Source organism: Leiobunum rupestre, chromosome 9, assembly GCF_980474605.1.
Source record: "Leiobunum rupestre chromosome 9, qqLeiRupe1.1.hap1, whole genome shotgun sequence".
Lineage (NCBI taxonomy): Eukaryota > Metazoa > Arthropoda > Arachnida > Opiliones > Sclerosomatidae > Leiobunum > Leiobunum rupestre.
Window position 1 is genome coordinate 34,643,896 of NC_143392.1, and position 72,089 is coordinate 34,715,984.

General features: G+C 36.8%; 1 protein-coding gene, 2 long non-coding RNA genes and 1 pseudogene across 10 annotated transcripts; 3 read left to right on the top strand and 1 right to left on the bottom strand.

Moving 5' to 3' along the window:
* The first annotated feature begins 787 nt into the window (after positions 1-787).
* LOC149927237 (very long chain fatty acid elongase 6 pseudogene) lies at positions 788-29,926 on the top strand (annotated as a pseudogene). Of its 3 annotated transcripts, none has more exons than XR_016473925.1 (2): positions 788-852; positions 28,673-29,926. The product of XR_016473925.1 is annotated as a very long chain fatty acid elongase 6 pseudogene, transcript variant X3 (transcript). The 3 variants fall into 3 exon arrangements; XR_016473923.1 differs by lacking the exon at positions 788-852 and adding an exon at positions 26,336-26,658; XR_016473924.1 differs by lacking the exon at positions 788-852 and adding an exon at positions 27,797-27,965.
* Positions 29,927-48,648: 18,722 nt separating this feature from the next.
* On the bottom strand, positions 48,649-51,057 carry LOC149927238 (uncharacterized). 2 transcript variants are annotated; one of them, XR_016473905.1, is made up of 7 exons: positions 50,725-51,057; positions 50,584-50,653; positions 50,390-50,509; positions 49,908-49,951; positions 49,613-49,843; positions 49,327-49,532; positions 48,649-49,233 (listed from the first exon to the last, which is right to left on the bottom strand). It is a non-coding gene; the product is annotated as an uncharacterized LOC149927238 (long non-coding RNA). The 2 variants fall into 2 exon arrangements; XR_016473906.1 differs by having other exon boundaries at positions 49,613-49,767; positions 49,903-49,951.
* Positions 51,058-51,992: 935 nt separating this feature from the next.
* LOC149927239 (uncharacterized) lies at positions 51,993-53,561 on the top strand. Of its 4 annotated transcripts, none has more exons than XR_016473933.1 (4): positions 51,993-52,397; positions 52,488-52,620; positions 52,696-53,390; positions 53,457-53,561. It is a non-coding gene; the product is annotated as an uncharacterized LOC149927239 (long non-coding RNA). The 4 variants fall into 4 exon arrangements; XR_016473934.1 differs by having other exon boundaries at positions 52,696-53,209; positions 53,274-53,561; XR_016473935.1 differs by having other exon boundaries at positions 52,696-52,784; positions 52,847-53,561.
* A 12,023-nt stretch (positions 53,562-65,584) lies between these two features.
* LOC149927240 (uncharacterized) lies at positions 65,585-67,118 on the top strand. Its single transcript, XM_090157835.1, has 2 exons — positions 65,585-66,407; positions 66,469-67,118. The coding sequence occupies exons 1-2, from the start codon at positions 65,585-65,587 to the stop codon at positions 67,116-67,118; spliced, it is 1,473 nt and encodes a 490-aa protein (XP_090013961.1).
* Positions 67,119-72,089: the final 4,971 nt, after the last annotated feature.

Genomic DNA, 72,089 nt, shown 5'->3' on the forward strand with positions numbered 1-72,089 from the left:
TTTGGGTTTTAAATGCATAAAGTTAGTATATGAAATAGCATATATAGTCCTATATTTTTAGAAATATAATCTTATTTTTCCTATAAAAAAATTTAAGATTTGAGTGTGGGCCCTGGTTTAGTTGTTACTCTCTTTAACCTCATGCTATATTTCCACCGCAATAAGACTAAATTCCCCGCCGAAGGTCAGAAGTAATGGCCGGCGGGAGGGGAGGGGGGGGGAGGTCGGGGCGAAAGGGGGTATGGAAAGGCACGAAAAAGTATATCCGCTATACCCCCTATTTTGTTCGCGTTAGCGGTTAGGCAGTCAGTAGCGTAACGATTTCCGCGAGTGAAATAGAAGTTATAAAAGAAGGATATTTTAATTTTACTAGAATATTTCCCTTTCGCGTTTCCACCCTGATAACACGAAGCGATCTAGACATGTATCTCTGACAATAGCAGGTGCTAGATCATAGGCGCTATTCTAAAGGGGCTGATAGCAGTTACCACCCCCCCCCCTTAGCTCCTCTCAAAAGACGAATAATTTATCTATTCGCGGACGCCATCTGAGATCGTATATATTTCATTAACAATCGTTTCGAGTTTGGGTCATGGACTTTCATTTTCGACGCCAAACTAACGATGAAGGAAGCAACATCCAGCAGTAATCATTTTAATACGCAAATGTTGTCTCTTATAACGAATAATTCTTTTCAAACGACGTTTATATCGTATACCCGATACGACTATAATGGTCCATTGTTTTTCTGGCTCTACGCCTAACGTCTTAAGATCTTGGAAAGTAAAGTTAATGCTATAGTCGAGCTTCGTCAGATTCGGTCCGGATAAAAGTGAAGTTTCAACATTCTAGGTAAGGATGCTTCGATCTTTTATACTACTATCCAGTATCCATCTCTATTCGAAAATAAGATTTTTGTAAGAATTACGGCGAATTAATTAAATTTGGTTTTATTATTAAGTAAGTTGATCGACTTTTAATTTTATTTTAATGACCCTAAATTCCTAGGCAATTAGATTGAAAAGTCTCAAATGTTTTTGAATTAATGTGGGTTTTCTAGACAATATTAGCTAGGAGCAACAAACACAAGAGAGAACGCAGCTAGCCTTTAAACACGCTAACGCCGTGTTGTGTACACATTTCATTGGACGAGCCTTTACGCTGAACGTTTTACGGAAAGGGGGAAGACAATTTCGGAATTTTCCCCTTCCGACGGCAGCAGGCGCTAAAGCGTCTAGCCAATGAAAAACGTACGCAAGAAAATCCACGACTTTTGACGGGTAGCGTTCTCCTTGTGTGGGGTGCTGTGTTTGTTGCTCCTAGATATTAGCATCATCTTAAAATTCACAGTTGTATTCATAGCTGCACGGGTTCGTCTCAATTTTGAGCCAATTTGTGAGTTTGAGACCGAGTCCTTAAATATTCGAGTTAATTTTTGAGCCCGAGACGAGTCCCTTCTAAATTTCATAAAATCCCGAGCTTCGGCTGAGACCATTCGAAAAAACGTAGACCATTTTAAGAACGAGCCGAGACCAAGAAATATTTTGTCTAATTTACGAGGTGAGACGAGACCCTTAATGGTTTTGAGACGAGATTGAGTCAGAGTCCCAAAAATAGTTGAAAAATGAGCCCGAGTTAGAGTTCCTCATGATACGATCCCGAGACGAGCCCAAGTGAATAAGCACGAGCTTGAAACCGGTCTTGGATTTTTTCGCGTCTCAAAATATATTTATTCAGAGGACGAAATCATCAATAATAGTCTACCCCTAAAAATAATTGACTGAACCAAATTGGCTGTTAAATTGAATGATGCAGGTCATGCGACCTTTGCACCCACGACGTATCCCACGTTTATTTTGGAAAAGGTCGTTTTTAGCCCCACGTTTCTCGATTTTTTGAAGTTGAAAACGCTGTTGCCGTTTTGATCACCTAAGCGGCAGCTTTGGCCGAGGGGTAAGACACTCTGCGAACTCGGTGTACACTGCCGTACCTATGACAGTGCTAAATGGAACTCGCGAACTCTTGAAAATATGTACCTTTAACAGTGCTAAATGCACGAACTCGGTGTACAGATTATCTGAGACTGTCTTACCCCTCGGCTTTGGCCGGTATTTGGTTAGTTCATTTATTTTTCTAAACTACAACAGCGGTTATAAAGGAAAAAGTTAATTTAGTTAGTCTCTTAATTTTGAGGAAGATGGTTATGCATTGGTATTTACGGGATAAACCAGGATACACGAAGGGGAAACCAAAAGCGAATATACGAAACTACAGCAATGGTTCAAATGCCGTATGTCACAAGTTAATTGCTTAAAGCTTGCAATTTAATTGTTGCGTATCCCGCCTTTTCTAAAAATAGTGTGAACTTATTTAAATAAACCAACATTCATACCGTTTTCAATTTCTATTTTTGAATAAGGTATTTGGGGATAAACAAATAATACTTAAGTGTTTAAATTAAAAATAATATTTTGCAGCTTATAAAATTGGAAGAATATTATGGTAAGCTGTCCATTTTATAGGAGGATGCGTGTTTAAAAGCATTAATGTATAGATACATAAAATCCCCTTTACTCAAAAAAACAACTACAAAAATATGCAGCCATTTATTTTGTACTGACTCGTAATATTTTTTGTACGGTACCATAAAATTTGTGTCGAGGACTCAAAAACGAGTGAGCCCCGTAATATTTATTCCGAGAATCTGAGCCCCAGTCTGAGACAAGTCCTGAACGAATTGTTTATGTAAGAAGAGCCCGAGACGAGCCCAAATTTGTTAACTTTAAAAAATTTAGCTCGAGATGAGACGAGGAAAAAAATTAAAAACGAATGAGGTGAGTCGACATTAAAAATAAAACTTAACACGAGTCCGAGACGAGCCGTTTCAAACCCTTTCGTTTTAACTGAGTCTGGGCTGAGCTTGTACAATTGTTTTCCTTACATTGAGCCAGAGATGAGCACTTAAACGTGTGGGTAAAAATTTTGAGATGAGCCCGAGTCCAACTTGGGCCTTGCAGCTATGGCGTTATTTGAAAGTATCTGGCCGAATTAATGCTCCTTATTTTGATTGGCTACTCAAGCAAGCGTTTTTTCTTTATCCGAGCAGCGTCGCATAGTTAGTGGCTTTTTGGCATCGTTTCAGTGGATTAGGAAAGTCAGGGCACGTTGCCGTGGATTTAGGAAAGTCGAGGGCCCGAGGCAATTTAAAATGATGAATTGTTTAAATTTAAAATGTTAATTCTTTCAATTAATGCTGGTGTTAGTGGTTTTCGGTACGAAATTATTATTACATCTATATTATTTGGTGGTTTTCAGCGCAAAAATTTTAAAAATGATTAATATTATTGTTCAAAATTATACCAATTGTTCCATTTATGGAAGGTGGTAGTCAGTCACAATGCACAGATTTTGTTGAGTTAAAGTACAAAATAGGATCTTTGGGAACCGAAATTGAAGAGCTGGAGTGCAGGATTAATATCGGGTTGACGATACTTGATGCGTAAGGCTTGGTGCTGTCCTCTAGGTTGCGTTATAGATGGTCCATAGCTTTTTTTAGTACGGGGCTAGAGGGCGCCGCGCGCCCCCAAAACTTAGTTTACTACATGATGTGTTATTTCCTTGGATTCCGTTATGAGTGCGGATATACCTGCTTTTTCTTTTTCGTCATAAGTCCTACGTTATCCAAAAAGTATTACAATCTAGGAATTTAAAGAATCTTCCTAGGGAAAATGCACTGGAAAACCAACATTTTAAAAAATTCATATCTTCGTAAATATTCATTTCCGGCAAAATATTTTAACATTAAAATAATCCCCATCTGCCCTCTATCTTTTGATGCACAAATAATTAGAGTAGCACCAGTAGTTTAGCCGATACCATTAAGTAAAATCCTACCCGAAAATCGTTGTAATTTTACAAACGTTTGGTGGAGTAGCAACCAGGAATAATACATTTTAATGGTTTCAATCATACTGAGCGCCTATTTTACTTCATCACAAGGTACGGTTTCAGACGGCCCATCGTGTAGTAGAAGAATGGGTGAAAATACTTAGTTTGCGAGTCTATTGGTTCTCGTTCGTTTCACTTGGCACAACTCCGTATGAAGGCACGGTGGTCCTGTTTCCCGGCCTTTTGGGGCACACCGGGATCTCCGGTGCCAGCTGTGCCGGGTTACGTGGACCACTGTGTGCCCGTCGTTCCCTTTAGGAACTCTCTCCAAAGGGTATGACTCTTTACCTACGTAGGTAGGGTGTCGGCTGGAGTTGCTACCGCATCCACTCTTAATTCCACTGCTGTCTGCGAAGTGGGAAATGGTTCCCCCATTGTTGCACCTTCTGTTGGGTTGAGTGGCTTGCGTCTAAGGGGCGACCATCAGTAGTAGGGTACTACTACCCACGGTGGATTTGTCACCTGTCCGGGCTTGTGGACGCTGGCGTAGGGCACTATGATGATAGGCCTCCGGTGGTATGGCCCCTGTTGCTAGGTACACTGGGCTATAAATTCTGACACACTAGGCACAGGGCCGTCTTTATCTTTTAGGCGCCCATGGGCTAATTTTATTAGGCGCCCTTTTATATAATATTGAATACTTTAGAATTAAAATATAAAAAAATTAAGGGCCAGACGGCGCTCCTCCGGGGAGACGCCGCGCCCCTGCCGGGCGCTGCGCCCTAGGGCTTAGCCCTACCTAGCCCAATGGTAGAGAGGAGCCTGACTAGGCACAACTCATTTTAGGGCGATTTATTTTCCCCACCCAAAATATTGCTATTTAAATTTAATTCCTGCCACAAAAATGACACCTTTTCCAAAATATTTATCCCAGCCCAAATCCCCCATTTTACCCCTGGTCCTGTTAGATCGTGGAAAAGGAAACGCATTTTTGGTCTTAAATAACGACTTTTTGAAGAAAATTACGCAAAACTCTCGATTATTCGTAAGTTATCGCTATTGTATCGTCTAAAAACGTATCACCCACTGCACCAAGAATTTAAATATTTCCCTAAGATAAGCGCTTACGATATTCTATTATTTATGCTAGGAATATAATACTGCGTACCTGGAACAGAAATTTGTATTCCCCCATAACAACGCGAGAGCTATACAATTTCGGACATACGAGCGTAGCGCCATCGTAAAAATAGGCGGAATTTTTTGTCACTATAAATTGGCTTACCTTTCATCAAAGATAATCTAGACTATTCACAACGATTTTTTGTACAAGCTGAAACACGAATATTCTACCTGGATTCTACGAAACTAATTTCGGAGATGTTTATTTAATTTGAAGACTAAATAAATAAATCTTTAACACGATTTTAAGACTTGTACGCATTTCTAACCAAGTCCCAACGAACACGCGGACGAAATTTTGACTACGGTGTCCGCTAGGTGTCTCTAGTATCTTATGTCCGAATTCCCTCCTGTAGAGTCCTGTTGCCAGGCCTAGGAATCCCATATTTCCCCTCCAGTATTTCCACCCTCCTAGATTTATGCGATGCTTCGTTAGAATAAAAATGAGGAGCATTACTCCGGCTATCGGCAAGTTGGTATTTGGCCTCCGAACTTCAGTATCTAGGCGTTTGAAACGAACAATTTTTCAGACTAATGCTTATTTTGATAAAGGAGATCACGCGACAACGAAATTGCCGTTTGAAAAGTATTAAATTAAATAGTTCGTCTTGTACCCTGCTTTTATACCATAATGATACTAAAAGCAGGCTTCATAACCCTGTTAAAAGTACTGATCATATTTTCTTTAAACGTATGACGTACTATTTTTTGGTCCAAGGTGTCACTAAACAACGGTTCCCAATTTTCATTCACCGGTTAAGAAGGAATAGATATTTAAATAAAAAACTATGAACAGAAAGGTTGTGACTAGTTTTAGGCTCTTTCCTGAATATTAATGGCAAATTTTAGTTTGTCAGCTGTTAGATTAATGAAACTAAATAAAGCTACATTTACTTCAAATTTAGTTGAATCTGTTCCAACAGCTATTAGCTAAGTGGTTTGAAGAACCAATCTTGCAGAAACGTTCGCATTTGTTACTTTTACTGAAATGATTGATGATTTTGCTATTAATGATTTTGTTGCTTAACATCACTTAACTTGGCTATCTGAGGATCCGCCTGCCGAATTTTAATATTTCAAAGTTTTCCAGGTAATTCTTCTATTTATTATAATGAGCCAACGAAACCTCGCCATCTTGTTTAAACTTCTACCGAAGACCACCTTAGCCCCAAAACAATTGACTTTCTCCAAATTTAAATTTATATAAGAAATTTTTTTCGTGTGAAAGTTGGAAATGTTTTAAATTATAATCACGTACAAGGAAATAATTATCCCAATTTCACAATATTTTTTATCGGGGTCCAGGGTCAAATCCGGTGTGGGTATTCGAGTTAATTTGCTATATACGTTCTTATAAGACGTAATTTCTGCAAAAACTGTGATATTTCCAAAAGCACCAATATAGTAAGAAAAACATTTATTCAAGATTATAAACGATATATAAAAATTAACAAAAAAAGACAACACAAAACGCTTACGGCAAACCGAAAAGACACACCTCGAGGGAGGAACCAGGAGGAAAAGTGTTAAGCACGGAAGCCGCGTTGCCCCGTTGGACAGCGAGCGCGATTAATATAAATAAATAAATTGTCAATTTTAAGTAGGCCAAGGCTACAGGCGAATATTTTATTGGTATGACGTCAATTCAGTGTCATACGTAGCTTCCAGTAACTATTTCAACTAACTGACACGTATGGCTATATTGTGCAAAGAAAATTGGCGATGATGGTAAAATCGACGGGACGAAGCATCGTCGCGAACCAGATTTCTAACAAGTAACTTGGCCACCTGCTTTGATCCCAAGATAAACGGAATCGGTAAAAATTCAGTGAGTCCCTGAGTTTTAGCTGTCGTTTGGCTAGAAACACTCGTGTGCCATCAACATTTCCTAATCAGCGCCCAATCCTAGTCCTCGACAAAAGATTGTGCAAGAAGCGGAACTAGGTGCCGCGAGAAGAATCTTCGGACCAGTTATTCCTTACTAGATTTGCATTCACCAAGAGGCCAAGGCCATGGTTCCGCTTCTGTCCCATTCAAACATTTTTTGTGAAATCTATCCCAATTGTACTGGTTTGAAATCAAACCATATTCTAAATTCATATTTTTACGCGATAAGAGTAATTAAACCTATCCCAACCCAACCTATCCTAACGCAATCCAACCCAACCTATCCTAACCTGACCCCACCCAACATATCCTAACCTAAGCCATAGACAAAGAACCCGTTCTTCGTCTATGCCTAAGCCAAAACTAAATAATAAATGTACTGTTAATTTCGTAAAATTGAATACTTTATCAAAACTTAACCATATATATGTTATCCCAGGGGCAATTGACTTCCACGCTTATTAGGACATACTACGCGTGATTAAATCATGATTAGATCTGATTGAAATAAAATCTGTAGCTTTGACTGCGCAAAGATTAAAAATGATTAAATCTTGATTACATTTTTAATCATGATTATTAGAACACGCTTTAAAAGAGTGACCTGCCTCGGGGTTATTATCCGATTAGTAATAATATCAGCATTATTTCTGAACCAACATGGATGATTACATTTTGTTACACCATTTTCCGAAATTATTTCGAAACTTTGCCGCTGGGCATACAGAGTCATCTCGTTTGGTTCTTCAATGTTCTCCCACGACGCTAGTCAGTGGCGTAGCCAGGAAAATTGGGCCCCAATGCAAGATAAGAAAATGGGCCCCCAATTTTTGTGCGTTCCAATGTACGCGATTGGGTTTGTTGGCCTATTTACGCCACTGGCTTCCAATATCGTGATAATGACATCATGGTAATACCTCCTATAGAAATATACATGTATACGGCGTTCTTTCGTGAGACAGGCAATCGGACAGTCGGCTAAGTAAAAGTTTATGGGCCCCATTACTGGGGTGGGCCCCAATGCACCGCATTGGCTGCATTGGCGTATTTACGCCACTGACGCTAGTGTGAAACGAAATGTACCCTAAAATCTATATCATACGTACTTATAACTAATATTAATTTGATTATTAGATACAAGTCATCGAGCGACTATTAATGCCCTTAAATCAGGTGGCCCGGTTACGACGCGTAGGAGGGTGGTGCCCTGCTAACTGCACTTTTGCCTCGCAGCAAGAGGAGCCGGGTTCAATTCCAGCATGTGGCACTGGGTGAAAACTCGGAACCACAGTACTCCTTCCGCGTTGAGTTTGCAAGTTCTCTCCCCACTGGTTAAAGGGGTTTTCCCTTTTCCATAAAAACTTGTAGAGGTTAACGGTAATAGTTAGTGTAGGGATTCAGTGCCCCCGATCAGGGGCGGGTTAACACTGACGGCGCCCCTAGGCACATAAAATTTTATCGCCCCAAATCCAAACTAGCTGTTGATTTCAGGTTTTGTTTTGAAAATTAAAAACCATTTTAAAAAATATAACTTACTAACTTGTAAGTATCTACTAGTTAGAATTTTTTTTTTGAGATACACACACATCGGTGTCGACCCGAGGCCTTAGACACCAGCACACACACACAATAACTGATTAATCAGGGCGAGATATGTGTAACGGCCACGCCAACGGGGGGATACGTGGAGACAGGGGTGGGGACACCCTTGGCGGAAGTATTCCGACCACCCGTTAGGGGATTGGTGGTCATCCTCACACGGCCATCCACAAACTCTGCCTCCCGGACGCCTGGGATTACAGGAGTGAGCCACTACTCCCGGCTACTAGTTTGAATTCCCTTCAACGGAGAACCTTAACCTTGGACCGGACCATTATCGTATTTTTTAGCGTTTGGATAATTGTGCAACAAGATTACTGTCCGTCCAATGTGACTATATTTCAGTGATATTTTTAATAAATTCGCCGAAGAATGATAAAATGTGACCTGTTTTACAGTTTCTTCGTTTTACTACATTAGTCTGTCTAATTTTGAACAAAACGTTTGAGAAAATGGAAAAACGATATCAGAATATTGGCGCCCCTAGAAAAGTGGCGCCCTAGGCACGTGCCTACTGTACCTAATGATTAATACGCCCCTGCCCCCGATTCGTAGCGGTCCTCGTCACCAGCGGGCAGATCGTGGTCAACATGGCGGCGGTCGTGTACACAAATGCGACGTCACATTGCCTACTTTGTCCGTGTGTTCCTTATTCTTCGCGTATTACATCTACGCGTTCGGAAGTTTCTTCCGGAACAAATACCTTCGATACAATTCGAGAAGTACTCTCATCAACGGACACCAGAAAGTCACGTGAAAAATAATGCCGAATTATGACTAAACAATTTTTTTTAAGTTAATATCGTTTCTTTGGCTAATTTGAATTCCTCAAAAACTAAGGCTGGATCAGTCACGCCATTTAAGAAATTGATTATTTACGTAAATCTTTAAATTTTGAATGGTTTGAGATGTGTTAATGGTTTTAATGTGCATAAACAATTTTGATCAAGATTTCATCCAAATTGTTTCACTTGTGACATTTGAATGGGCGATAAAGAAATTAAAGGTTCATAAAAAATTATTCATTTTTTCATGTTTTACATTCATACATGTAGGCATAAGTATATAATATTTTTACACAAGTGTGACACTTCCTATTCTTCACAAGCAAATGTTTTACTGACATGGAGAGTACCCGAGGTGTTTATTGCCGATTTGGTTCAAAGTCGGGCGTAATGTAGACCTATATGAAATATGAAATTTCCCAAAAGGAGACCCATTAGATTTGCTATGGCAACCGAAAATGTTTTTGATCACTTAAAACAATAAAATCTCCATTTAAAAAAGCATGGGATTTTCTCGGTTTCACAAGGTCCTAGCTACGAAAATTTTGAAAAATTTTGAAAATCACGAAATGTGTAATTTGGACCACATTTAGGTAAATTTCATCAAGTTTGGGTAAATTGAAACATTTTTAGGGTAAATTTGTAACAAATTTTGGGTAAAATAAGGGAAAAATCTTATTTTGGTTGTAAGTGGTCAAAAACATTTTCGGTTGCCATAGCAAATCGAATGGGTAGTGCAACGTCTCCTTTTGGGAAATTTCATATCTCATATAGGTCTACATTACGCCCTACTTTGAACAAAATCGGCAATAAACACCTCGGGTACTCTCCTATTCACAAGACAGACTGTATTACGGGCTTCGTCGACGTTTTGCGTCCGCTTGCTAACGCGTCACACGTAGCCTTTCACAGCGCCTCGCTAGGGGGAGATTTTGTTCTAGTGATGGCGTCACTCCATAGTAAAATATTCCCCATATAGTGACAAACTTATGGAACCATATTATAGACTTATGATGTAGGTCATAGTTGGTAAGCATTGTGCTACAGTAACTTTTAGGTTTAATATTAATAATGTTAATTAATATTAATTAATATTTAATTTTGATGTGTAATTGGCGGCTAATAGAATCGTGATTATTATTGACTATGTTATACCTTTCAATGCATGTAAAATGTGTAATCCTAAAATTATTTTTTCAGCGAACTTTAATACGATATGTTTGACTTTGAGCTGGCCATCATCGCGATAGTTTCATTAGAAAATTAATGATGTTATATCATTTATATGCCAAAGTTCTCCTACTCATAATTGCCAGAAACAAAAACCTGGAGATGGAAGGAAAAGCCATTAGACCCAAGCTTTCTAAGCTTATTTTATTTCAAGGCCAGTAAATTTCAAACGTTTACAAAACTGTAATTTATGGTAATGTACATTCTTGTGAACGTAATGATTTTCATATTTGTTTAAATAACTTATATGATGTCGTTGAAATAATAAATCTACAAGGTCGAAAACTGATCGAAGAACAAAAACGAACCAGACGACGTTGCTTACGATGTTATACCACGTGATCATATTTAGTTTCAATTTTGTTTTATTAGATGGCGCGGATATGCGCGATTCCACTCTAATGGCGGCCTTCTATAGCGGGTACATCTCCCCCCAATCCGATCGTGGTTCTAGTCTCATTTCTATTTCAATGCTGGTGACCACGCTTAATATTATTTTCCAATTCAACCTTCCAGAATTAACCCATTCTTATAGTTGTATCCAGGGTTGGATATAAGGATATTTTTTTTAGTAGTCAGCCTCCTACCTTAATTTATTTTAGTAGTCACTGACCAGTGGGGGTAAAAAGGGGGGTATAAAAACAAGACGGACAGGCAACATTTTGCTTAACCCGTCAGAATTAAAATAGGAGTTCATTATCACTTGAGTTACTTGACTTTGGCCGATCACAATTTTTTCACAGAGAGTCTTTGACTAGTTTAAAATATTTTCATTGATAATATCATCAAATTTGAGATAGAGAATCTGAATCAGGACTTGTGTGAGGTGCAGTGGACTCTCTGGACTCTTGATTTTCTACAAAAATGTTGTGATTTTTTTAAATAAATGTGATTGATGAATGATGAATTTATGATACGAAATATTCGACATAATTTATTAATATTTAGATAAATTTTTCACTAGTAGTCAGAGAATTTATTTTAGTAGTCAAAGGCCGTGACTAGTGCCTTATGTCCAACCCTGGTTGTGTCGCAGATGCAAATTCTCGATTTAGTTGATTTTTAACCTTGAGGTTAAAGATGTTGTTTATGGAAGGTGTTTGTTCCTTGAAACCTTTTGAGTTCCCGAGGGCTTCAAGCAGTTTTGTAACAACTTAAAACCCTCTAATTATTTCCAACAACCAGCGCTTCAGGAACAATCAAAGACTATGAGGAAAGAATGTTTAAATTTTAACATTTCATATTTTCCTAACATCATCTATTAAACTAGAGCCGCGTTCAGTAACCCACAATGATAAGTTCGTGGAGTAAACGCTGATTCCGGTTTCATACTGTACGGTTTTTCGCGTTTCTGGTTTCGACGTCACGATGTTCAACGATTGCTCAACGAAGTCATTGTCTGGAAGATCCGGTTTTTTGGTTTTGCTTAACACTACAGTTGGTATGAAAATGCAAAGTATTTACGAAAAAATCCATAAAATTATCAAGAAAATTTTCCATATTTTATATAAATTATTTAAATGAACTATATTTAACATTTAATAGAAAAAATCTAATTTAAAAATAAATTTTCAATTTCAGAATAATTGAATTTAAAATTCAAATGAACTGGGCCTAGGTTCACCGCCTTACTTGAAAAAGGGTTCAAACATCTTTTTGGCTTCCCCCTCTATTGATAGCGATGGTCAGCTCGCAACCCCGACCTCTTCGTTTCGAAGGATTAAATCCGGCATTGTAAGCGCTGTCAAAATGGTCAGCAGTTACTATGCCTTTGAGAACCGCGAAGGCCGAATTACGAGGTGACCGTCGCTATCAATAGGGCGATAACGAAGATGTTTAAACCCCTTTTGCATACTAGGGGTGAAAATTTCTGAAACTAGGCCTTCAAAATGTAAATGAGACCAAAACCACTGTGTTTCCGAAAAACTGTTGCCAATTTCTAGTGAAAAATTTTCGGTGCATTCCACGTTCGTCTTTGTTATCGTTGGATTTAAAAAGACGAAGTTTAAGAACCATAACACAAAGTATATCTGTAGTTTTGTCCAAACGTCGTGGTGCGTCGTCGGGTACTCTTTTTTCATTCAAAAATGAAACAAGCCAACTAAATTGCTTTCGAGACACACTTGGTCGAGATGTTGGCTTGAAGGGCTTACCACCACTAAGGACAGTAGATTCAGGGACGAGAAAGTGTATTGGCGGCCTCTGTTGGAATATATCACCTAAAATGACCTAAACGCAAGGAGATTTAGTTGTAAACAAAAAAAAATGGCGATCACCTAATTTTAGCGGTTCCTGACGAGTCTTTAAGTGTTCAAAACAAATGGGCATTTTTTTATTTACGCTCGTAGTTTTATTTTTAGTTTAACATCAAAATGGTAAAAAATAACTACAATAATACTGTTCATGGTGAACCACGTCTTAACAATGGCCGCGGTTTGTTTACATCTAACTCCCCGTGAATATGAAGACGTTCTCGTCCCTGTATCTACTGTCCTTGCCACCACCCTCCTACGCAATTTAAGCCGACCACCTGATTAATGGCATTAAAAATCGCTAGATGACTTGGGCCTAGTTAGCTGATTATTATTATAATTAAGGAAAATTGAATCGGAGCATAAAATTGGTTATTATCAAAAATCTCTTCGTTACGTATTAAATTTAAAACACGGCTATCAAATTAGGGAGCAGTAAGTAACGAGTCTCCTGTTCCGGAACTTCCGATGACGCAATTGCTCGGCGACAGATTATCATTAACGGAAATCTTTCAAGGTCATACTCACGCGTATTTTGATATTCATGATATTAGACAAAACATCTAGGGTACACTCAAATGATGGGGACTTTTAGTATGATATTGATATTCACAGCTTAATTAAAGTGTTTGGATATCAAAAAAAAACATAAATCTTCAAACAGAAAAGTGCACGCCAAAACCCTAGCGCATAGTACTATTTTTCGAGATTGCTAAACCACACAGCATGGCAGCTCAATTAAGTGATCAAAATTGCGATCTGCGCATTTTGCAGGGTTGTTCAAAATACATTTAGAAAATACACAATTTTGCATTTTGTGGGTTTGATATGTGGAAAAACATTTAAAAAATTATTTCTAAAAATGTTTTTACTCTGGTACCATCATCACAGCTGTTTTAGAGAAAGTTCGTCTGCTATTTACTCCCAAGTAATCATAGATGGCGATACTCAGTTACTCACTTACTCAGAAGCAAACGAACATTCGTACAATGCTACCGCTTTATTTCCCACGCTGGCTGCGAGGATGGTTTGGAATTATTAATAATTACAAACTAACTGTGGTAACATATTAATAATTAATAATATTTAAGTAACACGACGGATTTTTCATGGTTTTAAAAGCATTATTTTAATGTTACAAAACGTTAAAATTTCGCAAGCTTTCGGGTACGTGACCCCTTGTCAAGCTCTAAATCATGGACATAAAATTCAATTTATACAATATTAATAATTAGTGACCACAGTTAGGGGTAAAAGTAAACAGGGTGCATTTGTAAAAACATTTGGCACTTTGAAAAACCATTTTCAAAATGCATTTTGTATTTTAATTTTGAGCTGCAGAAACCATTTTACATTCAGAAAAACCAATTTTTAAAATGCATCTTGTTTTTTGTATTTTGAGTTCTGGAGAAAGTATTTGGAATTTTACATTTTGCATTTTGAGTTCTGGAGAAAGTATTTGGCATTTTACATTTTGCATTTTGAGTTCTGGAGAAAGTATTTGGCATTTTACATTTTGCATTTTGAGTTCTGGAGGAAGTATTTGGCATTTTAAATTTTTCATTTTGAGTTCTGGAGAAAGTATTTGGCATTTTGCATTTTTCATTTTGAGTTCTGGAGAAAGTATTTGGCATTATACATTTTTCATTTTGAGTTCTGGAGAAAGTATTTGGCATTTTACATTTTTAATTTTGAGTTCTGGAGAAAGTATTTGGCATTTTACATTTTGCATTTTGAGTTCTGGAGAAAGTATTTGGCATTTTGCATTTTTCATTTTGAGTTCTGGAGAAAGTATTTGGCATTTTACATTTTTCATTTTGAGTTCTGGAGAAAGTATTTGGCATTTTACATTTTTAATTTTGAGGTCTGGAGAAAGTATTTGGCATTTTACATTTTGCATTTTGAGTTCTGGAGAAAGTATTTGGCATTTTACATTTTTCATTTTGAGTTCTGGAGAAAGTATTTGGCATTTTACATTTTTCATTTTGAGTTCTGGAGAAAGTATTTGGCATTTTACATTTTGCATTTTGAGTTCTGGAGAAAGTATTTGGCATTTTGCATTTTGCATTTTGAGTTCTGGAGAAAGTATTTGGCATTTTACATTTTGCATTTTGAGTTCTGGAGAAAGTATTTAGCATTTTACATTTTGCATTTTTAGTTCTGGAGAAAGTATTTGGCATTTTACATTTTGCATTTTGAGTTCTGGAGAAAGTATTTGGCATTTTACATTTTGCATTTTGAGTTCTGGAGAAAGTATTTGGCATTTTACATTTTGCATTTTGAGTTCTGGAGAAAGTATTTGGCATTTTGCATTTTGAAAAAAAAAGCATTTGGAACAACCCTGGCATTTTGGGCACCTATGCAAAGAAAATATCCTCTAGCAGTATATTTTTCGTACAGATATTTAAAATTAAGTAAGATTACTTACCAATACTGCTTAGCTATAAATTAGTTTTCTGAAGTTTATCGCTGATACGAATATACCACCAATTCAAATAATTTTTTTTCATGTTCACTAATAAATGTACTAAAAGTCTAATATTCTATAACGATTATAGCTATAGATACTTTATACGTTGTAGGTAACCTAGGGTACACGAAAACAACATTTGCGGGTGGACTATAGAGTGCTAGCAGTTGATGCGTTTTTAAAAGTTAGTGACGTCACAGCCGTAGCTTTCGTAGTGGTTGTCATGAAAACTCACGTTTTTTCTCAATAGACGTTTAACATTGGTGACGTCGCAGAGTTTGAAGCTGCTGGCACTCTATACTAAATGGTCATTGATGAATACGTGACTCAGGCGGATAACTTTTGAAATTGACGCGTTTTTTCACCCTGAAACAATAAATATTACTTCGATATTTTCCTCGGGAATATCACGTGTCTTATGGAAAATATTATTAAAAACTTTTATGTAGATAATTTACTATTCTTTGATTTAGTGAAAACTAATCGTTGCCCTAATTTATCTTTAAGCTACCAACTTTATACGCTTATTAGGAGCGACAGTTAATTAAGCAGTGTCGACAGAAAACAAGGTTGGAACCCTTTTGATGAACCAACATTAAACCAATGGAATTATAGCTATTCTATAACGTCATTGACTTTTAAACGTTTGATTCGTCGACAGTTTACTATAATATTATAATACTAGTCCGTCGGGATGTAATGTAAATTCATCACCATATCTCAATCTCGACATTTAAACTCTTTGTGACTACTGTGTACCTCAATTATTACTATTAAGTTTATAGTCATTTGAATGGCTCATTTTAAAAGTATGAAAGATTGAAATTATATTCGCCTTTATACATTTACAATAGATCCCCTGGGCTAACATTGATGTGGAGATATTTTGGGTACCCCGTCAATGTTTTAGAAGCTCTTTTCATTTCAGAAACTATAAATATTACTGAAAAATTGCGCCCTAGGGCTGTAGCCCTACCTAGCCCAATTGTAAAAAATAATTCTAAATTCCCTTAATCTTCGAACTGTTCTGACTAACTGCTGTTCTGAACTGACTCATTCGAGAGCCCTACGTAGCCCAATAGACCTTAAGTTAGGCTTGTTGAACTTGTTTTTATGTAGCTCATTCGTCACGAAATACGTAGAAGTTTAGTTCAGTTTACGCTTAAAAACTAGGTGCCTCGTTGAATTTACCATTATCGTCGCCGTTAAAACAAAACCACGTAACTTGAGATACGTGGTTTTGTCAAAATTGACATATTTAGATTCTACACCCCAATTTACGTATATAACATTAAAAACATTAATAAGTTGCAATTGGATTTATTTTTTAAAATCGAGAAAACATTTAAACGTATCTTTGATATTCACAACGCATTTCGCGCAAAAGCACGTATCTTGGTATTTTCAGCTCCTATCTCACTTCATGACGCAAAACCACGTATCTCTAAAAATTCCCCTTTAGCAAAATATTTTTAAATTAAAATCCTCATAAAGAGTCAATATTGAAACGAAATTATTTAACTATAAAATTAACTCGCGTGTAAAAACCTAACACGCGATTTCACAAGTCCCTGCAAAATTAATAAATCCATTTTTCTCAATAAGGCCACCGAAAAGATACGTGGTTTTGTTTTAACGGCGACGATATGTCCAGGGCTTTTCATAGTGAAACGTCATCGATACGTCACCAGTGACGCAGTAGCAACATAAAAACCAGAAGGTAAATGTTACTTTATAGAAAGGCCTATGGTAAAAAACTAAAAATGAACTATAAGTTCTATATTCTTCGTTTGCTGTTCGCTTCGCCATTTCGAACTGTTCTGATTCCAACTACGGTTCCAAACTGATTCATTCGAAACGAAGAAATAAGAATGAGGAAGTCGGAGAAATATGGTTGTATTTTACACGCAATACAAGGGATTTGTGTATATTGATTTCACGTACAGTGCCGCCGTGTCACGCGTAACTCTTTACCAGTTAGAGTTATAAATTTCAACGATATCTAGTTCGACGCTACATTTACCGACCTCGGTATCCCACCATTATTTTTTTTTATTCTGAGCCCAAGATTTGGGCGTTTGCCCAATTTACTGTTTTTCCTCTTTTCACTATGTGCATTAAATATTTTATTCAAAATTAAGTTTGATAACGTTAAAAAAAATATTTTTGGTTAGGTCAGGACCATTTTTACTTATATCTTCGGTTATATCGGTAAATATTAACTGGGGCTATATTTAACCTAAATTTGGAATAAAATGAAGTTGATACATATTATCTATGACAAAACGATTATTGTTGATTTTATTTGTTTACACTCGAAACCCCCTGTCTAAGAAAATGGTCTAAATGTTGAAAGATTTATTAGAGTCCATGGAAAATAATAATTAAAAAAATTTTAACGTAGGAAACACATGGATGTAAAAATTCTTGAGGACAATTGTATAGTATATAAATTTGATTGTATCGGTAAAAAACCATATGTCGGGGAAACTAAGCGCCCCCTTGGTACAAGAATCAGTGAACATAAATATTGTATAAAAACCGGCGATCTGAATTAATGGTATGGCACACCATATTTGGAATTCTAAAAATAATGAAAATCATGACATTTTGTTTAATGAACAATCGATTTTATACAAAGAGACGGATTATTTCAAAAGAAAATAAATAGAGGGTATCTATATTAACGACGTAGGGAAATTAAATTTGGACGATGGTTGTTTAACTGCGAAATCGTGGGGTGCGTTCGATAGGAATTTATTGTACCCTGTAAGAAAGACCAATCAATGATTGTGTCGCTTTGCTAACTATATCTACCCTATTTGGTATATATATGTATTGTTATCAAATGTGTTTCCTTAGTTTTGACAAAGACCCTCGGGTCGAAAGCTCAACCTATGAATGGGTTAGTTTTAATTAATTTTTAATGTGTTAAAAATTGAAATAAAACAATTTTTACATCCATGTGTTTCCCCCGTTAAAAAATTTAAAAAAATGGTCTAGCTTCTGAAGTCTGGCGTAAGTGGCGCTGACAATCACTCTTTGGGTCTTTTAAAAACGTTCTTTGTTCTTACGCGCGCTTAGTGGCGAAAAATTCGCAGCCTCTAATGCCCAAGACAAGCAATGTTTTCGAATGGTAGCGCGCCAATAAAGAATGATTCCCAATTCTTGGTAGCCTTGCTAGAATATATCTATCGGCACCTGCATCCAGTGTTGATAGTGAAAGGCGGTTTAGTACAACCAGAAAGCTACTTACAGAATTAAGAAATAGCTTTGTTGAAGAACTTGCTTTTTTAAAGGGAAATGTGAGGTTGTGGCAATAAAATATTCTCATCGGGTAGTTAATCGAGTATTTTATTATTTTTAAATGTTTTTCCGGCAAATAGTTTTCGAATACCGGTATCGGCCAATATCGGCTTCGTTTAAACCGATATTGGCCCATACCGATATTAAAAAATAGGCCGATATATCGGTGCATCCAAGTTAATTTTTATTAGAAGTAAGGTTTTTTGGACGGTGTATAATTGAGTGTTACCATGCCGCCAAAAGCCGAAACATTGCAAGGATATCGTTTAAAATGTCAGATTGAGTGTTTCCATAAGTAACGTAATGAAATAAATATGATCATTGGTGAAATAGGGCAGGGTTGGCATAGAACCAGCCATACCGGATATAGCCACCTGGTTAAATCCGGTTATAGCCACTTGAAAAAATCCAGATTTTTGTGGCTTTTTAAAAAAAAAATACAATATGAATAATTTAGTAAATTAATAGTTTTTATTTAGAAATTTTGTTTATTTTTTGTTTCATATTTAGAAACCGTTTTACTTTTACCAGTTTTTCGGTAGGTTTAAAGTTCCAAAGTTCACTGCCTCGCTTCTGTCATACATAAAAACTAGGGGGAATTTCCCGAGGAAATCAAAAGAATTCAGTTATTTCATATAGTTATTTCGCTTTATTTGTTTAGTTTCTTATTCACGACAATAACTGCAGACAATTTCTACTTACATAAGTAAAAGGTACTGTTTATATTTTAGCCGGTTATAACCGAAAAAAACCGGTTATAGCCAATTAAAACCACTGGTCTGGATTTTTTCCAACCCTGAAATAGGGTTTCGTTTAAAATGTCAGATTGAGTGTTACCATAAGTAACGTAATTAAATAAATATGATCATTGGTGAAATAGGGTTTCGTTAAAAATAGTCAAATTAAGTGTTACCATAAGTAACGTAATATAATATCATAGCTAGAAGTATGTTCATTTGTGAGACAGGGTAAATTATATTTTTAGTTAGTACTGATTATTTGTGAACTACGTTTGCGTTTCGCTACCTTATTTCCAAAACTAGGTAACTCTAAAAATTCGGTTTGTTTGGAAATTAATAGTTGATTTTATAAAATAAAAAGTGGTCTTGCCCAACTTGTTAAAATGTTGCTTCTTACGTCACAAGACACAGCTTTATGAGTATATTTTTCGCACGCGCGCTAGAAAAACCTACATTCCTCTGGCGAATGTAGCGCGCGGTCGTAGACTTGTCAAAGTAAGAGCCACGTTAAAACAAGAAGGCCACGTTACTTTATAAAAATATCTATTTAAATTGACGTGTTCACGTTTCCTTACCTTATTTCCAAAACCAGGTAACTCGAAAAATTATTTTTCGATCAAATTCCTCTTGGGTTTATTAAGAGAACGTACAAGATGATTGGAAATTTTTTAAAATTTAAATTTAATATTTAAAATACAGGGTGTCGTCATTTGATCGGCCCAGGCATTTTTCTCAAACACTATACTTTCTAGAAATGTGAAATTTTCAGTATGTACTCTCTCGGGAGAGATCGTTGTTATTTGTAAATTTCAGAAAAATCGTGAAATTTTTCATGGTTTTAGAAGTGTTAGTTTTTGAACGCTGCGTGGTAGACGAAAAGTTTCAATAGGCAAGTTGTAGATCATACTCGAAAACCTATAATTTAATTGGTATGCTGGAAACCGGACATTTCGTCACTGAAATAATTGGTCATGAAAAACAAACAAAATTGAAACTTTTCGTCTACAACGTAACGTTCAAAACTAACACTTCTAAAACTGTGAAAAATAACAACGATTTTTCAGAAATTTACAAATAACAACGATCTCCCCCGAGAGAGTACATACTGAAAATTTCACATTTCTAGAAAGTATAGTTTTTGAGAAAAATTCCTGGGCCGATCAAACAAAGACACCCTGTATAGTTAATACATCGGGAGGATTGCGTGTACTTAAATGTCCGGGAAATCTTGTTTTACTTCCATTTAATTTGAAATGACGGAGACGGAACCCAACAAAGTAACACGAGAATGGGAACAATTTTGAATAATAACAAACTCAACTAAACTCCCGGGTCCGACGCTTATTATACTAGATTGCCTAAACTAATTTCTAAATTTCATATAGGCAACTTAATAGTAGACGACAAATACGAATAATTGTCACGCTATCGCGTTCCACAAAAATTAAATATAAACGCTTTGATTGGTGTGAACAGCTTAGGGTGACCAATTGATTGGTATATCGGATATGAACGAGTAACTTGAAATTGATCGCAAAATGTTTGGAGGCCGGCCAAAATCAATATTGTACATTTTTTTTTTAGAAAATCGAATAAATTTATTTATTTGATTTCAATCCCATTTTTATTTTAATAGTTTTTTTTTATGGATTTTTAAACATTTCATGCTACTTTTCTTGACAAGTTGATTAATAATTTGTGTGAAGTGGCATTGTAAACTAAAATTTTAATTAATCTTAGTTAAATTTAATTGTTAATTGTACTGAGTAAGATTTTTACTTCTACTATGCGGAAGATGGCGCTACACAACACCTGGGGTTTTTAGCGTTTCTTCCCTCGAAAACGTGTTGGGAAAACACTAAGATTTGTTTTTTCAATTTATACAATTAAAAATTACAATTCATATTGATATTTAACGATATATAAACCAGGTTGAAGGGCTAATCACTCGAAAAGTGCTCATGCCAGAGTATACAAATTTGCTAGACATACTCTTCTAATAGGGGGTTTTAGAATTTTCAAACTCTGATGACCTTTAACTCATGGTTCAAAGTCATTAAAAGTTTATCTCGAAAACAAATGGATTTAGAGAAATGGTTCCAATTTGAAAAGTGTGTGAATTGAAATTTTAAGTTTAAATGTCTTTAACTCGATGTAAAACACCATGATGAAAACCTTTCAAATTGGAACCATTTCTTTAAATCCATTGGTTTTCGAGATAAACTTTGTATGACCTTGAACCAACACATTGAGTTATTGGCCCTGTATCGTTTCTTAGCAAACACCTTACCTTAGATTGAAAAGTAACTAATAATACCATAAAGTCTATAATGTTTTTCCATAAGTTTGTCACATTGCGAAATATTTTACTGAGAGCTAATAACGGAGTGACGTCATCACAAGAGGAAAATCTCCCCCTGGTGAGGCGCTGTCAAAGGCTACGTGTGACGCGGGAACAAGCGGATGCAAAACGTCGACGAAGCCCGTAATGCAGTGTGTCTTGCGAATAGCTCTCAGTAAAACTTTTTCATGTGAAGAATACAGGGTGACCAGACTTTCTATATTTCCTATATTTTCCTATATTTTTAATGCCTTCCTATAAATTCCTTTATTTTCACCTATTTTCCTATATTTTCCTATAAATATACGCTCTTTTGATAATGAAAGATATTTTTTGTACGAAAATCATGAAATTTGCGGGCTTTGTAAATCCGCCAAGTGATCCAATAATGCAAGAAAGCAGTGTACAAAAAATTATCAATATTCAATAGGTGATTCGAGTCAAAGTATACAGATATGCAATAATTACCTTATTATTTTTTCCTAGATTTTCCCGAGGGGCTAGACACTTCCTTAAACTCTGTACCCCGATTACAGCGAGTACAGCCTTTGGTAGTGCTAAATCTGTAATCAATTACGTAATCACTTTAGTACAGTCAAAGCTACGGGCTTGTACACCAATTACGGATAGTGGTCAGCCCCTCGGATTTTCCTATTTAGTGTCGTATATTTTCATATAATTCGCCGGTTTAGTTTCTTATATTTTCCTATACAGGGTTCATACAAACAGGGAAATCAGTGAAAACCTGGAAATATCAGTGAAATTTATTTAAAGCAAAAAAGTCAGGGAAATATCAGGGAAAATGAAAATTTTCCCGAAATATCAGGGAAATCAGGGAAAATTATTATGAAAACTCCTAATTATGTTTTTGTTTTAGTATTACTGAAATTATTACTTAGTATGGAATTCATACGTTCAATCTTGACTAAATTATATTAGACACAGTAATGATTTTAACATTTTAGAGACCCCTATTGTTTTAAAAAGTACACCTGGAAAATATTCAAAAACCTGGAAATATCAGGGAAAATGGTTTTTGAAATATTGTATGAACCCTGCTATAATTCGCCTCTAAAATTCCTATGTTTCCTATAAAACTTTCGAAGCCTTTCCCTGGTCACCCTGAGAATAGGAAGTGTCACACTTATGGAACAAATTTATGCACTTATGATAATACGTATCGTGCCACAAACTATTTTTCGCCTTAAACCAGCAGGAGCCTGCGTGTATCAAGCGAATAACAATAGCAGTATTGGGAGATGAACACTTATATTATACCCTTCTGGCACAACCTATCATTTACGACCAGAAAGAAGTATACGAGATAAGTATAACGTTATTTATGAAACGGGTACCGATTTCTTAAAAATACTTTTCGAAGATAATTTTTACATTTTACTTACCTCGTAAGTGATTTGAGGCGACCACCCAAGATAGGTTTTAGTCACTATATCTTGGTACAAAGATAAAATAATTAAATAAAAATATTCCCAAGAAATTGGTTGAAGCTGGTGGCATAGCTGGAAGGCAAGGTCCCACCGAAGAAGGTCGAATTCGGGGGAGGGGGATAAAGTTGGATTTGGCCAACTCTATCTCCCAATTCGCTTACGACTGAGCTGGCGAAGGTTTTCTTTAAGTGGCTGTAACGAAAAATGTTTTCAAAAATGATCATTTGCCAAACGGGATATTCTTTTGCCAACTGTACCTCTTTTTTACAATTGCCCCCCATTTTGCCAACTAGCAGTACCTCGGTTTGCCAACTGCACCCTTTTTAGTCAACTGCACCCTTTTTAGTCAACTGCACCCTTTTTAGTCAACTGCACCCTTTTTAGTCAACTGCACCCTTTTTAGTCAACTGCACCCTTTTTAGTCAACTGCACCCTTTTTAGTCAACTGCACCCTTTTTAGTCAACTGCACCCTTTTTAGTCAACTGCACCCTTTTCAGTCAACTAGACCCCCTTTTAGACAACTAGACCCCCTTTAAGACAACTAGACCCCCTTTAAGACAACTAGACCCCCTTTAAGACAACTAGACCCCCTTTTAGACAACTAGACCCCCTTTTAGACAACTAGACCCCCTTTTAGACAACTAGACCCCCTTTTAGACAACTAGACCCCCTTTTAGACAACTAGACCCCCTTTTAGACAACTAGACCCCCTTTTAGACAACTAGACCCCCTTTTAGACAACTAGACCCCTTTTAGACTACTAGACCCCCTTTTAGACTACTAGACCCCCTTTTAGACAACTAGACCCCCTTTTAGACAACTAGACCCCCTTTTAGACAACTAGACCCCCTTTTAGACAACTAGACCCCCTTTTAGACAACTGGACCCCCTTTTAGACAACTAGACCCCCTTTTAGACAACTAGACCCCCTTTTAGACAACTAGACCCCCTTTTAGACAACTAGACCCCCTTTTAGACAACTAGACCCCCTTTTAGACAACTAGACCCCCTTTTAGACAACTAGACCCCCTTTTAGACAACTAGACCCCCTTTTAGACAACTAGACCCCCTTTTAGACAACTAGACCGCCTTTTAGACAACTAGACCCCCTTTTAGACAACTAGACCCCCTTTTAGACAACTAGACCCCCTTTTAGACAACTAGACCCCCTTTTAGACAACTAGACCCCCTTTTAGACAACTAGACCCCCTTTTAGACAACTAGACCCCCTTTTAGACACCTAGACCCCCTTTTACACACCTAGACCCCCTTTTAGACAACTAGACCCCTTTTAGACAACTAGACCCCCTTTTAGACAACTAGACCCCCTTTTAGACAACTAGACCCCCTTTTAGACAACTAGACCCCCTTTTAGACTACTAGACCCCCTTTTAGACTACTAGACCCCCTTTTAGACTACTAGACCCCCTTTTAGACACCTGGACCCCCTATTTGCCAACTCAACCTCAATTCTTCAACTTACCAAAAAAAGGGGATAAAAGGGGGATAATATTGTGGTCGCACGAAAACAAATTAAAGGTCTTTCCAAAATATTAATTTGTTAATTAATTTAATTATATTAATTTAACGAAACGTTCGAAGTAGATAAGAGATTTTTTTATAATCGCGCGAGATAGTTTTTGCGTCTAGACGAAATGATACTTCTGCATTCTAGAATCCCCCTTTAGAAAAATCATCATTTTTAACTTGGGCATTCTAATAACAGTAATTACAATGTATTGGAGAATAACAAACTACTTAACCTTGGTCAGAACTTCTATTATTAAAGTAACCCAGAGTTAATAAAATTATTTAAATTCTAAACATTAAAAATCGCTATATCGGTTTGAATGGTTTTTTTAACCAGAAATCCCCGAAACTTTCTCAATAAAAAAACGTATCATCAATTAAAAGGAAAAGTGTACATGGATAGTTGGGTGCTCAAATAGTTCTTTTTATAAACTAACGTGGCCTTCTTGTTGAAATGTTGCTCTTACGTCACAGTCTCTTACTTTCACAAGCCTACGAACGCGCGCTACAGTCACGAGGAGAATAGATTTTTCTAGCGCGCGTGCAAATCACTCGTGCGAAGAATATACTAATAAAGCTGTGTCTTGTGACGTAAGAGCAACATTTTAACAAGTTCGGCAAGACCACTTTTTATTTTATAAAATCAACTATTGGGTTTAAAACCCAGGAATTAGGCTATTCTGTAAATGAATAAAATGAAAATGCGCGTGTGGAGAAGAGAAATATCAAACCATCGATAGTATTGGTCAAATTCAAAATCTTGTCGATCTGTAATGCCGACGTAAATGATTTTAATTAAGTATTTCCACACGCGCTCGATAGAGCCAATTTAAACCTTAGGTACCAAAAATAAACAGATATTTGTCGTCGGCTTGAAAAGCCTTCCGTTTATGATTGGACTAAAATACATAATGCCACTGCTTAAAATTGAACTTACGCAATCGATAGTTTTACGTTTCGATACCCGCTCTCCTCCACACACGCATTGCCATTTTTAACGGATCGAGATTCTATTTTATCATTTTTGATTTTTTCAGAATAGCTTTCCTGGTAAAACGCGTTCTTTTCGGAAAACTACAACCATATAATGAACCTCGCAAAATTTACCCAAAGTGTCGAAAGAAATTGTTCCTTTTTTTAATTTTTTTTTAACGCGTTGAATATTAATCGCAGTCGTAGTCGTAGTCGAAGGCTCGGCTTCATTGACTTACTAATGCGCGGACTAAAAATTATTCGTAGATGGATGCTAAGTTGCCAACCTTCCGAAATCTGCCAGCATTAATTCACCGTGAAAAAAGTCAAATCACTCCGCTACTACCGAAGAAAATTAAAGGAATAGAATAGAAGGAATCAGTTGGAGTTACGCGTTTCCGCTAAGCCTCGTCCATTGATTTATTACTAATCACAAGATTATACGCCTATAATAAAAAGTGGCTAAAAATGCCGACCCACCCAGCACAATTTTATTTTATATGAAAGGCGGACGATTTAAAACCGAAAACACGAAACTACCCGAGACAGGAATTTCGTCTCCGTATAAATTGAAATATCGAAATTTGTAGCCACTTTTTATTATCGGCGATGTCGCGATAGTTTCAACTCATCCCGAGAACTGTCCTTTCCAAACCTTCGGTTTATTTTCTTAGCAGCGGTGATCGTAGCGAAATAGTCATCATCCGTGATTTCGTTTGCGAGCTGCTTTATTTGATCAGCGCGCGCCGAACCACGTGGATTGTTTTTCAAATGTTTCGATAATTTTCGTTTTCCCCATTAGGCTTAAAAAAATGTGTTGACTCCCGAAAAAAAATTAGGTAAAATAAACCCGCTGTGTTAATAATACGCTAGTATTGAGGACCCGGTGTCGTATCCTTCATTCAAATTTGCGCGTACGGTGGTACCGGGTCGGTGACATCAATTTTTGACTCGGAAGAATCGTATTGGAACCGCGTGTATTTAATTATCGCGCGTACCGTGAAAAGCAACCGTACGTGATTCTCCGGTAAGTAACATTGTTCTTACTTACAAGTTCGGTAAAATATTAATCGAGATCCCCATATAAACGCCGTAACGAACTCTAAATCTTTTGTAATTACTTAAATGTATGAAATATACGATACGCTTGGTTAACCGTTTCATCTGGTTGAAACTTTAGGTGGGGTAAAAATTAAATAAATTTGCAATTTAGTACAATTTTAATTGATATTCAATTTACACCTTTAATACGTGTATAGACTTTAAGTTGACTGAAATAGCAAACGAAGTGGTTATCAAAGTTCGAAATTCAAGGTGAAATGTATTGAAACCGTCATAAATCACTGGGAAATACGTCTACGCTGTAAAAAAACTAATTGGGTTCTATTTTATTCAACGACTTGTACTCTGGCTTAGAGATATTTTCTTCATTTAAAACTACGATATGAAAAGTTGGATTTGAATACGCGGTAATAATAATAACCATAATAGAGCCATCCTTGGGATGGAAGCTTTTGCAAAATTTTATATAATAGGAAAACCAGTAAAAGTTGCGAAGTGTTTTTCAGGGAGTTTTAAAATGTTTTTCCCGATGCGTAATAGTATAGTATGAATAATAATTATTTTGCTACCGCTTAAAACAGCGTAAATTCCATAATCGGAATTTACGCCATTTCAACTGGAAGGGTTGACCGCCCGGGGCGTCTAGTGTTATCGAAAGATTGCGAAGGAGTGCCAAAAAACCATTCCTTCTTTTCGGAGAATTCTTATCTCGAGAACTTTGGTTTTCCAAAAGCGCAGGCAGAGAGACACGATTTCGCTTTTCCAAATGTTCTTCTTTATGAGCCCTAAACGCGACAATGGTCCCATTCGGATACGGGACCCCCAGTACTCTCTAAAATCCCCAATTTCGTACGACATTGGTCAGTTACCTGACAGTTACGAGAAAATCGTGGCTGAGCGCAATTTATCAAAAGGCAGATACCTGCCTTCGATGGCGGTACCCGGTCAAAAACCCAAGGTCAACTTTCTTTCGGGAGGAAGTGACGGTATTTGCCCCCCGCTTAAGGTCCTTCGTTCGGGGAAGTGTTCGCTTGCTGGCCAAAGAAAGTCAGTAGAGACGAATAGGGTTGCTGGGCCAAAACCCCGAAAGCGGCGTCTTCAGGTATTTAAATCGAAATCTGCCTCGGGGTAGCCTCACTCGCGCTCCTCTCTCTGAACTTTGAAAGTCGACCTTTTCAACTCTCGCTGACCCAGTGCCTTCCATTTGCCGGGACGCGCGTACTGTTCCCCAGTTTACGCGTTTTCAACATACTTGGATAATTTCGTTTTTTGGTAAAAAATATTTATCTGACTTTTAGATATTCATTTCGTTTTTTTTCAAGATTCATGTATTGCGTCTGATTTATTGATTTATTTCGTTTTAAGAATTTTATTTAGTTCGTCTTAAGAATTTTATTTAGTTCGTCTTAAGAATTTTATTTAGTTCGTCTTTTTCAAAAAAATTATTTCGTTTTTTTTAGATTTCAGTCTATTTTTTAGAGTCTTATTTATTTAGTCCTTTTAAGAATCTTATTTCGTCTTTTTGAGAATCTTATTTATTTCGTCTTTTTGAGAATTTTATTTAATTCGTCTTTTTCAAAAAAATTATTTCGTCTTTTTTAGATTTGTCTATTTTTTAGAATCTTATTTATTTCGTCTTTTTAAGAATCTTATTTATTTCGTCTTTTTAAGAATTACTTCGTCTTTTTAAGATTTATGTGACACGTTAAGCCATCGCTAGTAAAGCGTAGGGGAACGATTAGGGTAAATAGTCTGCGCACAATAAACCTACGTCTACACTTCAAGTTATCCCTACATTAAACCTGTATTATTTTGCCTTTTTTAGATATTTACCTTTTGGTTTCAGTAATATATAGTTTGTTAGTTTTATTGAGCTGCTTGTGTTTTTTATCAATTAGATATTTCTTGTTTCTGGGATTTATTTACCTTAATTTTAGTCCAACCACTGAAGCTAATTGATTTGTTTTCTTTGTACGCAGATCTCGCGGGCAGGATGTTTTCCGGATCCTTTAAGACGAATGTGTCCTTCAAGTACTCGCCGACCTACAGCGTCATCTTCCCGTTCGAAGACGCCTTCGAGGCGCAAGAGAGGAGGCAATGGATGCGGGACAACTGGCACGTGGTCATCTACTTGTGCCTTTTCTACTTGGTGTCCGTCTTCGGCGGGCGAGCCGCGATGAAGTCGCGGTCCAAGTACGACTTGCGCGCGCCCCTCGTCGCGTGGAACGCTCTGTTGGCCGTCTTCAGCGTCATGGGTGCCGCCAGGACTTTGCCCGAATTCACGCACGCCCTTACGCGATACGGCTTTCACTTCTCGGCCTGCAACCGTAGCTACGCCGACTTCGACAAGGTCAGCGGTTTCTGGGGATGGATGTTCGTCATGTCCAAAGTGCCCGAGTTCATCGACACCGCCTTCATCGTGCTGCGCAAACAAGAACTGATTTTCCTGCATTGGTACCACCATCTGGCCACCGCTCTCGTCCTCTGGTTCGGCTACACGGACCATTCCTCGCTGGCCCGTTGGACCATAGTCATGAACTACAGCGTACACGCCATTATGTACAGTTACTTCGCCCTGAGAGCCGCCAGAGTGCGCGTACCTCGACGGATCGCCATGTTCATCACCACTTCCCAAATCGCCCAAATGTTCGTTGGCATCTTCGTCACGGTCTACGTCCAGATGACCTTGTGGCGAGGCCAGAGATGCGACGTCGGCTACCACGTCCTCTACAGCACGATGCTTCTCTACGCCTCCTATTTGATCCTGTTCGTCCATTTCTTCGTCAAGGCGTACTTTATCCGTCCAAAGAAAACCTCCGCCGACGTGGCCAATGGCAAAATAGGCGACGTCAAGATCAACGGCTACAAGAACGGACTCGCGAATGGCCAATATAACGGGGTGCCAAAGGGTCATCAGGAAGAGGCGCGCGCGACCAAGAAAGAGTCCTAACCTTTTTTTGTTACGTTATTGTTAAAGTTTACCATTATTTTTTTAAAACGAGAAACGCTCAAATTTATTGAATTTTTGGCCGCTAGAAAAATTCCAAAGACATTTTTTTTTAAAAAGACGTAAAACCAATTCACGTTTATTCTTAACAAGCGTTTAAACGTCCATTCGTCGGGAGTTTCTTAACTTTTTAAAAATTATTTTCGGCACCTTTTTAAAATCCATTGTAAATTTCAATATTTTCATGATACAAATAAAACGTGTTGGTTGAAATTTACGCTCTAAATGCGTTATATTTTCATCACAAGGTTCTACAATAAGAGGTCGTTTATTTTTAACCTTACCCGACCTTAGCGTAAATGCGAATTCAAAACTTTATTTGATATAAACCGCCTTTCTTTATCTCGATCTTAATTTAAAACTTATATATTATTATCCAAGTCAAGGCCAACTCGGAACTCTTTTCGAGGATTGTTTTTAATTTTGATTCAAAATTAATATTCCGAAAGCGTTTATCATTGGTAATTCCAAGTGTCTACCCAAACTTCCACCCGACGAGGGTCTTCAGACGCGCTGGTTTCGTTAGATAAAATCGAGGGACAATTGGATATTTCGAGAAATGGTATCGAAACATTTTACCGAAAAAGAGAGCGTAGAATTTCGCAAGGTGAAACCGACAGAAAATACCGTTCAAGGGCATACCCCCGGAAGATATACTACTCTCGATTTTTGCCATAAAAATACGGTTAATATCTCCGCCACGCCGACTAAGCACTTTCGCGCTAAAATCTTAATGATCGGAAAGTCCCCAAAACAACCCGGAGGGGGTCTGTTCAGGGGGCTATAAATTGAAAGGTGGCGCGGCCCATTCCTGGTAAAAGCCGTTTAATCAGAGTGGATCGAGATCTCCCCGCTCTTTCAATCCGTAGACTCGGACCAAGTCGAAACCCCGATCAAGTTATCTCGTCTCGCTAGGAATGATTTCTCGGTCATCGAGATAAAACGTTTTGCCGAATCTCCGCGCGACCGATTCATTCCAGTTTCAGTTTCATTCCAGAGTGGAGCTTGTTGGTTCAGCTTCTCCCCGAGAGGATTCAACGAGTCTGTCGTTCTTCTCGGCTTTTTTCAAATCGTCTCGAGAAGGAAATATTTGCGCTCACGCGCTCGTCAAGTGGTGGGATGAAACCTTCGTTTCCACGCGGACTGGCTTAGAGAGCGAAAACCGTGTCACTGACTCTCGAATAATCCCTCTTTTTTTTGGGTACATCTCCTCATTTTTCCTGACGCGCCACGCTATTCTGTGGAAAATTCGCAGCCGCCAAAAGCGAGAATGAAGTTTAAGGAACCGCCCGTGAATTTTAAGTTCTCTCCGAATTATTCGTTCATTTTCCCGTTCGAGGAGAACTTCGACAAGGAAGCGCATCGAGAATGGATGATCAACAACTGGCACTGGGTCATCTACTTCGGCGCCGCGTACGTGGTGGCCGTCTTCGGCGGGCAGGCCCTGATGAAGTCCCGCACCCGCTACGAACTGCGATATCCCTTGGCCCTTTGGAACGCCACCCTGGCCGTCTTCAGCATCATGGGGACCTTGAGGACCATGCCAGAATTCGTGCACGTTCTGACCAACTACGGCTTCCACTTCTCGGCCTGCAACCGTAGCTACGCCGACTTCAACCCGATCAGCGGTTTCTGGGGATGGATGTTCGTCATGTCCAAAGTGCCCGAGTTCATCGACACCGCCTTCATCGTGCTGCGCAAGCAGAAATTAATCTTCCTGCATTGGTACCACCATCTGGCCACCGCCCTCGTCCTCTGGTTCGGCTACACGGACCATTCCTCGCTGGCCCGTTGGACCATAGTCATGAACTACAGCGTTCACTCGATCATGTACAGCTACTTCGCCCTGAGAGCGGCTCGGGTCCAGGTTCCTCGCTGGATCGCCATGTTCATCACCACTTCCCAAATCTCCCAAATGTTCATCGGCATTTTCGTCACCATCCACGTCCAGAGGACATTGTGGCGAGGGCAAAGATGCGACGTCAGCTACAGCGTCCTATACAGCACCATGCTGTTGTACTTATCCTACTTTATCCTGTTCGTGAACTTCTTCGTCCACGCCTATCTGGTGAAAAAGTCCCCGGTGGCCAAACCGCGTGTAGAAATCAACCACAACGAAATCAGCCAGAAAGAAGCCGCGCTCAACCAAAACGGCATTCACAAAAAAGATCACGCGAACGGACACACACTCAGTAAGAAATTGCATTAACTTTCACATTTTCTTTTCATTTCTGGTTAAATGAGAAAGTAACTGAAAAAAATAGTACTTAACGTACTTAATACCGGTATTATATATTCTTTTAATGATAAGTCGCGACCTAATTGTTGTTATTGTTGAATATTATTTAAAATGTGTGTCGCGAGAAAGGTGGCCCCCTCCAGTAATCTCCGTTAGTTCATAATTTAAAAGCCCCTGAGGTGCTCAAGGCGTATAAACAGTGCAACTACGAAATGGACGTAAATGACAAACTCAGGGATGGACCAAGCGGATATTTTTATTTTTTTTTTATTAAAGAAGACTTTACGCGGAAAAAAACACGATTAGTTTACAAATTCTCCGATACGCGCCGCCTGGAATAAATGGAGGAAAAAAGTGTAAGCTTATATTTAACCCAAATAAATCGTTTTATTTTTGTTGAAAATAAATTCTATAATAGAATATAATATAATAAGATGACGCGTAACGGAATTTGGCTTCCACCAAAATCGTAGAGGAAAAGCTAAATTATTTAACCAGAAATATATGAATCCGTCGTAGTGAAATTATTGCTTAATTTTTTTAACGATAAACGATGAAATTAATATTCCGTAAGCGAACGAAAGATTTTTAATTTTGATCTAGATTACGTTCTGAAATAAATCTTCGCCAAGGGCTGTCATGGGGGGTATCGATATTGTAGCGTGTAGGACTGTAGGTTATCAGTTTTAAGTCCAAGGCCCAACCACTTTCGCCGCCGTTGCTTTCGCGGAGATTCAAAAGTGGAGAATATCATTATTATTTAGGACAGGTAAAGGATCCCGTACTTTTGGCCCACAGCGATAGTTCAAGATCAACTCCGGGCCGCATTCCGAAATCGACGGCTAAATATAAAATATAAGCAGTCACGTTTCGATTTTTATTCGTAATCCCTATTGGGCATATCGTTAGTTTCACACGCAACCTGGTTCGCCGTCACCGAGATCTTCAACTCTTGGGCGTTCGTAATAGTATTATCGGTCCAATTAAAAATACGAAATTTTGTAAGCCTAAAACGAAATCTAGTTACGCTTTAGTCCAAACAGCGTATTGCGTCGTCGCGTACTCTACTTCAATCGAAAATGAAAAATATTAATGAAAGTGCTGACAATAGTCGCGATATGCGTAATAATAAATAATAATAATCAGCTAGGCATTTAGCGACTTTAACAATTTCCGTACATTTATATATTAGGCTTAATTTTGTATAAAGTTATATTATTTATTATCCCTTTACAATTCTGACTTAACTTTTATTAAATTTAATTTCAAATAAAGATTTTAATGCATTAATTATACCTTCACATCTTCGACCACTAAAGAGTCTTACAATTGAAAAAAGTCCATTTCGCTACTGTTGACGTTTTCCGCAATTATATTTTGGTTTGACGACAGTCGAAGGTTGAAGCCGGATGGCATTATAAAAGATTTGACTAAATCGTTTATTGCGTGACTGGTAAAACGTATTTTTACGAATGAACAAGATGGTTGGAAAAAGGTGCGTTTACGAACAGACATGACATGATCGTGCGTATATTATGGAGATAATTGACGAACCTTTAGCAATAGACAGGCAAATCATAAATCAAACGATATAGAAAATTTCGAAAGGTTTGAATTTGGTGGTTTAGAATTGGTTCTTTTGTCTAATTTATTAATTTCCACTTTAAACGCACTCTCGCCAGCTGAATTTTCTCACATAGGTAGCTTTTAGTTCTTTTATTAAAAATAGATGGCGATGGAGTCTAACGAGACTCATGCTACGAGCTATTCCAATCTCACTTCAATCTTTATTGTGAAAGTCGAACCTTAGAGTAAAAGTATATGTGGGGAGGAATGAACTATATGCCCCAAAGAGTTAAAAATCAGTCACTCCAGGGGGCTGAAAATCCTCTCTCCGCAACCTTTGGCTGTACAGCGTAGTTAGAGAAACCTCCGCTACTCTCATTGCCGCTACTATCTAATGGAAAATATTGAAAGAAAATAAGTAGTCCCGAACTCAACGCTAACACAAATTTTGAGCTTGCGAGAGTGCGTTTAAAATCCTCATACCTTTCATAGACCATTGTTTTCATCGCAGTATTATGGTTAGTTATTGTATTTTTTTGTGGTGAATAGGAGAAAAACGTTGTAATTATGTTAAATGACAGAATTATTTGAACATTGTTCTTCGTGAACAGGGTAATTGGGATATCATTGTGATGGAGTTATCTTGGAGGTAAAGTAATTCGTAGGTTGTTAATAGTCAATTATGTTAAAGGACGGTTATGTAAAATTGCTCTTCGTGAACAGGGTGATGAAAATTGGTTGTTTATGAACAGGGGATTGAAAAATTGTTTCCAATTTTTTTTTTAACATTCAAGGTATACGTTGCACTACCCATTCGATTTGCCGTGACAACCGAAAATGTTTTTGACCACTTAGAACCAAAAATCTCCATTTAAAAAAGCATGGGATTTTCTCGGTTTCACCTACGAAAATTTAAAAAAAAATTAAAATCACGGAATGGGTAATTTGGACCACATTTAGGTAAATTTCATCAAGTTTGGGTAAATTGGAAATTTTTGGGATAAAATTGTAAGATTTTTGGGTAAAATAAGGAAAAAATCTTAATTTTGTTTTAAGTGGTCAAAAATATTTATCGCTGGCCATGGCAAATCGAATGGGTAGTGCAACGTCTCCTTTTGGGAAATTTCATGTATCATATAGGTCTACATTACGGCCGACTTTGAACAAAATCGGCAATAAACACCTCGGATACTCTCCTTGTTAGTACATCAAGGGGACCGTGTGTACCCAAATGTCCATGTCATCTTGTTGAAACGTGTATGCCACGGGCCACAATATATTTAATTCCCGATTTCGTTCTTGCTTAATTTCTTCGGAAAAAGGTTCTCTGGCAAAACCCACGCGTAAACGCATCGCGCCAAGCGTCTACCAATATGGGTCAACTGAACTGTAAGCTACTCGGGGAAATTGCCTAAAGGTAAGATTCGCGATCGGCGTCTGCTGCACAATCTAAGAGGACCAAGGACGTTTTGCAATTATCCGTTACCAGAAGTAGATATTATCATCTCTTACCAGAAGTAGATATTATCATCTCTTACCAGAAGTAGATATTATCATCTCTTACCAGAAGTAGATAATATAATCTCTTACCAGAAGCAAGAATGAATATGTCGAGATTATTTTTAACGTTTCTCCAATTGCACCCGTTGGGGCCCCCGGTATGCTCCTCCGCTTGCAATTATCCGTTACCATAAGTAGATATTATCATCTCTTACCAGAAGTAGATAATATAATCTCTTACCAGAAGCAAGAATGAATATGTCGAGATTATTTTTAACGTTTCTCCAATTGCACCCGTTGGGGCCCCCGGTATGCTCCTCCGCTTGCAATTATCCGTTACCATAAGTAGATATTATCATCTCTTACCAGAAATAGATATTATCATCTCTTACCAGAAGTAGATAATATAATCTCCTACCAGAAGTAGTAATATAATCTCTTACCAGAAGCAAGAATGAATATGTCGAGATTATTTTTAACGTTTCTCCAATTGCACCCGTTGGGGCCCCCGGTATGCTCCTCCGCTTTAATAAAATCAAATAATACTGCAATCTCATTGGTTCTTAAAAATTACGTTTTCCGACGCGATTAACGCTGCTGCGAGGACGCAAAAATTATACCGCCTCCTTTTCCCCTCCCCCCACCCTTTAGCGTGACGGGGTTAGGGCCTCAACGTGTCCGTCGATAGTCTCGACATATTCATTCTCCCTGAGTATAAATAAATAAATTCTTGCCAGAAGTAGATAATAAAATCTCTTACCAGAAGTAGATAATATAATCTTCTACCAGAAGTAGATAATATAATCTCTTACCAGAAGTAGATATTATCATCTCTTACCAGAAGTAGATATTATCATCTCTTACCAGAAGTAGCTATTATCATCTCTTACCAGAAGTAGATAATATAATCTCTTACCAGAAGTAAGAGATTATATTATCTCCTACCAGAAGTAAGAGATTATATTATCTCCTACCAGAAGTAGATAATATAATATCTTACCAGAAGTAGATGATATTATCTACTTCTGGTAAGAGATTATATTATCTCTTACCAGAAGTAGATAATATGATCTCCTACCAGAAGTAGATAATATCATCTCCTACCAGAAGTAGATAATATCATATCCTACCAGAAGTAGATAATATAATCTCCTACCAGAAGTAGATAATATAATCTCCTACCAGAAGTAGATAATATAATATCTTACCAGAAGTAGATAATATAATATCTTACCCGAAGTAGATAATATAATATCTTACCCGAAGTAGATAGAATGATATTTTACCAGAAGTAGATAATATAATATCTTACCCGAAGTAGATAGTATGATATCTTACCAGAAGTAGATAATATAATATCTTACCCGAAGTAGATAGTATGATATTTTACCCGAAGTAGATAATATAATATCTTATCAAAAGTAGATAATATTATCTCTTATCAAAAGTAGATAATATTATCTCTTATCAAAAGTAGATAATATTATCTCTTATCAAAAGTAGATAATATTATCTCTTATCAAAAGTAGATAATATTAACTCTTACCAAAAGTAGGTAATATAACATCCTACCAGAATCCCAGAAGTAGATAGTATGATCTTTTACCCGAAACCGATAATATTTACTTCCGTTATTACGAAATTTCTTTTTGATGTTCAAAATTCCTTTGAAAAATAGTAACTATTATTATAATTTTTAAATCTAATTTAAATGCCATTGTTTTGTTGGAATTCCACGAACATTAATCTTTTTCTTCTGTGAATGACTGATACTTCAGTTAAATCAGTAAAATAAAATTTAATTTGATCCTAATTAAGTTAAATAATTGCTAGTATCATATTATTTCATATAAAAATACGAAGACCACGAAGAAATCCGTTGGATAAAAGGTAGGAAATAAATTAGCAACATATGTATAATAATAATAATAACCAACTAATTAATTAAAAAATTACAAACAAGAAAAACCGGAGATAGCGAATTTGTTCATGGGAAACAGAATGACATAGCCACCAATCACCTTAACTCACGCTTGCTTAATGTATTTGATATTTTCTTTCAAATTACGCAAACTATTTTGTTACTTTTCGTAAATAATCAACTGAAATTAAAAACGCGGTTAGGACATTTTACAAAATATTCTCATTAATTTAAAAATAGTGAATAATACGCGTGTAGTTATTTTTACGTGACACAAATTTTAATAGATTTGTTAATATTATTATTTACCGCTTTTGTTTGAAACTGGCGTTATTTTGGCCACGTATATCGTTAAAACGATTTTAGCAAGGTCTTACCACCTTGCTGATCAACGCGGCGAGGTTTAAAACCTCAAAGGCTAAACTTTAATTTAATAATAATTTTGCTATATTACACAAACGTGTCAGAAAGGAAATTAAAGTTGAGGAAGTGTAGAATACTAAAACGCTGTTAGTTTTGGGGAGTGAAGCAACGGGCGTCGCGTTGTGATGTTGACCTTGTTCGTAGTTTTTTGACCCAGTTGTAAAAACTCTTCTTCAAGTTCAGAGGCGCGGCGAATGCGGATAAAGAAGTTATAAAAACTTATAGTCTACCAGGAAGTGACAACACGCGTTCGAATTTTAAACAAACACGCCATTTCACTTCATCTTTTAAATCATATCCCATCTCATCGGATAAATTTGAGAATTTAAGCTAATAACCAAAATGTATCGAAGTTCCCGTTTAAATGTCTACTTAACCTCTATTTATATCAAGATAAAAAGCTTCAAGTAACGTTTCCTAAGCCTAAATACATCTCGTGTTACGCTTATGAAATGGGCGATATGCACCGAGTATTTTTCTTATATTTACCGTAGAATAAAAATAAGGTCGTATTCGCGCTCGACGGAAAATACGACGGTATTTACTACGATCGGAAAATTGTTTCTCATTTGACTAAAGCCCAACTATACGCGGATATTTTTCCGTGGAGTACGAAAATCGACTGGTTGGTTTTGAAGGCACCCAAAGAGGCTTTAGTTATTGAAGAAAATTATTTTGACGTTAATTGTCGTGACGACGCACGCACTACGATAACCCACTTTTCGCCGAGAAATATCGTACGAGTCATCATTATCTTCTCTTTCGTTCTGCAAACTGATCATCGATGAAAAGTTTTATTTTTTTCCTTCCTCGACTGTTTTTGTTCGCAAGATTTAGCAGACATGGTTCTGTTGTTTCAATTCATTAAATGTGAACCCCAAATGATTCCAAGTAGATACAAATCTTATTAATAAAAAAGGCCGAGACTACTTTAATTACACAGTAAAAATATTTTTTATTCTAAAATAAAAATTATTGAAAATTCTCAAAAAATATTATTTGATGAATCCAAACATATTGCGTCTTTAGATAACTATTTTAAATTAAATATTAGAGAATCACTTTACATAATTAAAAAATTGAAACAAAATTTAAGTTTAAAATTTAGCTGGGCCAGTTTAAAAATTAAATGCTTGGGGTGTTAGTGGCCCTGGTGACCACTTAATTAATTCAAAGTTTTTTCCCTTCAAGATTTATAGTTTTTTATTTAACACTCCAAAATTTTGAAATACCCATAATATAAACTAACATATTAAGCCTATGCCCTAGCACATATTGTCAAGAGTAGATAATTTGACCATAAATTATGAAAGCCTGATTTTGAAGGTTAAAAATGGTAAGTGGCCAGTGGCCGGTTTTTTAATTAAACTACCTAGCCACAGGTCCAGTTTAAAAAAATTCCTTATTTCTCAGCCTGCTACACGATGCTGAAAGAGTCCTTACCCCACCTATTGGCAGTGTGTCAGAATTTATAGCCCGGTGTACCTAGTAACAGAGACCATACCACCGGAGGCCTATCATCATAGTGCCCTACGACAGCGTCGCCAAGCCCGGACAGGTGACAAATCCATTATGGGTAGCAGTACCCTACTACTGATGGTCGCACCTTCGACGCAAGCCACTCAACCCAGCAGAAGGAGCAGCAATGGGTGGACCAATCCCCACTTCGCTCACAGCAGTGGGAGTAAGAATGGATGCTGTAGAAACTCCAGCGGACACCCTACCTAGAGAGGTAAAGAGTCAAACCCTTTGGAGAGAGCTCCTAAAGGGGAACGACGAGCACACAGCAGTCCAAGTAACCCGGCACAGCTGGCACCGGAGATCCCAGTGTGACCCCAAAAGGCCGGGAAACAGGACCGCCGTGCCCTCATACGGAGGCCCACCGCCCCACAGCAGGCTACCCAATCCGCCGAGGCGGCCAGTTTGCACGGACCCTCTCCGTTAGCCTGAGCCGAAGCTCAGTATCCAGCCCAAGCCTGATCGAAGTCGGAGGTGGAGATAGAACCATTTGATCAGAGCTAACATCTCCCAGTGCGCCACCGCCCTCATGGGTTACAAGAGCCGGACCCCGACTCCCCGGTAAAGCCACCAGTTATTGTACACTCTAACCCATTAAGGGCCACCCACCTATTGGCAGAAAATGTTACAAAACATTCGCATTAAATGGTAAAATTAAAAAAGTGTTCATGGTGTAGTTAATTTACAGTTCCGCTTGAAACACGTCTCCTCCCAGGCTCCCACGGTTTTTTCAAAAAACATTTCGTAAGAATAAATTATGACTGGTTATAAAATATTGGTTATAAATTATTGCTTCTAAAAATATTGCTTGTAAAATTATGGCTTCTAAAAATATTGCTTGTAAAATTATGGCTTTTAAAAAAATGGCTTATAAAAATATTGCATATGAAATATGGCTTATACAAATAGAGCTTATAAAATTATGGCTTATAAAAATATATCTTATAAAAATATATCATATAATAATATGGTTTTTAAAAATAAAGCCTAGGCTATATAAATATGACTTTTGTTTTTAAAAATAAAGCCTATATGTATAAATATGGCTTTTGCTTTTAAAAATATCGCTTATAAAATGTGGGTTATAATAAATGGCTTGTAAAAATAGGGCTTATAATAAATGCCTTATAAAAATATGGCTTATAATAAATGGCTTGTAAAAATATGGCTTATAATAAATTCCTTATAAAAATATTTCTTATAATAAATGCCTTTTAAAAATATTTCTTATAATAAATTGTTTATAATAAATGCTTATAATAAATTAAATAGCTTATAAAAACATGGCTTATAATAAATTAAATAGCTTATAAAAACATGGCTTATAATAAATTAAATAGCTTATAAAAACATGGCTTATAATAAATTAAATAGCTTATAAAAACATGGCTTATAATAAATTAAATAGCTTATAAAAACATGGCTTATAATAAATTAAATAGCTTATAAAAACATGGCTTATAATAAATTAAATAGCTTATAAAAACATGGCTTATAATATATTAAATAGCTTATAAAACATGGCTTATAATAAATTAAATAGCTTATAAAAACATGGCTTATAATATATTAAATAGCTTATAAAACATGGCTTATAATAACTTAAATAGCTTATAAAAACATGGCTTATAATAAATTAAATAGCTTATAAAAACATGGCTTATAATAAATTAAATAGCTTATAAAAACATGGCTTATAATATATTAAATAGCTTATAAAAACATGGCTTATAATATATTAAATAGCTTATAAAACATGGCTTATAATAAATTAAATAGCTTATAAAAACATGGCTTATAATAAATTAAATAGCTTATAAAAACATGGCTTATAATAAATTAAATAGCTTATAAAAATATGGCTTATAATAAATTAAATGACAAAAATATATAGTTTGTAATAAATTAAATGGCTTATAAAAATGTTGTTTATAAATATATTTTTACGGCCTAGATAAATACATATCCTGTAAGCTGCATATTTCTGGTGCCACCCATAGAAGAGTTCAAGGGTAAGCCCATAGAAATGGAAATGAGACTAGAACCACTGCGCTGTTTTCCAATCCCAAAGGAAACGAACGGGCAAGCTAGAAGGCTGGAATCGGGTTTTCCCCGCCATCAGAAAATGCATTAAACATTGTCGCCATGGTTACGGCGGTAATTTTGAAGGCGGTTAGCCACTGCGCATCACGTCGTGCTCATTTCATAAGTATGTAAAATTATAGAAATTATTTTATACTATTCTCGGAATATAAGTGTTTTTCATTTTCAGCGAACTTCAAGAGGATATGTTTGACTTTGAGGTAATGAAGATTCTTGTGAACGTAATGATTTTCATAAAGTTGTTTAAATATCTTAAATATTGTCGTTGAAATAAAAATAATAATAATAATAATAATTGCAACTCTAAAATGTCGAAAAGCGATCAAAGAATGTAAACAAACTACACTACGTTGCTTACGACGTTATATATAAGGCCGGGAGTAGTGGCGCACTCCTGTAATCCCAAGCGTCTGGGAGGCAGAGTTTGTGGGTGGCCGTGTGGGGACGACCACCAATCCCCCAACGGGTGGTCGGAATACTTATCTCACCCTGATTAATCAGTTATTGTGTGCTGGTGTCTAAGGCCTTGGGTCGACACCACCGTGTGTATCTCAAAAAAAAAAAGCTTACGACGTTATACCACGTGATCATATTTAATTTAATTTTTTTTTTACCAGATGGCGCGGAGAAGCGTGATTCCACTTTCAAGGCGGCCTTCTAACTGGTACATCTCTCCCCAATCCGATCGTGGTTCTAGTCTCTACTAAGCTAATTTTATCTGCTAATCTAAAAATATTAGCATGGCCATGAAAAACATTGAAGGTTAACTTATAAATTATCACTGAAAAAGCCATAAATTTATAAAAAGCAAAATCCACAAAATAAAAATACAAGGCAAGTGAGAATATTTTTGTTGAATAGGTAAATTTCGCGTACACGGTTCATCGAATTCGCCCAAGGAGTCAAGACTATTAATTCAAACCGAATTTATTTCGGTCGCGAAACAGATAAAATATCGAAATACCTAAATCTATCTTATTATTAGTGATTTTCAATTCCGATAATTTTAACTTTTGCTAAGAAATTGGTGGTGTGGATCGTTTTTGTAGTAATATCATAAATAAAAAAAGAAGTACATAATACGCATCTCATACTAACTCAGTGCCGCATTATCCATAAGGCTGACTAGGGGACCCACCAAGAGCAGGGGCGACGCCTTGAAACGAAGGTCTTTCCAATTTCCAAATCGCGGATGTGTCGTACACCATATCCTTGTAATTACTTAAAGATGTAAAATATGTTATTTAAACTGACGAAGAGACTACCCGAGGTGATAATCACCGATTTTGTTGAAACTAGGTGGGTATGTAGACCTTATGGTAACATGAAATTGCATTGGGCATTAGTTTTGCCATGGCAACCGAAAATGTTTTTGACAACACAGTACGTATATTTTCTCATTGAAAATAACATGGGAATCTGAACGCTTCAAAAATTTTCAAAACCAAAAAAATAGTTGAAAATTGACAAATGAAATTAATTTTATGATATTTTGATGAATTTTGGTCAATTTGATCAAAATTGATCAGAGTCGGTAAAAATGGAGAAAAGCGAAATATAAAAATAAAAAGTTGTATTTACCAACTAATTGCCAAATCGACGGTAATAAATGAATTTTATCAAAATTAATAAAATTGAATTTAGTTGTTTGGATTTGATCAAAATTAATAATTTTAATTAGAAATATTATTATTATTTTTTAGAAGTGCTCAGATTCCCATGTCATGTTCAATGGGAAAATATACGTACTATGTTATCAAAAACATTTTCGGTTGTCATGGCAAAACTAAAGCCCATTGCAACTTTTCCCTTGGTGAAATTTCATGTTACCATAAGGTCTACATACCCACCTAGTTTCAACAAAATCGGTGATTATCACCTCGGGTAGTCTCTTCGTCAGTTTAAATAACATATTTTACATCTTTAACCGAAGTAATTACAAGGATTGGAATTGAAAATCACTAATAATAAGATAGATTTCGGTATTTCGATATTTTATCTGTTTCGCGACCGAAATAAATAAAGTTTCAAAGGGTTCAAACATCTTTTTGCTTTTTCCTTCACTATCCCCCTATTGATAGCGACGGTCACCTCGTAATCCAGGCTGTATTTCAAGATTTCGCGTCGGATTTCTGGATTTCTTGCCGGATTTCTAAATTTTTAAAAAATCTCCAGATTTTGAAGAAATCCAGGCTGGATTTCGGATATCCTGGAAAGTGTTCGGGATTTCTTTGAATGTCCTACCCCTCGCATGAGCAGGATCGGGAGATGGTTACTACTTTATTTAACAATGTTTATATACTTCTGGTAAAACACACATTTCAAGAGCCGGAATCATTATCCTGAAAGTCAGTGGGTTAAAATAATCCATTCCCACTATTTGATGTAGGCTTACTTCCGCTAAGTCATAACGTCGTCTTTCCTGGCACTCTGCTGCCTTTGAGGGAAAACGGAGAAATATACGATGCGATTATGGAGTGCAAGTTTGTCTTCCAGGGCGGCGACACGAGTAGGCGAGACACGCTATAGCCTATGTTTTTTTTCCCCCTTAGGGCCCCACAAATTGACTTCACGGGGCTCAAAAGGGCCCTTTTTAAAGGCCTAGGTTCACCCCTCTTTGCCAAAAAAGGGTTCAAACATCCTTTTTACTTTCCCCTCGAAACCCCACCATTGATAGCGACGGGTCAGCTCGATCTCCCGACCTCTCCATGTGGAAGGATAAGTCCGGCATTGTTAGCGCTGTCAAAATTGTCAGCAGTGACAATGCCCTTGAGAACCGCGAAGTCCGAATTACTAGGTGACCGTCGCTATCAATAGGGCGATAGCGAAGGGAAAAGCAAAAAGATGTTTGAACCCTTTTTCGACACTGGGGGATGATATTATCTGAAACTAGGACTAGGTCAATTTATACATACAAATTTGCAAAATTGAATTTTTAAGTCAATATATAGGGGGCCCCACAATTGAGGAACAGCCGAACAGCGGGCCCACAATTAAGGAACAACCGAACAGCGGACCCACAATTGAGGAACAACCGAACAGCGGACCCACAATTGAGGAACAGCCAAACAGCAGGCCCACAATTGAGGAACAGCCGAACAGGGGTTCCGCAATTGAGGAACAACCGAACAGCGGACCCAGAATTGAGGAACAGCCAAACAGCAGGCCCACAATTGAGGAACAGCCGAACAGGGGTTCCGCAATTGAGGAACAACCGAACAGCGGACCCAGAATTGAGGAACAGCCAAACAGCAGGCCCACAATTGAGGAACAGCCGAACAGCGAACCCACAATTGAGGAACAGCCGAACAGGGGTTCCGCAATTGAGGAACAACCGAACAGCGGACCCACAATTGAGGAACAACCGAACAGCGGACCCACAATTGAGGAACGACCGAACAGCGGACCAACAATTTAGGAACAGCCGAACAGGGGTTCCGCAATTGAGGAACAGCCGACCGGGACCAGCAATTGAGGAACAGCTGAACAGGGGGCCCGCAATTGAGGAACAGCCGAAGAGGGGGCCCACAATTGAGAAAAGTCTCCTGGTGCCGCCTTTGTTGTCTTCACCAATGAATATTACGATGAAAATGAGGTCGTTTTAGCTCAAGATAGTTTGCGACTCGGAGCAACAGACCGTCACCATGGACTAATTAACACAGGGACACCCCGTTCCCATGTTATTCCTATAGGGAGCTCCGAAAGACCCTTGTTAAATGCTCTTTCTCTTTTTATCCCCCCGACAGAATTTTAGTCGGGTCAAAACGTCACAAAAAGGAAATGACTACCGCCATCTAGTAGTTTTCAATATCACTCTGTGTATGTAAATCGTGTAACAGCAGTAAACAGCATATGAGTGGAGTTTTAGAGAAATTCTGAAATTGAAAGCGATAAAAAGGCTGTTTATTACGCCTTGGTAAACACTTAAAGCAGGAGCAAAATCAACATCCAATTATTTTCCCTTTTTTAAGTGGAGAAATGAACATCGTTTCATAAGTTAATGATGAAAAATTCATTTTCTTTTTACTTCAAATTAAGAAGGACAATTCTAGCTAATTTAAATCCGAAAATCGAAACTTTACGCGCCAAATGGACTAGTTTTATGTTCATTCCCCCCTTTCAGAATCCCCGTTTGACCCTAGTTTTCCGTTAGTTATTAACAATACCGCCAGAGCGTGCATATTCTTGCGTACAGTTTTCTTTGGTTAGACGCTTTAGCGCCTGCTGCCGTCGGAAGGGGAAAATTCGGAAATTGTCTCCCCCCCCCCCGCCCGTAAAACGTTCAGCGTAAAGGCTCGTCCAATAAAATTTGTACACAACACTGCGTTAGCGTGTTTAAAGGCTAGCTGCGTTCTCCTGGTGTTTGTTGCTCCTAGGTTTGCGAGAGCAGAATAGCCGCGAAATGACTTCTCGTTATTTTGTTAAAAATAAGGTTTATAGTTATAAATATTTCTAAAATAAATTACAAAATGAAGGAATGTAACTCCGATATTTTGAAAGTGATTCTATCGAGTGCTTGTGAGGTTTTAAACAATTTTAAACATACTAAATTAAATAATAAATTATTATACTATGTTAATATTATTATATTATTATTTTATTATAATAATAAATATTATAGTAATAATATTAAATAAATGCACGAATCTATTTAATTTAATTTATTTAATTAAATAGATTCATGATAAATGCTGAAAAAAATACTTAACCATAACGCGTCGTTTTAGGAACTAACACTTATTATTATTTATTAACAGGGGATTCGAGGGGAGTTCTAATTCGACTACGTCACTATAAATTGGCTCCGCCCCACGAGTCGCCGGGGGTGAGCTATAGTATTCTATTTGAATATTCATCGCTTAAACAGATTCTTGGTGAAAGCTACTCGCCTGCCCTAAGGAACGAAACAACCAACTTTTTTGGGTCCCAGCCAAAGTGGAGCTAGAAATTGGTCGTAAGCAGCCTGATGACAAAAAGGTCATTTGGTGAAAAGTACGAAAATTAATGTCGATATTCTGGTTAATGGTGCTCAGGTATCGTTAAGTATTAAAGTATATATTTAAAATTATCTATTAAAATCCTTGGGTTAATGAGATTGTTAGACCAGGGGAAAAACAAAGGAGTCCTTTTTAGGTTTCGCCCTTATCCACAAGGTGACCATGGACCAAAAATCTACCTGAGAGCCAAAGTCAAGCAAGTCCAGATACGTGACTTTTGAAATAAATTCGAAATTAGTAATTTTTTTTTATTGAACAGTAAACATCTGTGAAGCCGTTGCCGACTTATATACAGACTGCGGATTAGATACAAAATAATGTGATTCCCGAATATAATGTACCACAATGAGATCATATGAGTGAGAAAAAAAAATAATATATATAAAAAACAATTATCTACAGACAATGCCCGATAGGGACTAGAGTATAACAGAAAAAAGGGGGGCAAATGTTAGTTATACATCATTAGGGAACAGTAATAAACAGGTTATTAAACACAAAAAGAAAGAAAAAATATCTAATTCTTATTGAAATGGTCTATTAAAGAGGTCCGAAATTTGGAATAGTTTTTAAGGGAAATAATTTCTTGGGGCAAAGAGTTCCAGTCCTTTATAACGGTGTGAGCAAATGAATTAAGTCGAGTGGCAGTGAGAGCTCGGGGCTTACTTACAAGGAGACGACCCGAGGTGATAATCACCGATTTTGTTCAAACTCTGGTATAATGTACACCTCCATGTGCCTTAAAAAACCTGCAAGAGAAAAGTTGCGACGGGCTTTCGTTTTGCCATGGCAACCGAAAACGGTTTTGACAACATGATTTGGGATTTTTCTATTGAAAATATCATAGGAATCTGAAGGATTTTAAGGGTCCCCCCTGTGAAACTTTTTAAAAAATGAAATATTTTGAAAATTTCAAAAACGTTAAAAAAATTTAATTTATTTTAAAAACTTAATTTAATCAAGTTTAAATGCAATTTGGTCAATTGGGGGACCCTTAAAATCATTCAGATTTCCATGTTATTTTCAATGGAAATAATTCCAAATAATGTTGTCAAAAAGGTTTTCGGTTTCCATGGCAAAACGAAAGCCCGTCGCAACTTTTCCCTAGCAGGTATTTCAAGTTACATAGAGGTGTACATTATACCCGAGTTTGAACAAAATCGGTGATTATCACCTCGGGTCGTCTCCTTGTTAGTTTTAACTTGGTTTTAAGGAATGACCTCTTGTGCGGCGAACCAACAGGTACAGTGAAGAATTCATTGAAGTCAAGAACCAGGTTGTTATAAAAACATTTATGTAGCAAACTAAGGTTGTTAATTTTATTTCGAATTGTAACTGATTGAATTTTAAGAGATTTAAGTCGAGAGGGTGCGGCAAGGGATTGATATTTATTTTTATATTGCTTTAACCTTATTTATTTAGCATATTTATATTATTTTATTAGTTCTGAAAGTAATATAGTTATGAGAATAAAAGGTCGCTTTTCACAAAATAGGTGGTTTTGACTTGCTTGACTTTTCCTCTTGGGGTATTTGGGGAACATTTTGGATAAACTTGGGGCCCCTGCCGTCGATTTCTGACTGGCTTCTTGATTTAAAAAAGCTAGCGTACGCCGTACAGCAGCAGCATGATTTGCTATTTAGACCTCGCTGAGTTGCTTACCGTGTGTCGTGTGAATAAACCGCGAGCATGAGCTAACACGGTTAATATAGAAATCATAATCCCAGTTTATGGAAGCGTTTTCACTGCCATCTAGCCATATGATTAATAACTATAGGTAAATTAAATGCTATAATATAATTTGAATCTCTTTAAATAGCATTGAATTTAAATTTTATTTAAATAGAAATTTTAAATGAAAATGGTTTTTTACAAATTGAAAGTTAGACATTTGGAAACAACATAGATGGCGAAAGCAGTTCTACAAAATTAATCATGAAAAGCCGCCGAATTTGAACTTTTTTCCTTGAGGAATTTCTTTTTACAGCGGAAAATACCAAGTCCAAACGGGCGTTTTTTATATTGTTAAGTGAATATTAGTACGATTTATTTATTTATTTTTTTGGCGGTTTTGCTAGAGAGCTTAGAGAAAATAGCGCCATCTAGTTTATTACTCGCCAACTAAATATTTAACGAAATAGAAAACGACTTTGGGATTTAAACTTTTGTCTTGGCTACCTAAAATTGGGATATATTATTTCAAACCTTTAAATGTTTCTACGTGTATCGAGAAACGTTTAGCTTTTGTAAAATATAACCAGAGAGTGTAAAGTCGCTTCGCTACAGAGAGGCGCCTCTCTTTTAAAAATCCGTGGTACGATTTTATTCGCCGAGAATGTCCACAATTCCCGGGCGTTTGATGGCGCTAGTAGTATCTCCGGCGCGCGCTAGATAAGAGTTTGAGAAGACGCAAAAAAGGAAGAGTGTTTTTGGTATTTTTGCGAGTTTAATTTATTTTGAAATGTCTTGTTCGGCTAAAAATTGTAAATCGAATAAAAAGGTAACCACGCGTCTGTCTTTTTTTTTCAAGTTTCCAAGGGATAAAGACCGGTGAATACGCGTTTTAATTTAATAAGCCTATCCTAATACATTAACATTTCTTAAAACTTAATAGTTCTGCATTGTAACTGCTAAATGCAAACAGTGAAAAGCTCCAAAATAAAACTACAGATTACTTACACTTTAACCACGTATTTTGCGGTCTTCATTTCACTGACGATTGTTTTATGAATATCAAAACCAAAAACAGGCTTACACTATTTTTTTTGGAAAATTCCAATGAAACCACGGTTTTCCCTAGGTAAACTGAAGGCAAAAACATATCCCGCCATGGTCTCTTACTGTCTAATGTTCATTTATAATTAATTCAAATAGTAGCAAATGAAAATGCACCTGAAGATCATGTTACAACTACAATCTGGTGTAAGGTAAACGCAGCACTACAAATGCCAAATTATGCCCTCAAAAATCGATTCAACGAAGAAAATGATAATTTATATAAAATATTCACAATGATGAACACTAGCTTTAAATGAAATTTTTTTTACAGTGGATAAAGTCAATTCCTATGAATTTAAAACCAGAACTATCTATTGAATTCTATTCCATTTAAATATATTTGTACTGAACATAATTATAGCCATTCAACTAAACATTTTGACAATAATGAAAACGATAACATTGAAGGTTTCGTAGACTTCGGTCCATATGGAAGGTCAAAATAGTACGCAAATCAGGCCCTAGTGTTCATGGTGAATGACGTAAAACTGAAATTCAAACCACCAATTGGTTACTTCCTCACAAAAGATGCTTGTCCCGAACAGACTTTGAAGATATTGCTTCATGATTGCGTAACTCACCTAAAACGTATTGGCCTTATTGTCAAAGCTGTAGTCTGTGACCAAGGAACCGGCAATCAAAATTTGTTCAAAAGTATGAGGATATCAGTCGAAAAGCCAAAAAGCCATTCATTGAAATTGATCCTCCACATCTCTTGAAAAGTGTGAGGAACATTTTCAAACGGTATCCCATAATAGTGGAAGGCAATCTAGTTTCTTGGGCAGTCCTAGAACATTTTTTCAAAATAGACCAAGAAATTGGTAAGTTTCAAAGCACACAAGCTGAAACGTAAACATATCAAGTTACCAGCATTTTCTAACATGAAAGTCAGTTTAGCTGCCCAAATTTGCAGTCAAAGTGTTTCTAATTCAAATGGCCTGTTCACTGGGATTAGGAGAGTTAACAATTGAAAGCACATACACAGCAGAGTTCCTCTTACACATGAACGGCCTTTTTGATTGCTGCAATAGCAGGACATTAAACAATGAAACACACTGTAAGAGAGCAATGACTGATCAATCCATCCACATACCAATGCTGAAAGAAAAATTGGAAACGTTTAATCCATGGTAGCTTCAGAACTGTAGGTATAAAACCTTACCTTGTATTGAAGGGTGGAAACTATCAATTCAGTCTCTGCTACTCCTATGGAATGATATAAAGGATAATTTTGGTTTTAAGTTCTTAGTAACTGGAAGAATTAGTCAAGATTTTTAGAAAACTACTTTGGTTCCATTCGCCAATAAGGAGACAATTAGCCTTTTAGGTTTACATAGAGCCACGTAGCAGCCATAGCGAGAAGCTTAAAAACTACTGGATTTTCATCTGCTAAGCAGACGCTTTGGTCTCTTATCAAGGAAAATAGTCTGCTTAGCAGACGGAAATCCAGTAATTTATGAGCTTCTCCCTTTGGCCGCTACACGGCTCTATGTAAACCTAAAAGGCTAATTGAGATCATCCAAATCCTCAACAATACCAGGCAGCATACAGAGCTGCATCAGTCAATAGCCTCTTAAAACCATCAGATTCATATTGAATTGACAATTTGGATGACTTTATTTTAAACAGACTCGTTTAAAGTACCAGCTCCTGGACCATGATGAAGATTTGTCCAATTATGATAACCATTGGGTTTTGCAAGGTAAAGGACAATTCACTGACGAAGATTTAGAAATTTTCAAAGCCATTAAAAGTCCAAACCTTCTAAAAGAAAATGTTCTTAATTATATTTCAGAATATTTAATTCACCGCTGCTATTCAAAACACCAATGTTTTACCTTGGTTTTGGTATACTTAATTAAGATTTGGCCAGCCCATACAATATTCCACTTTAGATTCCACGAATTTCTTTTGATATATTAAAAAAGTATAATTGTTAATATTGAAATGAAATAGGGAGGGATTTTTCTTGTACTTACTTTTTATATTTCTTACGAAATCAACTGTTTTACTTAAAGAGTTAAAATAATTCAACATCACAGCTGACTGAGCTGAATTCAACTTTAACCTACTGAGAGCAAAATTTATTTTTCTTTGATAAGCAATTTTACAGTGCCATCGTGTGTCCGGGAATTGAAAACACCGTCGTCTGCTTCTTCAACGCTCTCATGGGGAAAAAACGTACCACGAAATTTTAACATTACGGAGATAGGAAGAGGCGCCTCTCTGTAGCGAAGCGACTTTACACTCTCTGATATAACTTTGAATGAACAAACAGCTTTCAGAGATTCGGGGCGTTAAAATTTCCCCTATTTGTCTGAGGCTAGACACGGCCAACTTAGATCCACTGCTACTCGCAACCCTTCTAATGTTATCCTACGGGGAAAAATTTTCGAAACAGTCCCACTTTTAGGAACCATTTCCCTTATCTTTGCAATATTGTTCAACGCTGAGATTTTAATATGATTTGAAGTAAGGTTTTAGCTTTATTTTAAGACTATGTTTGTAATTTTCCGATCTTTGGTTCGCGTACAATCTTCTTTTAAAATCGACCAAAATTTTATGGCGAGGAATTGACTCCGTATCGAAAATAAGCCTCGGCGACATCTTACGCGCCTGATTGAAAACTAAACATAAATTCCACTAGTAAGTATTTAAATTTTAAAAACTTATCTTATATTAAATTTCATAGTTTTACAAATTGAATTTAATTTCTTGTAACAAATTTCACGTGAAATATAAAAGTGTTTTAGATAAAATTTAAAGTTTCAAAACTTTTCGACTAACTGGTTTGTATTGTAGGTGTTTAACTTTTAAAATTTTTTTATAAATATTTTGTATCAAATGGTCCAGAAGAGGAGGAACTAAGCGATTCATAATGGTTTTATCCAATTTCTCAGTGTGTTGTTGATTGTTACTATCACAAATTAATACAAAACACTGTATTAGCTTAGGTTGTATCAGAGACAGCAAACTTTAACCATTTGAAATAATGTTTTGAACAGTTTAATAATAATAAAACGTAAAAATTTAAGTAATAAAATATTAACTAAAGTAAAAAATAGAACCCAAGTTGTATTATCAGATAATCTGAGATATTTTATTTTGTGTTCTTAGCTTTACATTTTTTAATCTCGCGCCGCGCAAGATGACGCCGAGGCTTATTTTCGATACGGAGTCAATTCCTCGCCTTAAAATTTTGGTCGATTTTAAAAGAAGATTGTACGCGAACCAAAGATCGGAAAATTACAAACACAGTCTTAAAATAAAGCTAAAACCTTACTTCAAATCATATTAAACAATATTGCAAAGATAAGGGAAAAGTTTCCTAAAAGTGGGACTGTTTCGAAAAATTTTCTCCGTAGGATAACATTAGAAGGGTTGTCCCGGTTCCTAGAGTGCCAAGCGTAATTTTCCCGCGTAAATCGGCTTTTCCTCATACCACGGCCCACTGCGCATGCGCTCGCGTTCTCTCGCCCCATAGCGGCCCGCTCAATCAGCCCAAAATAGAGAATGCCATTTGTGGCCGCTACGTAGGCTGGAGCGCTATAACCTGACCCCTCTTTAACATTGAATCCTACGGAGATATGTTGTTTTTTGATTTATTATGAAAAAGATTAAGAATTAATAGGCATTTTCAAGGAAATGAAAGGTAAATCAACTCTTTTTATACGTTTTAATCACTTTTTCAAAATTTTTACGTTTGTTTTTCCCGCCGAAAATAATATTTTTAAATCACCAGATGTCAGATGCTCTCGCTACTGAGTCAGCTGTTACAGTTGACAACACGTCCATGAAAAAGACTGCTTGGATAATCACAATTAACGCTTGTAGCTAAGCCAATAGCAAATATTTTAATAACTGGGAAATGGAAAGTAAGTTATTATTTAAATATTTACAATCCATAATATGGAGAAGTTTAAACAAAGTTATTATTTATCTGTTTCCAGGAATGACTGCCGTAAATGTTGTATTGGACATTTCACATTTGGAGAAACTTTATCGTTTGAGGCTTAAAACTAAGTTCTTTAAGTTTCTCGTAACAAGCTGAAATTTAACCGTGTTATATTATCAACTAAAGGTGGAATTATTTTGTCACAGATAAATTTGCAGAAGTTGAAGCACGAGTGTCATTGCAATCACACTGTAAAAGAGGACATTTAGAAAGCTTCGGCAAATTGTTACAAATTCCAGGAGTTTCTCGTAAATATGGAATCGCTCCCTCTATGAAGGTCAAAACAATTGAGATAATCAAACAAACTTCTGCTTTGGATATTTTAAACCACCTCTGTCTGATAGTTAAATTAAATCAAGGAGCGGAGAGTAGTAAATCCCAATTCGAAATTTGATTCGTTAAATCAATAAATCTAATATTTGTTTGAATTTGGTTACTTGATTTTAAGAGGCAAGAAAATGACTAAACATTATTTACATTTTTGAGGGACTACTAATTTTTAATTTCAGGTCAGTATATCCCACCCTCAAGGGTCTACAGACGCCAGTGCATTTATAACCAAATTGTTTACAGGTTCTTTGAAAATGTCAAGCCCCACAATTGTCTGTTAGAGATGAATTCTGTACCTTTATCTGTGTCACTAAAGTGTAAACTGCATACTACACTTAATGCTGATGTGTCATTTATTTTGTAATTATCACGTGATGTGATATGATTTTCAGCCATCTTTCTCACAGAATTTCATCACTTTTTTAGATTTGCAATAAGGAACGCAAAAGCATTTTAATCTAGTTAAGTAAGGGTAACTAAATTGTTGAATAAAAATTATTTAATTTCTAATTACCTGTAAACTGTATTATTACGTTTCAATAGTTTGTATAATCTAGTGAATCCATTGACTTATTGATAAATGAAATTCAAAACCATATAAATATATGTTGGAACTTATTCTTAAAAGGGTTTCAAACAATGTAAATCTTAGAACATGTTTATAATAAAAATGAACAAATTCCACCTAAATAAACATTTTATTTTCTTTAGAAGATAATGAAAATTATATAGTTATATCAGAAATTCATGTATTTCTGGTTATATGTATGGAAAAATGGCTACAAGACAAGGTAAAAGTTGTAAATAAAACTAACTAGGGTTAACTTTCTTGCTAAACAATTTGAAAAAAACTGAATTATAACCTAATTTTTTAAGTTATAAATGGAAATATAACTTTCAATTACAAAATAAAAATGAAAAAAATTAGCTTTAAGAATATTTAGGTACTTTTTAGCAGCACGTACTCATCAGTTGTTGAGTTTCCCACCATAGAGTATGATGTTAAATCGGTTGTAAATAGACGCGTTTTTAGGGTTGGGACGAAACGCTCCCGGCGGACGACGATGACACTAATCGCTAAACTTTTGATTCGCGCCAATACATGGATTTGAAATTCTTTGAGCGGGCCGCTATGAGGCGAGAGAACGCGAGCGCATGCGCAGTGGGCCGTGCTCATACGGTCGTTAACATGGGAGGAAATTAAAGCTGGGGGCCTTCTAGTGCGAGTAGCAGTGGATCTAAGTTGGCCGTGGGCTAGACTACCTAATGCAGTTCGATATTGGTGGAAATGAATACATTCATGTATTTACGTAAAAATCGACCCTCGTAAAATGGTATTAATTACATTAGAAATTATTATCCCTTGGGCCCCTCGTATCCGCGGCGTAGCTAAGATCTCCACCTCCCTGAGGCCCTGGGGGAGTGGGGGATATGAAGACCATATACCAACCGGAATTTAGGGTCAACTAAGGACGGGAGCCCCTATCTTAGCCACTAACTCGTATAGAAAATTAGCGCTATCTGCATTCTCAATATCGACCTATATACGGTTTTTTCAAGTCAAGAATGTCATTATTTCTAGTTCGGAAGGAAGACAATGGTGAGACGATTTCGAAAAATTAGCTCCTTCCCCCAAAAAAAAATCAGTCCGGTATCCCTAAAATTAAAGAAATGCAAGGGTGCCAACTCAATAGGCGAAACTATAAAGTCCGGGGGGGGGGCTCAAAAAATGGTAGTCACGTGACTTTGTGAAGAACTCCAGCGCCATCTATCCTAAGAAACACGAACTATTATTCATTTTATTTTGCTAATGGTGGTTTAAATTTTGATCGATTCATCTAAATTATCTAATTATTATTATTATTTAAAACATTTTCTAAATGAAAGGTGTAAGTTAATTAGCTGTCTACAGTATCTGGAAGAAATAAGTTTTTCCTTACCGTCGCACGGCCAACTATGAACACGAGTTACCGAATCGAAGTTGGCTGTGAAATGGTAGTCACGTGATTTTGTTTTCCCCTTGTAACAAGCTGGTTAAGACGAAATTTACTTTATAGTTTCACCTATTGAATTTGGCGAAATCCTTACAATTGGTTGCTATTATTATTGTATATGTTTCGTGAATTAATTTCCCTTTTCCCTCTTCAAAATGTTCTTAGATGTGAGAAATTTCCCTCGATCTGACTTAAATACCAGCTCTTGGAAGATTTCCTTTGACCAAATCACAACAATTTCGCGCCATAAGGAACTAAAGCGCCATCTATTTGAATTATAGTTATCGCAGTAATATCAAATAGATGGCGCCACGTTTCGTTACGAGTGAGATATAAAAAATGTGCGTGGGGGGTGACAGAATAACGAGTATGGATATAGGTAGTGTATATAGCAATGAGCCTTCACATCGAGGGGATGATCACTCCGCGTAATCGGTGTACAGAGCCGTACCTTTGACTGTACTAATGGGATTACGCGTAATCTTTGAAGTCCCTGCCTTTGGCAGTGGTAATCTAAGTGTAATCCGGTGTACAGACTTTCTAAGAGTGGTTAGCCCCTCGCTTCACACCAAGCGCACCAGATTCAAAATAAAACAAATAGAAAATTAACAAACAGTAATAGCGAACAATGCAATAAAATGAACACACAAACAAAAAATTAAAATACGTGACAAAATGAAAAATGCGCGTTTTCGTTGGTTAGAAACTTACAGGTCCTCTAAGTAGATGGCGCCCCTGAACAGAAGTATGAATTTGCTATAAAATAAGATTTTCCCCAGATTTATTCAAAATGGAGTATTTAAGGGACCAAATCCTAATTTTTAAAATTTAATTACCAAAAGTGTGACAATCCCTGTACTTTCGTATGCTAAAGGTTTAATGAATGCTCGACTCGAGATCGACCACATAAAAGACTATTTATTGTCGCCTTTCTGGATCTTTTTTTAGTCTATGGTATTATATCGTAGGTAGATGGCGATAGCATCTCCACAGAACGACGGAAAATTAAAAAATACACTAACTTTGACCAGTGGTACTGAGTTCCTCCGTTCTTCACTACGAGGCGTTATTTGTGGGTTTTAACTTCCTTCCCGAATTAAACTAACAAGGAGACATCTCGAGGTGTTTCTCCCCGAGTTTGAACGTTTAAGTAGACCTTCATGTACCTTGAAAGCTTCTAAAGGGAAAAGTTTCAATGGCCATTCATTTTGCCATGCCAACCAAAAGTGTTTTTCACAACTCAAATTTAATCTTTCTCTACATAAAATGGCATGGGAAAATCACTGTTTGTATTTATTTGATTTAACCTAGTTTGGTTGATTTTATCAAATTTTATCGATTTTTTACAATTTTATCGACTTTACCAAATAGTTTTGCCAAATATTTTACAATCCGTGATTTTCCCATCGTTTCCAAAGCTACATGTAGTGACGGGTTGGAAGTGACACATCTGCTGGGAACATTTTTTCTTAATTCGAAAAGCCATGATTTAGTCTCATCATTAGAAAGAATTGATACACGTGTGTTACCATTAAAGCCAAATATATGAAATACGTATTATACATTTAAGGGGTATGTCGCATTTCTTCCAAATTCCTTAAATTACCCCACTCTAAAAATCTGCATTTTTCACGTACTCGCAAGGTTTCAATAGTTCTTTTTATAAAATAACCTTGGCCATCTTGTTGAAATGTTGCCTCCCCGCTTCAGCTGTGGATCCGTTTTCTCTCCCACTAAAGAGTTTATGAACTCATTCTTAGGCATTGGCTGAACTATTCCAGGGCAACATTTCAACAAGTTGGGCAAGCGTAAAGACATTTTATAAAATCAACTATTTAGAGACAGAATCAATAGCCATTACTTCCCACATCAAGATGATTTTTTTTATGCTCTTTAAGTCGTTTCTTTCGAAATTAATGTTAGACATCTTCAGTTTGTCAGACTGAAAATTTTAAAAGAATTACCTCAGTCATGTTGGTTATATAAATCATGTCGGGGTAAGGGATCTATTCTACGTGAATGGTAGCATCTCAGGATGCTTACCTAATTTCTAAAATAAAATTTGGCCTGGAGAGTCATTGATATTTACTAAGATAACTAAATGAAAAGTGTCTGATTGCCTGCTTTGTGGCTATTTTCTCTTGTTTGTGGAAGCTTTTGGACCAAAGTGAGAGTTGTCTTACATAACGGCGTAGCTGATGAAGGAACTTCCTAATTCTAGCAATAACATTTGAGTATCTTCGAATAAGTCTGGCAAATGTATCGTAATAAAACGGAATATAACCTTGGAGAAATAAAACAAGTATACTTGTTTTATTCCTCCAAGATATAACACACTATAGACAGGGTGGAAGCCTCAGCCTGTTAAAAATCAAATTGATTTGTATACTGTAAATAAATTTGTTTTCAATTAGAATAGAATGTTGTGAATTTTGTATATAATTAATCTTGTATATTGTATGTATTTTTTTGTTGTATATATTTCAAAAAGTGTTCGGGAATATTTTACTGTATTTTCTTGTATGCGGCAATCGCCACTAAAGGGTTTTTCATTTCATTGTAAAATTTTGTAAGGATTAGTGGTAAAGCGAGGTAGAAAACGAAACCCCGAGCTATTTTTAACGCCGAGTTGTTAGCCCGTAGACTTAGGGCGCCACCTTGTATTGTGTAGTTCGAAAGGAAGGGGCTTGGGCTGTTTTCGGGTAATTTTCCGAGTGTCCACAATTCGGCTGCCCCATGGCAAAACCTTCTAACCAACAAATTTGTGAAAAATTAGATTTTTACGCATCAGTATAGAGCCATAACAAAAGAGGGGCCGCAGACGAGGCTTAAGTGAGACCTTTGGACGGAACATCCTGTTTGTGACGTTTTGAACCACGTGACCGCCATTGAAATATACAGGCGGAAGTAAGGAAACGGATGTTCCGTCCAAATGCTGAGTTGCCAGGTAAATATGTTAATTTTCGGCCCCCCAACTTTCAACATGGGTCTATTACTAAGGCATGTACAAAAGTACTGTAAAAGTTTCAGGTAAAAGTCATAAATATTTAACTATTTATGACTTAAAAAATGGTTTTGGATTTTATAATTTTCGCATTAAAAACCACGTTAAAATCTTATAACTTAGGTTTTGAAAAAGTCAAATATCTCAAATTTACGATCGTGTTAGTTAAAAGGTTTTGCCATGGGACAGCCGAATTGTATGTGCGGGGGGTGAAACTCCTAACGGGTCCCAATCCGAGCTTTCGTGTAAGCCCGAAAAATATAGAAGGGCAGAAGTTCTTAAAGATTATTATTGTTTGGTCTAGGCAATGTGCGCCGGCCAGCAAAATAAAAGTAATTTCTCAGATTTGATAATTTGTAACTTTAAGACTAACGTGCAGTCTAATAGTAACAAAATGTTGGTTTTGTTATAAGAAAAGTTCGTCCAATTTTTATTATTTACCCGCGAGGTCTAACGTGTGAGGTCCCGGTTTACCCAGAGCTAGTTAGGGCGGTGTTTCAGTCCGCTGTTCTAACTCAAAACTTTCAAGCTCTCCCAAAAGCTAGTTCGCGCCTTTTAATCCGTGGTCCAACCTCGGTACTTCGCCCATTTAATCAGTTATTTAATTATCGGTTAACTAATTTTGGTAAGAACAAAGTTACGCACCTACTTGGTTTCCGCGATAGCAGATGACGATTTAAAACCGAAAATGCAAATCAAGACCGCGTAAACATCCAGCTAGAGTTTATTAACCGATAATTAGATGGCCGAAGCCGCGCCCGTAAAAGTGTTTGACCCGCAGCACTCTGGTGTACTAGGAGAAGTAGCGAGGCTGGACCACGGCTGAGGCTCCACCCTGTATAGTCACTTTAAATAATTTTGTTGATACGAACATATTTCTATTTTAAAAATCAATCCTGTTTACTTACAGGCAAACTATTTGTTTTCATAGGTAGGTCAATGACAAAGACTTAAACGCACTCTCGCCAGCTGAATTTTCTCACATAGGTAGCTTTTAGTTCTTTTATTAAAAAGAGATGGCGATGGAGTCTATCGCGACGCATTCTACGAGCTTTCCAATCTCACTTTAATCTTTATTGTGAAAGTCGAACCTTAGAGTAAAAGTATGTGGGAAGGAATGAACTCTATGCCCCAAAGAGTTAGAAATCAGTCACTCTCATTGCCGCTACTATCTAATGGAAAAAATTGAAAGAAAATAAGTAGTCCCGAACTCGACGCTAACACAAATTTTGAGCTTGCGAGAGTGCGTTTAACCGAGCTTATTCTACGTGCGAATTCGAAATAAATATCCAAAATTCATTGGTAATTTTATAGTTATACTTTTTTTTATTAAATATTTCAAGCAATTTACGTTTCAAATTAGGTTTATTTTCTTCATTTGTCTACGTTATGTTATCCGGACTCTGGAAGCGTTTTAACCGATAAATTATTTAAAGGGGCGGATCCATAGGGGGGCGATCGCCCCCCCCCTTAGAATATTGAAAAAACATAACAATTTTTGAAGTTATTGAAATATATTTATAGAGACTAGAGTATACTAGACTTTCTAGTTGTAGAAAGTACTTCGTAGCTCCACGTTACATTTTCACGCTCCATATAGGCTTCGAGCTTAGAAACGATAGCGCCATCTACTTTAATACCTGCCAACTAAATTTGTGAAGAAACAGCAGACGACTTTTGAATGCCCATGATCGCCCCTCCTTACTTGATGGCCTGGATCCGCTCCTGGTTAATGTCGTAGCAACAGTCAATCGCGGAACGTTAGGCTAAAAGTAAATAGAAATTGTTATAGACTAGAAGTTCGCTAAGTCTCTTAAGGCTTAGCTACCTTCGATACCCATACGGACCAGCCAGTTCCTTATTTCTCTATGCCAGTACATAGAGTTAAAGGTACCCCAAGGTCTATTATACCCAATGATACTCCTTTTTATAAAAAAATATTAAAAAGGCTAGTAATGACTTATACGCGTTTCTTTATTGTACAAACTTTCCGTTTTAAAATCAGATGTATAGAAGGTAAAATAAAAATTTTTTAGGGTAATAAATTATTTAAAATAAATATGAAATGTATAAATATTAAGAAAAAAGTTTAAGATCAATTATTTTTTCTTGGGTATTCATTTAGTGTTGTATTTTTAACAGTAGTCTGTCTAATCTTTTCTGTGATTTAATATAGAATCGTGGTCTTATTCTTGTTTTTTTATTATCCACGTATTGAATCGTTACAAATGCCCTTTACCGTTTGTTAGAGAGCAATTTAAAACTTGTGTAAAAACCTGATTTATTTCGGTTATAAATTTCAAGAAAGAATCGGTTGGTACAATTACATTACCAAAAGAATAAAATAATAATAATTGGGTTATCCTTTTTGATTTGACTAACGAGTTAGGCCAGGCGCCCACTGCTCTTCGTAACGTCTCCGTCCTAGCATTCACAAGCCTTTGCTTCGTAACGGAGACAATGCCTTGTGGAAGGCAGGACGGATACGAAACGGAGAGCCAGTGGGCGCCTAGCCTTAGACAAAAACATTTATGGTTTAAAAACCGCTTGTGGATTAGATATCCTGATATATAGCAATATTTCGTATTTATTAATTTCCAGTAAATATTAACAGGTGATATAAAAAAAAATTTAAGTGTTTGTTTTTGACCATTTTTAGTTTTAAGTTTCGTAAAACATTCATTGGTGAAATGAATAGAGTAAATTCTACGATTAAAATGTACGTATTCTGATGATTTATTTTTAAGTTGGTCGATTTTTACATTTGAGCTTCAAAGTGTGGCCTACTAGCCCCTGGAAGTAGGTTGCAACAAGCGCAAAAACCAGCAGCAGGGACTTTAAATACTGTTTAAGTTTACTTGTTTACGCTGGTTACCTCGATTTGTTTACAAAGTCCTTTTTCACCTCTCACACGAACCCAAAACTTAATGTTCGCGTTTCCCTGCTGCTTGGTTTCCCGCTTGTTGCAACCTACTTCCAGGGGCTAGTAGGCCACACTTTGAAGTTCTCTGGCGCTCTTTTAACTCATCGCACGAAAATTAAAAAAACAAAAAAAAAAACAAACAGGTATACTTCTCAACTCACATCCTACAACTCCTTAAAATTTTGCATACCCTTTTGAAACACCCTGTATAGAGTGTTGTCGTCTGATACGATTTTGAAAACTTGTAACGTCACAGCTGTAGTGTTAATAGTGGCCACCATGACAGTTACCGTTTTTTATCAATAGGCAAATTACAATGGTGACGTCGCAGAGTTTCAGACGACAACACTCTATACTATACACTCTCTGGCAGTGGCGTAGCCAGAATTTCGTCAAAGGGGTGGTCGAAGTATTTGAATGTTAAGAGGGGGTCGAGAAGCTGGTGGGAATTTAGTACAGTCAAAGGTAGTCCCAAGGGGGGGGGTCTGGACCCAGAAACACCCCCCTTGTCTACACCACTGCTCTCTGGTTATACCGTGGAAAAGATTTAATTTTATTTCTAGGTAAAACCAAGAATGTATTTATTTAAACTCAGGGAGAATGAATATGTCGAGACTATCGACGGACACGTTGAGGCCCTAACCCCGTCACGCTGAGGGGGGGGGGGGGGAGGAGGCGGTCTTATTTTTTGCGTCCTCGCAGCAGCGTTAATCGCGTCGAAAAACGTAATTTTTAAGAACCAATGAGATTGCAGTATCATTTGATTTTATTAAAGCGGAGGAGCATACCGGAGGCCCCAACGGGTGGAATTGGAGAAACGCTTAAAAATAATCTCGACATATTCATTCTCCCTGAGTATAAATAAATACATTCTTGGTAAAACGTCGTATTTGCAACTTATACGATTTCTCCATTGGAAAATCAAGAGAGTTTATTTTTTCAAAACAATTCATTTCCAACATTTTATTTCTCGTTTACATAAATTTGTGGTTTACTTTGATTTTCACTGGGAGTAGGCTTACTTCATGTCACAAGATCGTGCCATGCAACCAGTCAACTTGCACTAAACAGAAAATTGTTGTAGTCGGCCTTTATTTGCACAGAAAATCTGTAACCCGAAATACTAAGAATCAATTATATTTTTACATAAGGTTTTACCATGAAAAATCCGAGAGTATAATAGTTCTTTTTATAAAATAACCTTGGCCATCTTGTTGAAATGTTGCCTCCCCGCTTCAGCTGTTGATCCGTTTTCTCTCCAACTAAAGAGCTTATGAACTCATTCTTAGGCATTGGCTGAACTATTCCAGGGCAACATTTCAACAAGTTGGGCAAGCGTAAAGACATTTTATAAAATCAACTATTGCCTAAACTTCTTATTTTTAAGATACACGGCTTAACCATGACAAACGCATTAGTTTATTTGTGGAAAAAAATAATTATTTTTCACTATTAAGGTTTTACCAGGGGGAAACAATAATTTTATTTTGGAAAAACCATATACTTACTTCATATCATGTCTTATTGAGGGAAATTTTGAAGATATTTCAAAGGTTATCCGGGGTTAAACAAACTTTAAGAGTTAATTAAAAATATATTTAAAAATTTAATAAAATTAATCACTGATATCAGGAAACTATAAAGGTATACACTTGGAATGTCTAAGGAAGATTTTTCGGCCGTGATGAAGTTCGTAAAAATGGTCGTGTTTTAAAGCGGGAAAACTCACGAGAAAAACTCTCGCGCCTCGCTACCCCAATTCGACGAAAACTCGTCATTAAGCCTAGTCATGGTTATTATATTATTAGCTTACCTGATTATCTCTTTAACAACCATACAAATACCTGAAATTAGGTATCACTACACTTCTTTATAAACATTATAATTACTTCAAAATATTAAGTACGATAACAAATTGAGGTTTTTAAATACATTGTTTTATAAGCCTTTTTTGCGCGGGAAGATCGCCTATTTGTTACCATGACGACGCATTCTTTTCGCGTCAAACCTCGAGCCATTGAATTTGAAATGTCGTGTTACGTCTTACACTTGAGCCCCGCCTTTTTCTCGACGCGCTTTCGTATCACCGTCCGGGTCCGTCCCAAGGAACCTTAGACATTCCAAGTGTATACCTCTATAGTTTCCTGCTGATATTATTTTTAACGTTCTAATTAAATTAAAAATACTATACCTTTCGTAGGATAATCAAAAACCCATTGTTCTAAATATTTGGTTTTTGTGCTGTACAAGGTTTTAGGATGGAGCAGCCGATCTGAACTCTCTACCCGAACACGTCAAAGGTTTCCCTCATCAATTTCAGTTTAAGAAGGATCTGTCCAATCCCCTCGATCTTTACGAATAAAGTAGGGCCGTGTTATAGTGTTACCGTTGTAAAGAATTTGGAAGTGTAAATTACGCGCTTTCATTTGAAATTCTTTTAATAACATCAAATTTAATCTAAATGTATAAATTTAAGCTTAAAAACCTAACCTTTCTAAAATGTATAATTTAACCCTCTTTAACTGTTTCGCGCAAAAAATATCTATCGTCGCGTTTTATATTTCTACCTTTTAAACCATAAAATTGTATTCTACCTTCACTTTCGTTCTCAAGCAATTACCTGTCAACCTTTAAAATCTTATCTCTGCTTGATGAATTGGTCATAAAGTGTAGAAAGGATCTCCCGCGAAAGCTTTAAAGTCTTGTTTGTTAAATAAAGTTTTAGTTTGTTAAAATTTCGTTCCAATTATTAAAACTACCATCGTCAAGTCCTTCCTAACAACTCAACTACTCAAGTCTATCCTCACCATTTCTTCCTAAACCAAAACACTACCCACTGTTTCAGTCCGGTAGGTAGTTTACGCCAAGACCAGCTCTCCCAAGAGGCAACAACCGTGTATTTGTATGCCTTGCTTGTATATATTTTCCTCCACTGTTTGTATACGTACATGTATATCAGATTATTCCATTGTTCCACTTTCTTAACGTGATGGGTCTTTGACCTTTTGTTAAGCTAATAAATAACTATTTATAGTATTAAACCTCTTGGTGAGGTCTATTAATCCCGAAAGTATTTTATTATTATAACTTAAAGCGTTCGTGTTTCGCTACCTTATTTCCAAAACCAGGTAACTCAAAGAATTCAATTTCGATAAAATTCCTCTTGGGTTTATTAAGTACAAGATGATTGAAAATTGGTTCAAATTTCAATTTAATATTTAAAATATATTTAATACATAGGAGGATTGTGTATTTAAATGTCCGTGACATCTTGTTTTAGTTCAGATAGGTTTTTGTATAATCAATAAATGATCTCTGCGCATGCTCAAATATCTACCAGCCCCGAGTTATCTCTCTAAAGCTAGCGTTCAGTTTTGAAGTCGCAGCGACGTTTAAAAATTATCCCCCTGGCAGCCCCTGTTTATTTAATATACAACGCGACGAAGGAAGTCATTACCCCATCTAGTGGCAGAAAACGTTTCTCAACACGTATTTTATAATAGTTGTTATTTCTCGCCTTGCGCATCAAACCGTGAAATATTTGTTTTAATTAAATCAGACAATGCGGAAAGGTCGTTCTCAACGCAAGGGCAGGTGTTATAAGTGAGGGGAATTCAATTTAACACAAAAGGAAAACGAAAGACTGAATTATGTTATCAATTTTTCATCACTTTAATCAAGTAGGATGTCACAAAAGCCATAAGAACGTTCGTTTTAAATAAACTTATCAAAATATACGGTTTTTTGAGCAATGGAAGAGCAATCGGTTTCCTTTCAAAATCGTCCTCCGTGCCTGCTGACAGTTACGCGGACCTTGTCGGTCAACTTACTACTTTCAAATCAGATCGGCGTATTATTAGTCGCATTCCGAAAAACGCTAGATACATGGCGTCTATGACACTATCCTCTTCACTCAACAAGGTCGTTAAGGACAACAGTTTTGAATCTTGGAGGGCGCTACTTTTCTTCCCCTCTATGTGTCTGCAAGTTCCCTTTGTCCTCGAAGGGAAACGGGTTTCGCTCACCACCGCAGTCAAAGATCACATCAAGACCTTCGAGACAGGTTCATTCCCTACTTTCGCGGTTAGCAAGCCCAAAAAACCATCTAAGAAACGTCCATCAAAACGGGACGTTGGAAAGATTTGTGAGGCTAAGATCGCGGACGGCGATATCTCGGGTGCTGTACGTGTGATCTTGTCAGAGTCCTCTTTTGCCCCAACGAACCCTACTACTTTAGAGGTCCTCAGAGGTAAACACCCCACAGGGAATACCCATCAGGATTTTTCGTACGAACCTGACGACTTAAATAATCTCCCTCGGCTCAACGTGGAAGAATCCAGCGTCCGCACTGCAATCACGTCGTTCCCGTCCGGCTCGGCAGGTGGTCTCGACGGCTTAAAACCTCAGCATCTTAAGGATTTGATTGGGCCCGGCGCAGGAGCTGCCGGCCAAGTTCCATCGGCACTATGTCCAGTTTTATACGGCGCCAATTTGTGCGCTCTTCTGAAAAAGGACGGAGGCGTGAGGCTCATAGCGGTGGGATGCACTCTTCGTCGTCTGGTCGCAAAGGTTGCCTGCTCTCGCATCATGCCGACTCTGGGTCCACTCTCGCGACTTTCTCAACGCGTTTAACATGGTGCGTCGCGACCGCCTCCTTGAATGCGTTTATAAGGAAATCCCTGAACTTTATCTCTACCTGCACCAGTGCTATCGGGTCACCTCTCACCTTTCTTACGGCGAATCCATAATACCTTCTGCGCTCGGCGTTCAACAAGGAGACCCTTTAGGACCGGCCCTCTTCTGCCTCGTCGTCCAGAAAGTGGCTTCCTGTATGTCCTCAGAATTGAACATTTGGTACTTGGACGATTCTTCGCTGGGTGGAGAACCAGGTGTAGTCCTCGATGACCTAGTCAACCTAAAAACTCTTTCCTCGGACGTTGGCCTCGAGCTCAACCCGTCGAAATGCGAGCTTCTCATTCTCAACCGTGGTGATCTCACCGACGCCCATTTCCAATATATGTTCGATGCGGTGGCCCCGGGCATTAACGTTTTACCACGATCCCAATTCATCCTCCTGGGCGCTCCTCTCGTCGACGAGGCCATGTCTGCCTGTCTCTCGAGTAAAATCGAAGCTCTGGATATAATGACAAAGAACTTAGAACCGGTCACAGCTCACCACGGGTTCTTTCTGCTAAAAAATTCCATGGCCATCCCTAAGCTGTCTTACCTCCTCCGTAGCGCCCCGGTTTGGCGATGTGAGACCGACCTCCAATCGTTTGATGACAAACTACGTTTGACCCTTGAAAAGGTCACCACTACTTTGATGGAACTTTCACCATGGGAACAGTCCTCACTTCCGGTGGCTAAAGGGGGCCTTGGAATCCGCCATGCCACCAAGCTAGCTCTCCCCGCTATTTTGTCTTCGTTCTCGAGCGTCTCTAATCTCCTTCGCGAAAGTATTTCTTGACGCCGTCCACCAGTGGGAACTCCTTACCGTTGAAATTATACCTTCGCCAGATCTTTGGAAATACCATCGCGCTTGGGAAGGCCCTGCGATCGACAAAACTTTATCACTTTTAGCCACTCGGGCTTCAACTGACCGGGATAAAGCCCGGCTCCTATCGGTGAATTCGAAGGAGTCCGGGGCGAGGTTGAACGCTCTTCCGTCGCCGCCTTTCGGTACTCATTTGGATGATGATTCCTTCCGTATCGCCGTCGGTCTTCGGTTGGGGTCCCAAATCTGCGTGGCCCACACGTGCAACTGCGGCAATCAGGTAGATTCCTTTGGCTCGCGTGGATTGAGCTGCCAGAAAAGCTCCGGTCGACTCTCTCGCCATAGCGCGGTCAATGATATCCTGAGACGCGCTCTCGTTTCCGCTGGCGTGTCTTCCGTCCTGGAACCACCTGGTCTATCGCGTGATGATGGAAAACGCCCGGACGGCATGTCGTTAGTCCCTTGGTCCGGCGGTAAGTCGCTTGTCTGGGACTTTACGTGCGCGGATCCTTTAGCTCCATCGTATTTGGCTAACTCTTCAATGGCCCCACTCTGGGTAGCTACCCAGGCCGAATCGAAGAAAAAAGCCAAATACTCGGGGTTAGATAATCGTTTCCTTTTCCAGGCCGTTGCTGTCGAGACCCGGGGATCTTTCGGTCATGGCGGCCTGTAATTAATACACGCAATTGGCCGCAAAATTCGGGAGGAGTCTGGTGAGCCCCGTTCGACCGATTACCTATAGTACAGAGAATCGCAATCTCCGTACAACGAGGCAATGCGGCCTCGGTTCTGAACACTTTTCCGCCGGGCTCCTCACTCGAGGAATGTTTGTTTTCTCTACCATCATTGGTTACATCTTGATTTTAAATAATATTTATTCGCACTGTATTTTGATATTGTTTCACTAGAATTTTGTAATGATACACTTATTTTTACCTCTCCGAGGAGACTTCGTACCCTAGGAGGGGTTATACAACCACCGTGTCTGTCTGTCTGTCTGGGGTCTGTCTGTGGGTCTGTCTGTCTGAGCTGCGAACGCGTTCGCATTTTCGGAGCAAGGTGTAATCGCTGCGTACGCAGTTTCTTAGAATCAGGGAAAAGGTTTTTCCAAAAACCGCCCTCTTTTTGCCATTGGGTGTAGTATAATATTTTCTTAGGCTGAGATTCGAACCCGAGCCCTCCTTTATTATAAAGGCATTCGTTTCAAAATTGAGAGAAACTCGTCTCTTCAGAGACCAATATATCAGGTTAGCGTGAAGTTGGGAGCTGATTGAATTTTCAAAAAATGCCCACCAAACACTGAAGCGAAATTTAAGAAACCGGTTTTTGATGCGACTGATAAACGTAAACTATCGCGAATTTTTTTCAGTTTATTTCAATTTAAGTACTTAATTGTTTCCCAAGTGGCCGAAGGTTCCCAGAGACTCGCGTGTTATAAACTCATTCGCGTTGTAACTCGCCCACCTGTTTAAGGCATTAAAAGTCGCTAGATGACTTGGGCCTACGGTCGTGCCTTGGTATTAAGTTAGAAGAAACCACCTATGGTATTAGCCTAGCTGATTATTATTATTATTGTTATTATATCTTACAACATAGATGGAAATTTGTGTATAATATTGTTACATATTACCATAAGTGTATAATATTGGTACATATTACCATAAGTGTATAATATTGGTACATATTACCATAAGTGTATAATATTGTTACATATTACCATAAATGTATAATATTGTTACATATTACCATAAGTGTATAATATTGTTACATATTACCATAAGTGTATAATATTGTTACATATTACCATAAGTGTATAATATTGTTACATATTACCATAAGTGTATAATATTGTTACATATTACCATAAGTGTATAATATTGTTACATATTACCATAAGTGTATAATATTGTTACATATTACCATAAGTGTATAATATTGTTACATATTACCATAAGTGTATAATATTGTTACATATTACCATAAGTGTATAATATTGTTACATATTACCATAAGTGTATAATATTGTTACATATTACCATAAGTGTATAATATTGTTACATATTACCATAAGTGTATAATATTGTTACATATTACCATAAGTGTATAATATTGTTACATATTACCATAAGTGTATAATATTGTTATATATTACCATAAGTGTATAATATTGTTACATATTACCATAAGTGTATAATATTGTTACATATTACCATCAGTGTATAATATTGTTACATATTACCATAAGTGTATAATATTGTTACATATTACCATAAGTGTATAATATTGTTACATATTACCATAAGTGTATAATATTGTTACATATTACCATAAGTGTATAATATTGTTACATATTACCATAAGTGTATAATATTGTTACATATTACCATAAGTGTATAATATTGTTACATATTACCATAAGTGTATAATATTGTTACATATTACCATAAGTGTATAATATTCTTACATATTACCATAAGTGTATAATATTGTTATATATTACCATAAGTGTATAATATTGTTACATATTACCATAAGTGTATAATATTGTTACATATTACCATAAGTGTATAATATTGTTACATATTACCATAAGTGTATAATATTGTTACATATTACCATAAGTGTATAATATTGTTACATATTACCATAAGTGTATAATATTGTTACATATTACCATAAGTGTATAATATTGTTACATATTACCATAAGTGTATAATATTGTTACATATTACCATAAGTGTATAATATTGTTACATATTACCATAAGTGTATAATATTGTTACATATTACCATAAGTGTATAATATTGTTACATATTACCATAAGTGTATAATATTGTTACATATTACCATGTGTATAATATTGTTACATAAGTGTGACACTTTCTAATCTCCACATGCAAACGTTTTACTGAGAGTTATTCATAAGACAAACTGTATTACATTCTTTTGATGATGTCACTACGTTACTAGCTCTCAGTAAAACTAAAAATTAATATGAGTAATAAAAATTATGCCTAAATTAAACAACGCATAATTTGGTTTTGTAAAAATGCAGGGTGACCAGGAAAATGCCTCGAAATTTTAATGGAAAAAATAGGAAATTTTCAAGCGATTTAAAGGAAAATATAGGAAAAACCATAATGAAAAAGAAGGATTAATAACAGTAGATTAAATGAAGTGAAATATAGGATGAAGAAGGGTACACGACGACGGAATGTTTTCGGGTTATATGCTACATGAGAAAACCTAAGGAATTTAAAGGAAGGTATTGAAAATAAAGGAAATGTGGTCACCTTGTAAATGATTTAGAAATGTGGTCACCTTGTAAATGATTTAGAAATGTAATCATTTCGGTAAGAAAATGTACAAACGTTTTGGAATAATTTTCAATTAATTAAAAAAAACAAATTATTAAAAAAACCATAGGATTTGTGTGTATTAGTCTCACGTACAGTGTAGCCGATGCCGATGATGCCGCCGATGCCGCCGTGTCGCGCATATCTCTTCAACGGTTAGGGCTAGAAGAGTCAATGATATCTCGTTCGAGTGTTCATATCTCGCCATTGATAGCCTTTCATACAGTTTTCAAATCGAAGCCCAAGAAGTTGGGCATTTGCCCAATTTACCGTTTTCAGTAGTTTGGCTTTGTGTGGTAGATATTTTGTTAAAAATTAAGTCCGGTAACGTTAAAAAAATATTATTGGATAGGTTAGGATTCAGTTAAACTACAACTTCGGTTATATCAGTAAATATTAAATTTAAGTATAGTTTTCAGGGTAATTTACGGGACCCCAATTTTCGTGGTTTTATATTTCCGCCTGAAAGTCGACATAACGTTCTTTAATTTAAGTCCGACTTTCATAATAACGATTATTCGGTTTTTATTTATTTTCAAACTATTATTCGGTTTTTATTTGTTTTCAAACGATTATTCGGTTTTTATTGCTTTTCAAACGATTATTCGGTTTTTATTTGTTTTCAAACGATTATTCGTTTTATTCGTTTTCAAACGATTATTCGGTTTTTATTTGTTTTCAAACGATTATTCGGTTTTTATTTGTTTTCAAACGATTATTCGGTTTTTATTTGTTTTCAAACGATTATTCGTTTTATTCGTTTTCAAACGATTATTCGGTTTTTATTTGTTTTCAAACGATTATTCGTTTTATTCGTTTTCAAACGATTATTCGGTTTTTAGTTGTTTTCAAACGATTATTCGGTTTTTATTTGTTTTCAAACGATTATTCGGTTTTTATTCGTTTTCAAACGATTATTCGGTTTTTATTGGTTTTCAAACGATTATTCGGTTTTTATTTGTTTTCAAACCATTATTCGGTTTTTATTTGTTTTCAAACCATTATTCGTTGTATTCGCATTAAAACGAATATTCGTATATATCAGAGGTATTCGTAAGTGAAACGATTATCCAATTTGTTTTTTTCTAAATTTCTAATTCGTTCAAAACAAACGAATATTATTCGAAAATTCGGTTATTCACCCACCCCTACTAATTTTCTTTGAAAATGATTAAATCTTCACAACGTCATTCTGTCTTGTGTAGAATGCTATCGTTAGTTTTACTGTATCCTATTTTGATACCAAATTTTATTGGTGATAAACCAATTAAGATCGAAAGCCGTTTTTGGAATCAAATAGTATATTTGCACATCTTGCATGGCTACTTTTAAGCATAGGTCTAGGTGGTTACGGGATGACATTTAGTTCAAATATGTTGAGCATTATTTTGGTTTTAATTTAGGAGTTTTCATAACCTAAAATAATAGACTAGCCTAGGAGGATGGAAATACTGGAGGGGAAATATGGGATTCATAGGCCTGGCAATGTGGGGAATTCGGACTTAAGGTACTAGAGACACCTAGCGGTCACGGTAGTCAAAATTTCGTCCGCGTGTTCGTTGGGACTTGGTTAGAAATGCGTGCCGGTTTTAAAATCGTGTTAAAGATTTATTTATTTTGTCTTCAAATTAAATAAACATCTCCGAAATTAGTTTCGTAGAATCCAGGTAGAATATTCGTGTTTCAACTTGTACAAAAAATCCTTGTGAATAACATGAAAAGTAGGCAAAATTTATAGAGACAAAAAATTCCGCCTATTTTTACGATGGCGCTACGCTCGTATGTCCGAAATTGTATAGCTCTCGCGTTGCCGAAGCTAAAACCGCGAGTCCGTGATACAAATTTCTGTTCCACGTACGCAGTATTATATTCCTAGGACTAGCTATATTTAATACGTTTAGTTTTACATAGATTAATTGAGATTAATTTAACAAATAGGATTGTTAGTGTCTTAGTGAGTGCACGGCCAACTTTGATCTCTCGCGCTACAGCGGCCATCTCATTCGTTGACGTTTCTGTGTTAACCTATGAGCAAAAGATGTGTATGAAGTGAGGGCGCCTAGCGGATTATTATTTTTAGAATAGTTTTTACATTGAAGTCAATATAACAACCGAGCGTGGCGCTGAACTCCTACACGTTATAGTACAGTTTACAGGGGGAAAATCCTTGCTCGCGGAATTTCGACGAATGTGTTGGCCGCTGTAGCGCAAACAGCGCGTGATCAAAGTTGGCCGTTGGGAGTGGAACTCTTTAGTCTTTACCGTCTAATTCGGTAGTCGGTAGCTT

Excerpts from the sequence above, each read along its gene's own strand:
- LOC149927240 (XM_090157835.1), top strand. The coding sequence starts at position 65,585 with ATGGTGCGTCGCGACCGCCTCCTTGAATGCGTTTATAAGGAAATCCCT. Across the intron at positions 66,408-66,468 it reads CTCTAATCTCCTTCGCGAAA|ATCTTTGGAAATACCATCGC; the intron begins GTATTTCTTGAC and ends TACCTTCGCCAG.